Source organism: Anser anser (genome assembly GCF_964211835.1).
Source record: "Anser anser genome assembly, chromosome: 29".
Taxonomy (NCBI): Eukaryota; Metazoa; Chordata; class Aves; order Anseriformes; family Anatidae; genus Anser; species Anser anser.
Genome location: NC_139750.1, coordinates 485891 through 556619, shown reverse-complemented (window position 1 = coordinate 556619; position 70729 = coordinate 485891). Strand labels below are relative to the sequence as shown.

Here is a 70729-nt window from a genome sequence, read left to right as displayed (position 1 = left end):
TGGGGCAGTCCTGTGTCCACAGGCAGGGACAGGCCAGGGGCACTTCTCTAACACAGCTGGCTCCGTACCAGCATCTCCAGCATAAAAGAGGATGTGCTGAGGGCAGTGCCTGAAGGCTCAGCTCTTCTCCCAAAGCTGCTCTCATGGATATTGCAAAGGAATGGACTTGTCGTGGTGGTATGGTCCCCCAGGAAAACAGCTGAATAAAGGAATGCTAGGCATTATGACTTTCACAGCAACAACTTCTCTGTAGAGTTCTCAACTTGTTCCTAAAATATATTTTCAGTTCTTTAATCATTTTTCCACACCAGGGTGGCCATTTTCTTCAGGATGCCCTGGAGTTGCTTAAGGGTGCATGAGGAAGAATGAGTCTGGACATGTGGGAGGCCTTCTGAAGCATGAGCTGGTTGGCAGGCAGAGTACCTGTGGGATTGTGCAGGGCATCCCCTGCACCCAGTGCTAATGGGGTGGGAGGGGGGTGGGGGGGGGAGAGGGGGAGGGAAGAGGTCTTCAGAGCACAACAGCTCCTTGTGGCCCTGTGGGTGCTGGCTGCGAGGTCACCTGACAGGATAACACATTTGGGGAGGTCACGGGAAAGCCAGAAGAATAAACATGGGAGACCTGGGGAAGAGAAGAGAGTCTTGGCTAACGGAAGGAAAGATTTTGAAGAGGTGAGAAGGGTTCAGGTAAGGCTGATGCTTCTGCAACACTCACTGGGAAAATATTCATGTTATGTCCTGGCTATATTTCTAACCAGGAACCTGAAAAGTGGATTGAAGGAATCCAATTCTCTAATCTCCAGCCTCAAATCCTACTTTGCAGCCCAGCCCCATCCACATCACCTGTTTCCATTATTTTTAACCTATTGCTCTCGCTAATCCATATACCTTAATCCCTAGCATTAAATTGCCAGCCTTAACAACAACCCCCATACCATAAAAAAGCATTTAATACATTCCTAACCAAAAATTTAGATGCTACCCCAAACCCTGGCTGGGTACCCAAAGCAGAACACCCAACTCTCCCTCTAAGACTCTACCCGGTCCCTAAACCTGGAAGGCAAGATCTAATCCCTAAACTCTAACTTGAACAACTAATCCTCAAATCTCTCATTCCTACACTCCTATCATGTAAGTGATGGGTTTTGGCCCCATGAGGCTGGGAAGGGCTTAGGATGTCCTGCAGCAATCACTTGGTCTTGGAGGAGGCAGGTGAGGTGACATGGATCTGGTCAGGTCATAGGACTCAAGGAGGAGATGGGTGGGGATGCTCTGCTGAGGTCAGCTGTGCCTCAGGACCTCAGAAGGCAGCAGGAGGCCCATGGCTGTGCAGGTGGGTGTCGGGGCACTTCTGCCTGAGGACCTGATAAGCCACCTCCAGGCACATGGCTGCTCTATGAGGGTGTCATATTAGCTGTCATAAGGAACTGGGGAGCCACTGACATGCAAAGAGTGTAAATCTATTTCAAAGTCACTCCTGCCCTTGTACCTAATAGACCTTGCACATAGGTCTACCCTGTCCACCAGAGAAGCTGAAAGGCCATGAGAAGGTGCATGGGAGTGGGAGATCCTATCTTTCTGAAGTAGCTGCCAGGTCAGCCCTTGACTCCTGGCTGCCAGATGGGCTTTTAGGATCACATTTACCAGCATCTCTCACAGGCCAGCAGAAGGCACCTGGCTGGCATGGTGCTTGTGTGATGCCCTCTGCTCGAGTACCTGAAATGCCCATGAAATAGTGGCCTTGACTGTGGGTTGTCAAGTCTCTTGTGCCTGAGTACATGACTGGGGAGCAGCAGGCATGTGGCTTAGTTGTGTCTTTCTGAGGAGCTGAAAGGCCAGCAGGAAGGACACATGGCCTGGAAGATCATAGCGAGGTTCCTTCCATCTGGTCAGCTGGCGGGCCCCAGGAAGGCTGATGGGTGTGGAACCATGTGTGAAGGATTGTTTCTGAGATGTTGGAACTTTCCTTGATCATGGGAAACAGCATGTGAGAGAAAACCTGCTTCAAAGGGAAGCTTCGGTGATGGGGGTGGACGTGAGAGGGAAGATAAGTGAGTGGAAGGGGTGTGCAATATTGTGTCAGAGGACACCTGAAAGGAATCTGTAATCAGTCCATGTGTTTGTGCTTCAGGGCACATCTGGAGAGGATACAGACGTCAATAAAGGCACAGCAATTCCCATGTGAGTGCCAGGTAGGAAAGCAAGATGGATGTTTGTAGCCTACAGGGAAAAAGGGAAAGGTGTGGGACAGCATAGGACAGCCAGTGGTGGCAATGGACAAGGGCACTGGCAAGGCTAGACATAGCCAAGAAAGCCAAGCTCTTGTCCCCTGGGCTATGGCAGGTCTCCCTGCCACCAAGGCCTAGGAGGAGACATTGTTTTTTAACAAGATGATACAACTGGGGCCTCATCTCCTCTTTGCAACTCCTGACAGAGGCCAGGGGATGTCACACCACTGTCTTTCACTTGTCACTGCATACCCCACATGCCACTGCCTGAGGAAGAGCCCAGAGCCCCACATGAGGGACGGGACCTCTCTGTCCAGAGCTGCAAGCAAGGCTTGGCCTTTCTGCTTGATGAAACAAAGCCAGCATTTTCTCAGCCTCAGAGCCGCCTGCACAGAGCCTTGGCCTACCTGTAATCATGGCCTCCAATTACCTGCCCTAAGGAGTCCATGGGGCTTTGTCAGTAATGGCCCTCAGCAGGACCAATCAATGCTTTGAAGGACTTTGGGGTTTGGCTTCTGACTTTGGCTTTCTGAGAGATTTCATCAGTCTCCTCTCAGGAGCTGATGTTGATAAACTTGTCTGCAACTACACCTTGGGGCTTATTAAGGCACAGAAAGCCTTTCTTAAGACACAGAGTCTCTTAAGTAGGTCTGGACAGGTAGGAGAAGTTTGACACTGTACAGACAACCTTGCTCCTCTCCTCCCAGTCTCGCACCATTTCTCTCATTGATCCGCTAGGACTTGCATCACTTCTCCTGACATCAGACTTCTCCACTGAATTCTGCAGTTGCACCTTGTAGTTCTCTGTCCCAACTCCCTCCTGCTTTCCTTAGAGAACAGGTTGCACACAGGTAGAGAAGTATGATTCTTAATTGCAAGGAAACTAAAATAAAGTATGATAAAGCTTAATAATCAATAAAGCACACTCTCTTAAGTGTTTGCTAGTTCCATGCTGTACCCAATGAAGCTCATCTCCCACAAGTTATAACCACTTTTTTTTGTTTGTTTTTTTGTTTTCCCTAGTCTGTAGACATGAAAGATTGTGTAAAAATAAAGTTCAGGACTTTCCTAAATATACTTCTAGTCTACATATGGAAATGGAAACTTCGGACTCTCTGAAACCCCAAGCAATGACTAGATCATGGAATAGTAGAATCAAAGAATGAAAGAATCTTGGAAAGGTTTGTGCTGGAACAGGACTCTAAGATCATCCAATCCAATCCCTCTGTCATGGGCAGGGGCATCTGTCACTACATCAGGTTGTTCAAAGTCCCTTCCAACCTGACTTTGAACACTTCTAGTGATGGGGAATCCACAGCTTCTCTGGGAAACGTTCTAATGTCTAACTACTCTCACTGTAAAAATATCTCCTTATATCCAATCTAAATCAGCTTTTACAGCTCAAAAGCATGACGCCTTGTCTTGTCACTACGGACCCTCATAAGGCTCTGGGGGGAACTCATTGCAGATTTCTGTACTTGAAAGGGACTTATAAAAAAGATGGGGAGCAACTCCTTGCTCAATTGGATAATGACAGGACAAAGGGGAGTGGCTTCAAACTAAAAGAGGGGAAATTTAGATTAGAGGTTAGGAGGAAATTCTCCCCTCAGAGGGTGGTGAGGCACTGGAACAGGTTGCCCAGAAAGCTTGTGGATGCCTTGTTCATAGAGGTGTTCAAGATGAGGTTAGATGAGGCCCTGGGCAACCTGATCTAATGGGTAGCATCCTTTCCTATTACAGGGGGTTTGGAACTAGATGAGACCCCTTCCAAACCAAGCCATTCTGTGATTCTATGAAAAGGCAGCAATAAGGCAGCAATAAGGCCTCCGTTGTTGCTGAAGGCGCCTTCTCTAGGTTAAACAACCCCAACTCTCTCAGCTTTTCTTTGCATGGGAAATCTTCCAGCTCTCTGATCATTTTCATGGCCTTCCTCTTCAGCCACCCTAACAGCTCTATGCCTTTTTTTTGCATTGGGGATCCCAGAGCTGGATGCAGTACTGCTGGTGGGGACTCTCTAGGAAGGAGACAAATAAAGCAATCACCCCCCTCAACCTGCTGGTCTCTCTTCTTCTCATACAATGCATGATGTTCGCTTTCTGGACTGCAAATGCACACTGCCAGCTGATAGCCAGATCTTTGTCTTTTGGAGTACACCAGTACAAGTCCCTCTCAGCAGGCAGTCTCACAATCTATTCATCCCCAAATTTATATGGAGAGTGGGGCTTTCCATTACCTAGGTGTAGCACCTTGCACTTGGTGTTGCTGAATTTCAGGAGTTTCTCATGAGTAAACTTGTCAAGTGTGTCTAGGTCCATCTGGATGGCATTCCTTCCCACTTGCATGTCAGCTGCACCACTCAGCCTGGTGTCAACTGAAAACTTGCTGAGGGTGTACTCAATCTCACTTTCCATGGTGGTAATGATGGTATTAATAGTAGGGCCCTGCATGAACCCTTAAGTGATACCACTCCTTACTGGTTTCCGCTTGGTTCTTAAAACATTGACTATAACTCTTTGGATGAGGCCATTTATTCAATTCTTTTCTCCCTCTAACAGTCAGTCCATCAAACCCATATTCCTCCAGTTTAATGGAGTGTGTTGTAGGAGACCATATCAAAAGCCTCACACAAGTCCACGTAGATGGCATCGGTAGCTCTTCCCTTATCTGATGACGATCAGAAGAGCATGACATAGGCCTTTAAGGTGACTGTCCCTCATTGACAGTGGCTGCAGGAGGTAGAAAAGACAGGGACTGGGACAGCTGCTGTGCACTGCCTCCCAGAGTGCTGACAAAAGAGTGCTCCTCGTCCCTGAGTATCACCACCAGGATAAGGAGTTCATGTATCAGGCTTGGATGTGAACCCCGTGCACCTACATTTCAGTGTGAGGCTCCTGAGACAGATTGGGATGCATATCTCTTGTCCTTAGCAGCAGCAGCACAAACAGCTGTGCCCAGTGGGTCTCCCCAACCTGCATTTCCAGTCAGAGCAGAGGTAGCTTTTAAACTAAAAGAGGGTAGATTTAGATTGGATATTCAGAAGAAATTATTTTCTCTGAGGGTGGTGAGGCACTAGAACTGATTGATCAGAGGAGCTGTGGGTGCCCTACCCCTGGAATTCATCAAGGCCAGGCTGGATGGGGCTTTGAGCAACCTGGTCTAGTGGAAGTTGTCCCTGCCTATGGCAGGGCAATTGGAAATAGATGATCTTTAAGGTCCCTTCAAACCCAAATCTTTTTGTTTTTGTGATTCTGTGATTGATGTGACTGACCGGACTTGTTTCCTATCAATGCCTCCCATTCTTATTTTACCTCATTGCATGGGAAATGGTCTTTGATCAGATCCCCTCAGGGCTTAGCTGATTGTCAGGGCTAAACCACAACATATTGCTGTTGGTGACTGGGCTTGAGCTTTTGCTAAAACAATTACAGCTAATGGGTTAATCTCAACAAGTTTTCCAGATGAAGCCAGTGCAGAGATTTCCCTTTGCCAGTCTAGAGGCAAAGAGCAAGGAGGGGCACTTGGGGTCTAAGAGCAGCCCAAGTCCCAGGCTGAAATGTCCATGCAAACATGGAGTACTCCCTGTTTCTGAGCTTCCCATTTTACTGCCTAAGTGGACCCATTCTGTCCTGGGACAGGTTCTGAGGGGACAATACAGCCCACAGAGAAACCACTTCACGGCTTCTAACCCATCATCTCCTCCTCCACCTTTACGTTTTGAGGTGTTCTCTTTTTGTAGTCATCTGCTGTGATCCTTTCTATGTCTAAACACGTAGGGAAAGGTGAAGGGGAAAATTTCCATCTTTATTAAATAAATTTCTCTTGTGGTTTTTGTTTTAGTTTTCTTTATGTTCCTGTTAGAGGAGTAGTTTGATTTACAGAAGAGAATAATTTACTAAAATAATCAGAGACTTGAGACTTGAGTAAAGAGTTTCATCTACTTCACTCCTGGTGCCTGTGAGAACTTGTTCTCCCAAGGCTCCCCCAACAGTCAATGGAGACAAGAGAAAGTGCTCGTGGCTGGGTCGTCCCAGACTAGAACTGCCATGCAAAATAAAGGTGAGGGATCTCTTTCAGATGCTCTTCTCTCTCTCAGCATTGACAGGATGGGAGTAAGGTAAATTGCTCAGCCTCCAGGATATGACTTTTAGACAACTGAAATATAAGCCTACACAATAGTACTTGGCACTTTGCTTTTTTTAGGCGCTTCCTCTTTGTACAACAAGGACCATCCTTAAACTTTTGAAGATGACAAGATTTTTCCAGCTCTCAGAAAAGTAAGGCATTTAGGTGAGGACATTTGATAGTAGGAGAGAAGAGCAACTGTTTGGAAACAACTGCATTTTGGTACAGAATGAGGTCAGATGAGATTGTGTGACAGATCCGTTTCCACTGACCTGGTGGGACCATATGAATTTTGGCCTTAATTAAGAGTACTAAAAAATGTAAGCCACACTTGGTCCCCATTTTCCCTCTTTCCTAAAGAAACAAAGGAAGATGACATAGAAGTAATCAGGGCATTACAAAAGATGTACTTGAAATTTTCTTATTTTGAAATCAAGCAAGGGATCCCCAGATGTTGCTAGTCCAAAAAGGCAAGTACTGAAGAGGAGAGAGAATAACTTTCAATGTACATATTCGAATTGATGGTTTAGCACCTATGTTATAGAAGGTATTTGCGCAGTACATGAGATTTCCTTTTGAAACATTGTTATGATGGATGTTTGCAATTGTTCTGAGTGAATGTGGACTTTCCCAGGAACGGGGTGCAATCACTAACAACCCCTTGTTAGCCCTGTGTTCTTGAGAAAGAATCATTTGTGGCTGATGGAGAAAGCTGGAAAGAAGACAAGAAATTCCCAGAGTACTCTAGCTGATATGTGAAACAGGAAAGCCAGACTCTCTCTGTTGTATGGGAAGCCTGCAAGCAAGGAAAGAGAGAAGGAAGAAGATAGCCTTCTGTCCAGACCATGAAATTACTGTACTCGGTTTTGCCATGTTCCTGCCTCAGCAGGATAAATGGAAATTGGGCATGTGAACAGACAATGGAACTGTCGTTTCTGAATTCATCCTCTCAGGCTTCTCAGGGCTTGATCAAAGGCTACAGCTATTTCTCTGCCTGCTCCTTCTACTCATGTACCTGACAATGGTGATGGGGAATGCAGCCATCATTTTCCTGGTGTGTGTGGATAACCGCCTGCAAACCCCCATGTACTTTTTCACTGGCAACCTGGCATTCCTGGAAATCTGGTTTACGTCCTCCACAAGCACCAAATTGTTGGTGATTCTGAGCTCTGGCAGGAGAACAATCTCAGTCGGTGGCTGCTTTGCCCAGTCCTCTTTCTATTTTGCCCTGGGTGCTGCAGAGTTCGCTCTCCTTGTTGTCATGTCCTTTGACCGTTACGTTGCCATCTGCCAGCCTTTGCGCTATGCTGCCATCATGAAGCATCGGCTCTGCATCCACCTGGTTGCTGCTGTTTGGGTCACGGGCTTCATGTTCTTGAGTTACCGCCTGGTGCTGCTCTCAAAGCTCACTTTCTGTGGTTCAAACAAGATTGAGCATTTTTTTTGTGACAACACCCCCTTATTCCAACTTTCCTGCTCTGACACCAGCCTGTTTTGGAAAATAGACTCGATTTTCATGTTGTTTATCGTGCTGTCTTCCTTGTGTTTAACTCTGGCATCTTACACAAGCATCTTTCTCTGTATTCTACAAATGCCAGCAGCCTCTGGGAGGAAAAAAGCTTTTGCTACATGTTCTTCCCATCTCACCACCTTGGCCATTGCCTATGAAAGCTGCATTGCTCTCTACGCACGTCCCACAGGACATGTTTCTTTAGAGACCAACAAAAGTGTAGCTTTGCTGAACACTGTCCTGTACCCATTCTTAAACCCAATCATCTACAGTCTTAGAAACAAGGCTGTGATGCTGGCTCTGAAGGAAGTCATTGCCCGTGCAACAGCACAGCTTTTCCCCTAATCGTGATGCATTTCTGAAGAGCAATTTGAGTTCTCTCCTGCCATATCTTACGTAATACCACCATCACTGTTGTGGTTTAACCTGGCTGGCAGCTAAACACCACACAGCCGTTCACTCACCCTCCCCCCTCCTTCTCTGGGATGGGGGAGAGAAACGGGAAAGTGAAGCCTGTGAGTTGAGATAAAGACAGTTTATTAAGACAGGAATATAATAATAACAATAATAATAATAATAGTGATAATGATAATAGTATTAATAATAATAATGTGTAAGAAAACAAGTGATGCACAATGCAATTGCTCACCACCCGCTGACCGATGCCCAGCCTATCCCCGAGCAGCCGGCCCCCCCACCCCAGCCAGCCACCCCTATATATTGTTTAGCATGACGTCAGATGGTATGGAATACCCCTTTGGCCAGTTTGGGTCAGCTGTCCTGGGTCTGTCCCCTCCCAGCTCCTGCTGCACCCCTAGCCTGCTCGCTGGCAGGACAGAGCGAGAAGCCGACAAGTCCTTGGCCTGGTGTAAACACTGCTCTGCAACAATTAAAACATCAGCATGTTATCAGCGCTCTTCTCATCCTAATTCAAAACATAGCACCCTACCAGCTACTATGAGGAAAAATTAACTCTGTCCTAGCTGGAACCAGGACAATCACATATATGTGACCTCCACATGAAGATGCCTCTGGAGGTTTATGTTCCTTCTGGATTGTGTTAGGCTTCATGATAAGAAGCACATCTGCATGCAAAAGGAAGGCCCAGGGAAGCGGTGGCAGGACGAGTAATTCAGTTCATGCCCTGCCCTGGCTGCTTCCAGGCCCAGCACAGGAGAGCCCCCAGCTCAACAAGAGCCCATCTCCATGAGCCCAGAAGAGCACAAAGCACAATGGCAGGTGGGAACCCAAGTCACAGGCTCCTGCGGAACCAAGATCTTGTCCCAGCTCCTTCCAGGACTGCCTTGGGTAGACCACCACCCCAATGTCCAGGAAGGAAACCCATGAAGGTGAGCCACTGGCAGCAGCTCTCTGCATCACAATATACTAAGAGGGTTGCTGCCAAGGGCTGTAGGGACACATGGTGTGTGTACATGGGGCTGAGTGCAGCAACTGGACTAGAACCAGGGTGTCAGAGGGCCTGTTCAGATGCCCTCGAGTGGCGAGAATGGGAGCCAGGGACATGTCCTGGGGAGGCTGAGTGTCTGAGCCCAGCTGCTGGAGGGATCCACCTTGCACACACACACACACAAGCATGCACACATACACAAAACCACTTTACGTTTCCCACTAATGTGTCTCCGTCCTGCTCAGCTGGAGAGGCTTGTGTGTGTGCCTCCCAGGAGTATATGCTCTGCCCTGCTCGGGTTGAACCCAGGGACATGGAGCTGCAGCAGCCTCAGCTCTCTCGGGCTGCCAGAGTGTGTGCCTGCTGGGCACAAAACCATCTCTGTATATGACATAGGTGCAGCAAGGCTGAAAAGAGTGGAAAGACAAAAGGGCAAGAGAAAACTGACCGAAGTGCACATTATTGCCAACACAGGTGAGATCTACTGCCAAAAAATAAATGGATTAAGAGGAAAAAGTACCAGGAAAAGAGAGAACCTGAATATTGAAGTGGAAGAGATCTGAGCCATGAAAACAGATTACTAATGTCAACTGTCCTGCTGTACAGGTCAAACCCAGGATGCTGAGAAACAGATAGGAGCCCTGAAAGCACAGTATGAAAAAGATAGAAGGATATTAAAAACTAGAAAGGCACCGTATCTTCAAGCTTCAAAACTCTTGCAAAAGCTGGAGATATTCAATGCAGTGGTCAAAACCTTAAATTAAGATGGAAAACTGAGGGAAAAGAGACAGTTCAGGCTTAAGACTTGAATATAACTTTTAGAGCTCTTAAGAGAAGCGATCCCAACTCTCCTGCATAACTTTTGGAAAAGTACTCTAAAAGTATAATAAATTGGATCTCCTGTACAGGTTTGTATTGTGTTTTGTATTTGATTGTATTTTGTTTTAAGGCAAAAGTGATTTTCAGAAGGATTCGGATTATTCTCTTTGTTTCCTCAAAAACTTCTGCTCCTGTGTCATCTCACACTACGTTATCATCAATATAGTGCAGGTATTCAGGATCTTCCCCCTGTTCAGTGCAGTCTGGATCAGTCCATGGCAAATGGTAGAGCTGTGTTTCCACCCCTGGAACAGTCAATTCCAGGTGGATTGGATGGCCCTACAAGGTAAAGCAAACTCTCTCTTTCACTCTGATATCAAAGAGATTGAGAAAAAACACATTAGTGATATCACTCGTATCGTACTGCTTGGCTTTCTGTGATTCAAGTTCGTATGGAAGTTCTACCATGTCTGGCACTGCAGCACTCAGTGGTGGCATGATTTCATTCAGGCCATGATAGTCCACTGTTAGTCTCCACTCTCCCTCAGCCATTCACACTGGCCATATGGGACTATTAAAGGGTGAGCGAGTCTTGCTGCTGATCACCTGTTGTGATTTAACCCGGTCAGCAGCTAAATACCACACAGCCGTTCGCTCACCCACCCCCCTCCCTCTCTGGGATGGGGAAGAGAAACAGGAAAGTGAAGCCTATGGGTTGAGATAAAGACAGTTTATTAAGACAGGAAAATAATAATAATAATAGTACTAATAATAATAATTTGTACGAAACAAGTGATGCACAATGCAATTGCTCACCACCCGCTGACAGATGCCCAGCCTATCCCTGAGGAGTTGCCCCCCCCACCCCAGCTAGCTACCGCTACATATTGTTTAGCTTGACGTCAGATGGTATGGAATACTCCTTTGGCCTGTTTGGGTCAGCTGTCCTGCGTCTGTCCCCTCCCAGCTCCTGCTGCACCCCTAGCTTGCCCGCTGGCAGGACAGAGCAAGAAGCTGAAAAGTCCTTGGCTTAGTGTAAGCGCTGCTCTGTAACAATTAAAACATCGGCATGTTATCAGCACTCTTCTCATCCTAATCCAAAACATAGCACCCTACCAGCTACTAGGAGGAAAATTAACTGTATCTTAGCTGTAACCAGAACATCACCCCTTGGCTCTCCACTTCAATCAGCTCATGGATGGGAATCAGGGAATCTCAGTTAGTGAGATGTTGCCACCAGTGCACCACTGGGGTAGCCATCAGTACCTGCTGTTCTTTGATCCTCATCAACTCCACAAAGGAATGGTCCTGAGAGGGACCAGGTCAAGGCAGACAGCTATTTAATGTCCTCCATCTCCAAGGAAGATATGCCAAAAACCCACTGGAACCCTTTTGGATCTTTGAAGTACCCTCCCTCATCCTATTCCAAGGATGCATGGAGCCTCCAGGCCAGTCCCAATGGGGTCCTTTTGCCACTCCGTCCCAGTGAGACTCACTTCAGCCTCCAATACAGTTACCAGCTGGGAACCCCCTGTCACTCCAGAAATACAAATAGGTTCTGCCCCTTTATAGCTTGATGCCGTTAGGATACACTTTGCACTGGTGTCCATTAGAGCCTTATACTCTTGTGGATCTGATGTGTCAGGCCATCAAATCCACACAGTCCAATAAAGCTGGTTGTCCCTCCACCTAGCTGGAGGCAGGGCCCTTCTAGTTCTGGTCATGGTATTCATGGAAATTGGAGCAGCAATTTTCCTGGAAGAACCCCCGTTTTGTGATTGTTTTTCCTTGCAACACACGTACCCGTGCCTCTAGGGTCGAGGTAGATTTCCCATACCCTTTTCTCATTTCCTTGACATGGTCACATAGGGAAAAATCACAGGGTGGCATAGGGTGTGTATCCACCATATCCCCTTTCTTGAGCAGACGGATGCTTACTCCTAATAGTTGAGATATTGGTTCATGCAGGTGTGGAGGAAGGAATACTCTTTTTAAGTTGGTGGACCTTTTGGGAAAGTTTCTCCACAGCCAAGACTCAGGCCTATAATGAAGAAGAAACATTTGCCACGACCAAGCTGCATCTAAGGGGATCTATTTTCCGCTAGGGTTATTTGCACAAGAGAAGTCTTAGAAAAAGAGACAGAAAAGAATGAACACGGTTAAGGAGTTGACTAAAGCTTGTTGGACTTCTGGGAGATGGGGCAATTCTCTAATTCCCTGAAGCTCATGGAGGAGCCAGGTAGTTGAGAAGTATCTGAATGAAAAAAAAAGCAAGGGGAGGGAGAAATCTGGAGAGCAATTGGAACGGCACATATCCAGGTAGTCTACTGAAAAGATGCCCTTAGCCATGGTCATTTATTCAGGGGAGCCAACAGCACCTGAAAGATGAGGCAGATTAAAAATGTAGCAGGGTTGAGCAGAGGTTGTGGAAGTACAGGGGAAAAATCAATATTTTTCCACCTGCAATTAGTGCGCTTCCTGGAAATTGACATTCTTCCATGGTGGGTAAACATCGCTGTATTATTAAAGGCACTCAATTAGTTCAGCTGATGAAAATGTTCATATGTTTTTAAAATGTTGAGAAGGTTATTCATGGTTCCAGGCAGACCTTGGTTGTCTGACCAGAGACATGCAGTGCCTGTTTCCAAAGCAACACTGTACATGAAGTGTTTGCCCAGGACTGGTCGCTGTCACGGAGGATCTGTGGGAGACCAGATCCTGCTGGAGCTGCAGGTGGAAGCTGGTCTGGGGTGCCAGGGTATGGGCACTGGCAGGAGGTGTCTGTGATCCTGTAGCTGAAGGCATTTGTGTCCTCCATAGAACCCCAGTTCTGGGAAACACTGACCTTTAACAAGAAAGAAACAAATGAACAAACAAAACCCCAATAGACACAGAATCCCCTCAATGACTACTGTATTAAACCAAGAGAACCCTTCCCCCCTCCCAAGAATTGTAGAATATGCAAAGTGCGCGGACACATTTTCTTAGATTTAGATCTTTCAGTTCCTTGTTTCGTTTTTACTGATATTAATTGATATCAATTGGCATCTTTCAGGCCTAGAGCTTGAAAGAAAAAGATGGATAGGAGTCTTGCACAGAGCCTGGTACCCCCAGGCAACCAGAATTCACTCAGAGCTGACTTTTATTGAACACAGCAAGAATTTAATGGTAGCCATATATCAGCTTGAGCTGGGTGCTTCCAAGGAGGGACCTTGCTCAAAGCTTTCCCTGGCTTCTCCTACCCTTACAAGCTTAATTTCCTCTGCTAGAGTCCAATCAGTTCTTAACATGTACACGTTATGTTCCTTCAGACTGGTGGTTCTCTGTTGCAGGGCAGGATGGCTGATGTTATCTCCCAGGGCAGGCTCCCCTCTGGCACCTCCATGGTCAGCACATCCCCCGTCCCTCATCGGTGCCACCCAGAGCCCCACACAATGCCGCTCACTGTTGCTCAGTCACCACTACATGCCACGTTCAGGCAAGGCAGAGCTCATGCTATGGCCTGAGGCTTCACTACGTTTCCTCTACTAATGTCAGACAATAGATAGCCCAGCTCCTTCCATATCAGTGGCTTCTTTCCCTTTCAATGAGCTCCTCTTAGGTCCTGGCAGGTTCCAGGAGATCCCCTTCAGCCCTCCCTGCCCCAGGCTGGACAAGCCCGGCTCTCCCAGCCTCTCCTCAGAGGTGAAGTGCTCTGGGCCCCAACCATCCTGGCAGCCCCTCCCAAACCCACTCCAGCTTGCCGACATCTTCCCTGGCTTTGGGATTTAAAATCTGGATGCAGTATTCTGGATAACGCCCTGCCTCCATCTCCTGGCCAGGGTCCTGCTCACACAGCCCAGGACGCTGCTGGCCTCCCTTGCAGCCAGGGCACTTGTCTGCCTCCTGCCCAGTCCCCTGCACACCAAGACCTTTCCCATGGGGCTGCTCCCCACCAGGCAGCCCCCAGCCTGTGTCTTTGCCGAGGTTAGTCCCCTGCAGGGGCAGAAACTGGCATTTATCCTGTGGGATTTCATGAAATTTCTGTCCATCCCTGTTCTCCTCTTCCTTGGTCCCTCTCCTGAAGCACAGAGGACTGAAGACCTGTGGAGTGAGAAGTGAAAACTAAGGTAAAGAAGGCACTGAGTGCCTCCAGACCCATCAGGGTCTGCTCTTATGTAGTCACCCCCCCCCTTTCAACAGCAGCCCTGCTTTTGTCTTGTCCATGCTTGGGCTCTAATGCAGTCACTGAAGCTTGGATTTTTACTCTTGACTTTTACTGCAGCTACAAGCTCTAGGTGAGCACTGCCTTTCCCCCAATCATACCTGCATAACAAAGGAATCGTCCATTAATTCCTTGTTTATCCCCTTCCTTTCTGTCACCTCTTGGCAGAGGCTTCATGGCCCATGTCTGGGTTCTGTCCGTGCACCAGCCCAGCCCTGTTGCCCTGTACATGGTCCCATGGCCCCATTGTTCAGACACAGCACAGGGAAGGGTGTGTTCAGGGTGGGCAATGGTCCCCCAGCATGATCCCCACTGCAGCCCTTGCTGCCCTCTCCCTATGGCTCTCCCCTTCCCCCTGTGCCTGGAGCCTGCCTTGCCCTGACAATGTCCCACAGGGGGCTTCACAGACATCCCTGCTCTGGGGTCTAAAGGGGTCTCGTCCAGGGAAGAGGTTGTACAGGGCTTGCCATTGCCCTGACACTGGCAGGGAGCTGAAGGTGAGGATGTGGGTGGCCTGGCAGCAAACCTCAGCCACAAACCAGAATGAGCAACTAGTGCTAGGAATAGCCATCGCCAGAGGCTGGGGATGACGAATGTCTTGGGCCACCTTGCCTTGCTAATCATTCCACCAATGGCCCAGACTGGTCACCTGCCTCCTGCACTTGCATGTTACTCCTGTCCACGAGCCCTGGCTCTGCACCACAAATCCCCTGCTGTGAGTCCTCACCCAGCACGGCCACACAACTCAGACAACACCTGAGTTTTCCTCTGGCAGGACAGGACCACCCACTCCTGTCCCCTCCCTGTGCTCCCTGCAGTGCCCAGAGCTGGTGGTGATGCTCTGCAGAGTGAGGGGCCTAGTTTAAAACCATTTCCTCTTGTCCTGTCAATTATGGCCTGAGGAAAATGTTGTTCTCCATCTTTTTTATAAGTCCCCTTTAAGCACTGAAAAGCTTCAGTGAGGTCACCCCAGAGCCTTCTATTCTCCAGGCTGAACAGCCCCAGCTCTCTCAACCTTTCTTCACAGGAGATGTGTTCCAGCCCTCTGATCAGCTATGTGGCCCTCCTCTGGACCTGCTCTAACAGATCAACATCCTTCTTGTGCTGGAGACCCCACACTCCAAATGAGGCCTCACAAGGGCAGACCAGAGGGGCACAATCACCTCCCTTGACCTGCTGGCCACTCCTCTGTTGATGCAGCCCAGGGTGCATTTTGCCTCCTGGGCTGCAAGTGCACACTGCTAGCTCATGTCAAACTTTTTGTCCACCAGAACCTACAAGTCCTTCTCAGTAGGGCTGCTCTCAATGAGTTCTTCTCCCAGTCTGTACTCCTGTCTGGGATTGCCCCAGCCCGGTACACTTAGACTTGTTGAACATCATTAGCTTCACATGGGTGCATTTCTCAAGCTGTCCAGGTCCCTTTGGACAGCATCCCTTCCTTCTGCTCTATCAACTGCACCACTCAGCTTGGTATCATCTGCAAACTTGTTGAGGGTGCACGTAATCCCACTGTCTATGTCAATGATAAAAATACTAAACAGTACTGGTCCCAAGACAGGCTCCCGAGGGAAACCACTCATCACTGACCTCCACCTGGACATGGAGCCATTGAGAGCAATTTCATAGAGCAATGTCCTCCCCCTCAAGATAAAACAATTTCTTCAACCTCTTCCTGACCTCAGATTTGGAAGAAGAACCCAACGTCCAGGCACCATCAGTGAGGAAATCCCCTTTTATTAATGAGATGTGACAGAGCTGTACCATAACACTAGACACATATGCAAGCATCTCAACATACGACAGAATGGGTTCAGGCCTCTGCAGAAGTGGAGTGAATGCAGGTATTTCTGGACAAACAAGATCATCACAGACAAAAAGCTCAAAGACCAGGAGTTTCCTGAGACCAATTGAAATTCCCTTGTGAAGAGACATGGGAGTCAGTGTCCATAGGGGTGTTCAAGGAAACGCTGGACCTGGTGCTTAGGGACAAGGTTTAGTGTGTGTCATTGGTAGTAGGGCAATGGTTGGACCAGATGATCTTGGAGGTCTTTTCCAACCTTAATGCTTCTATGGGGAGCTTATTGCCGCTGAAGGACTACTGCATGAGTAAGCTTTGTCAGTGCATCTTTGAGCTCCTGGTTCCTCATGCTATAGATGAGGGGGTTCACTGCTGGAGGCACCACCGAGTACAGAACTGTCACGACCAGGTCAAGGGATGGGGAGGAGATGGAAGGGGGTTTCAGGTAGACAAACATGCCAGTGCAGGAACAGATGGAGATGACAACCAAGTGAGGAAGGCATGTGGAAAAGGCTTTGTGCCGGCCCGGCTCAGAGGGCATCCTCAGCACTGATCTGATGATCTTCATGTAGGAGAAAAGAATGAAAACAAAACACCCTGAGGCTAAAGACAAACTAATCACAACAAGCCCAGCTTCTCTGAGGTAAGCATCTGAGCAGGAGAGCTTGAGGATCTGGGGAATTTCACAGAAGAACTGGTCCAGGGCATTGCCTTGGCAGAGTGGGAGGGAAAAGGTATTGGAAGTGTGCAGGACAGCATTGAGAAAGCCACTGCCCCAGGCAGCTGCTGCCATGTTGACACAAGTCCTGCTGGTCATTATTGTCCTGTAGTGCAGGGGTTTGCAGATGGCAACATAGCGGTCATAGGCCATGATCGTGAGAAGACAATACTCTCCTCCAATCAAGAAGAAAAAGAAAAGGACCTGGGTGGCACATCCTGAGTAGGAGATGGCTGTGGTGTCCCAGAGGGAATTGGCCATGGCTTTGGGAACAGTGGTGGTAATAGTGCCCAGGTCGAGGAGGGCGAGGTTGAGGAGGAAGAAGTACATGGGGGTGTGGAGGCGGTGGTCGCAGGCTACGGCTGTGAGGATGAGGCCGTTGCCCAGGAGGGCAGCCAGGTAGATGCCCAGGAAGAGCCCGAAGTGCAGGAGCTGCAGCTCGCGTGTGTCTGCGAATGGCAGGAGGAGGAACTCATTGGGGAAGCTGCTGTTGGACATTTGTTGCCTCCAGGCAGGGTTGCCTGTCCAAGGAGGGAAAAACAGACAGTCAGGACAGGGTCTCTGAACAAAATCCACTCTGTTTCTCACAGTCGCCTTGAACACTCACTTTCATTCTCCCCAGATCCAGATGGCGTACTTCCTGCTCCCAGGCTGGCACTCTGACCTGTGCTGGGTGAGTGCACTCTAAGAAAAACAATTCTCTGCCTGGGGGATCCTTCACAGGATGCTGAGTGCCAACATCTGATCCTCAGTTTATCCCCACCCTGTTGCCCCAAAGAGCTGACATACCCAATGGCCCCAGTGTAAGAGAAAGAGCAAAACAGAGAGGTGGAGGGAAAAAGACAAGCACTATGACCGAGAGAGGGGAGGGACAGATGAACAAGCAGAAAGGGGTCACCCTGCCCAGCCATGCCTGCTGCCTGCCAGCCATCACCATGGCAGAACAGCAGCTCTCAGCCCTTTGCCGGGCAGTGGGACAGGGCACATAACTGGAGAGGCAGACCTTCCTTCTTCTGGGGCTCTGGCTATCCAGGAGGCAGCTCCTTCCCAGGACCTCCCAGCCCAGAGGGCAGAGGCTCTGCAGGGTGGGAGAGGAGAGCTGAGGGGGGTTGCTCAGGGACACCACCTGCACTGCAAGGGATGGCAGGAGGTGCCTGTCTATCCTCTGCAGCAGGGTTTCCCTTTGCAGTTCCCTTTCTTCCTGACCATTTCTGCTGTCTGCAGGAGTCTTTTCCAGGAGCTGCTTCTCTGTCCCCACGTCTGTGCCCTGCCAGTGCTCACACACCCCGTCCCATCTGGTGTGCTCAGCTCTGCCCTGCACCCTCTCAGTGTGTGCAGGTGCTGAAGAGCAGGTCACACAAGCCCTGATGAAACTTGGAAGGTGATGCTGCTGCTGCCTTCTGAAGGCTTGTGGTGCTGAAGGCAATTTCTGAGGTTCTTCTTAAAATTTGGGGTGACAGAAACTCAAAATCTTCTCTAGTCTGTACAGCTCTGTTTCCATTCCTATCCTGATGAACCAAAGAAAGCAGAAAGCAGAGCTTCAGGAAAGCTCAGACCGCAGCAAGCAGCTTTAGCCTCGACCTTCCTTCTGAAGAGTCCCATCTGACAAGGTCTGGGGGGGGTTGTGGAGCTGTGAGCAGCCTGACCCAGGCAGCAGCCTCTGGGCACCAGCAGGACCCTGCTCTGCCCTGACTGGGGGGCTCCTTCCACTGACAGTTTCTTGCTGCATTGCCCTAGGCAGCTCCCCGGGCAGGCTGAGTGCTGAGCCTGGCAGGCAGCAGAGGCCCTGCCCCGGCACACAGCCCCTGGGGCACAGCAGAGACCCTGCTCTGCACCACAGCCCTGGGCACCCCTGCCTGCACCCCGGCACACAGCCTGTACCCAGCCCCTCCAGGAGGAACCATTGTGTCCTCTCCCTCTGACAGCTGTGGCACATAATCCCTGCTCTGGACCTTGTTCTCCTCTTATCCAAAGAAGCTCTGTGAGTCCTCCTGAAAGATGCCATAGGCTGTGGGATTTGCCAGCAAATCTGGAGATGGCACCAGGAACAACAGCTGCGCTGCCCTGCAGCCAGACACTTACCCTGTTCAGGGCTGGGAAGATTTCTCCTGCAGTGAGCTCTCAGCAGCCCCCCTCCACACTGCCTTTAACATCTCCCTCCCTTCTCTCAGCCGCCCTTGTCCCCTGCAGGCCGTGCCCCCAGCCCTGCTGCGCTGTGCAGAGGAGCTGCTTCTGGGCAGAGCTGTCTCTCTGCAGCGCTGCCTGCTTGCCAGGAGCTCCCCATGGGCCCAGGAGCCCGGCCCAGCTCAGCAGCACAGGGAGCTCTTGACAAGTCCCTGGGCCTCCAGGGGAATGGACTTTGAATCAAACTGATGCAATCACTGACATTCCTTCTGTCAGCTAGAGACAGACACCTGCTTCCAGTGCTATCTTTTCTCCTATATCACAATAGGAGTTCCTTATGGGAATCATCTTTTCCTGTCCTTTTATTAGTTAGGACCCCCACAAATTGACAGACAGCTGTATTCCATTTCTTCCAAACACTTGTTAATATTCAGGAGAAGCAATCTTTTCACAGCAAATTAAATCCCTCTGTCTACACAGACTACACAACCAATTGTTGGCCAGCATGCTCATAGAAATATAGAAGTTTGGGGTTTGGAAGGGACCTTAAGGCCTAATTCCAGTCACTCTGGAATGGGCAGAGTCACCTCCCACTAGACCAGTTTGCTCAAGGTCCCATCCGACCTGACCTTGGACATTACCAGGGATGAGGCATCCACCACTTCCCTGGGCAACCTGTTCCAGGGCCTCGCCACCTGCTGCGTGAAGAATTTCTGCTTTAGATCTGATCTAAATCCACTCTCTTCTAGCTTAAAAGCACTGCCCCTTGTCCTATCACTACACTCCCTGATACAGTCTCTCCAGATATTTCTCCTATGTCTCTCCCCCTGTTCTGTTAAGAATGGGGAGGGAAAGAGTGGCTGTGTGGTGCTTGGCTGCCTCCTGGGGATAAAGCACAACACATCTGGGAGCAGAAACCTGACCAACAAGTGATAAAGGAGGCAGTGAGGAAGCCAGTCCTGGTCAGTCACACTGACTGGTGAGAGCATGGGAGACAGAGAAAATGTTTCTTCCCGCAAGGTTATCTGACCAGGAACCTTGTCAGCTGGGGAACCAAGGGAAAAGAGGGAATACTTGTAAAAGGGGATGTTCTATGAGGAGAGGCTGAAGACACTTGGGTTGTCTATTCTGGAGAAAAGAAGGCTGAGGGGCGACCTCATTGCTCTCAGCAACTTCCTGAGGAGGGCAAGTGGAGAGGGAGGTGATGATGATCTTTTCTCCCTGGTAACTGATCACAGAACATTTGGGAATGGCGCATATATGCACCGGGGGATGTTCAGACTGGACAGTAGGGAAAATTTTCTCTACTGTCAGGGTGATCAAACACTGGAACAGGCTTCCTTGACACCTGGTTGTTCCCCAGGCCTGTCAGTGTTCAAGAAGCATTTGGACATTGCCCTCATTAATATTCTGTAAATTTTGTTTAGCCCTTGAAGAGGTCAGGTAGTTGGACTAGATGATCTTTGAAGGTCCCTTCCAACTCCTCTCCTCTCCTCTCCTCTCCTCTCCTCTCCTCTCCTCTCCTCTCCTCTCCTCTCCTCTCCTCTCCTCTCCTCTCCTCTCCTCTCCTCTCCTCTCCTCTCCTCTCCTCTCCTCTCCTCTCCTCTCCTCTCCTCTCCTCTCCTCTCCTCTCCTCTCCTTCTGTCTGGTCAGCTGACAGGCCCCAGGAAGGCTGATGGGTGTGGATGCCTGTGTGAAGGTGGTTTCTGAGATGTTGGAACTTTCCTTGTTTACAGGAAACAGCATGTGAGAGAAAACCTGCTTCAAAGGGAAGCTTTGGTGATGGGGGGTGGGCAAGAGAGTGAAGATAAGTGATTGGAAGGGATGTGCTATAGTGTCAGAGGTCATCTGGAGGGAATCTGTTATCAGTCCATGGGTATGTGTTTCAGGGCACAGCTGGAGAGGGTACTGACATCAATGATTGCACAGAAATTCTTACGTGAGTGCCAGGTGGGAAAGCAAGATGGATGTTTGCAGCCTGCAGGGAAACAGAGACAGGTGTGGAACAGCATAGGACAGCCAGTAGTGGAGATGGACAAGGGCACTGCCAAGGCTAGTCTTAGCCAAGAAAGCCAAGGTCTTGTCCCTTTTGGCTATGGCAGGTCTCTCTGTCACCAGTGTCTAGGAGGAGACGTTGTTTCGTAATAAGATGATACAGCTGGGGCCTCATCTCCTCTTTGAACCTCCTGGCAGAGGCCAGGAGGTGTCACACCAATGTGTTTCACTTGGCACTGCATAACCCACACCCAACTGCCCAAGGAAGTGCCCGGAGTCCGCACATGAGGGACAAGGCATCTCTGCCCAGGGCTGGCAGCAGGGCTTGGCCTTTCTGCTTGATGAAAAAAAGCCTGGATTTTCTCAGCCTCACAGCCACCTGCACAAGGCCTTGGCCTACCTGTAATCATGGCCTCCAATTACATGCTCTGAGGAGTCCATGGGCCTTTGTCAAAAATGTACCTCAGCAGGAACAATCAATGATTTGAAGAACTTTGAGGTTTGTCTTCTGACTTGGGTTTTCTGAGAGATTTCATCAGTCTCCTCTCAGGAGCTGAAGATGATAAACTTGTCAGCAACTATACCTCGGGCTTATTAAGACAGAAAGGCCTAAGAGTCCTTAAGGAGGTCTGGGCAGATAGGAGAAGTTTGACAATGTCCAGACAACCTTGCTCCTCACCTCCCCAGCTCGCACCATTTCTCTCATTGATCCCCTAGGACTTGCATCACTTCTCCTGACATCAGGCTTCTCCACTGAAGTCTGCAGTTGCAACTTGTACTTCCTTTGTCCCAACTCCCTCCTGCTTTCCTTAGAGAACAGGCTGCACACAGGTAGAGAAGGATGATTCTTAATTGCAAGGAAACTAAAATGAAGTATGAGAAAGCTTAATAATCAAAGAAACACACTGCTCAATTGTGTGCTAGCTCTAGGTTGTATCTAATGAGCTTCTCCTCCCACAAGGGATGGTGTTACTTTATTTTTTTCAGCTAGTAGACAGGAAAAATTTTCTAAGAACATACTTCAGGCATTGCCTAAAGACAGCATTAGAATACATAAAGGAGGTAAAAGCTATGAACTCTCTGAGGCTTAAAGCAGCAACTTCATCATAGAATGACAGAATCATAGAATCTTAGAATCAAAGAATGACAGAATCTCAGAACGGTTTAGGCTGGAACAGTACTGTAGGATCTTCTAGTCCTATCCCCCTACCATGGGCAGTGGCATCTCTCACTACATCAGGTTGCTGAAAGGCCATTCCATCCCAACTTTCAACACATGGGGCATTCACAACTTCTCTGGGAAACCTGTTCCAGTGCCACACTACTCTCATCCTAAGATCTTCCTTCCTTATATCTAGTCTTTATCTACAGCCTTTCAGTTCAAAATCATGACCCCTTGTCCCGTCACTATAGGCCCTGATAATAAATAAATAAATAAATGTTTGTCTTTCTCATAAGCTCCCTTGAAATACTGAAAGGAATCAATAAAGTCTCTCTGGAGCCTTCTCTTTTCCAGGTAGAACAACAGCAACATTCTCAGCCTTTCTTTGTAGGAGGGCTATTTCTTCTGTCATTGCCCTCTACTGTAGCCCCTCTGGCAGGTGTATGCCTTTCTTGAACTGTGGGGCCCAGAACTAGATGCAGTACTGCAGGGTGGGGTCTCACAAGAGCAGAGTAGAGGGGGAATCACCTCTCTGACGCTTCCTTACAAATAACCTGGTTTGCTCAGTGCCATCTGGCTGCATCCTTCCTCAACAGGGAGGAAAGGAGAATTGAATACAGGGCGGCTGTAACCCACCAGAGATCACAATTTAAGGACTGTCTGATTCTCAACTTTCAGCAAACACAAGCCATGAAGATCATTTCTCAATGAACACTTTGACTGATGAAGATATTTCTCGGAAGTTTGTGGGGAGACAAAATTTTTCTGAGGCCTCTAGCTCATCAGCTGAGATTTCTCCAGATGAGACAACCAGGTGGGATGCATGAAGTAGAAAGGAACTTCTCTTCATCCTCACCATGGACAATGGCTCAGGTGCAACATGGACAACCAAGTTTCCAAAGTACTGAGCTGATGCAGCCCACTGAGGGTTCCTTGGTAAAGAAATGATGTGGGTAGGTGGAGTCCAGCTGGAGGAGAGGTACCATGTGGATGAGTCTGTGGATAAGAGTCTGTGAAAAAAAGTAGATGGGTTAACCTAGATATTGATTTCTGTGATCATTTCTGATGCCTTTGGGTATCTGAAAATTCTGCATGGATCAGAAGAGCATGGCATAGGCCTTCGAGGTGACTGTCCCCCATTGCAATGGCTCCAGGAGGTAGAAAAGACATGGACTGGGACAGCTGCTGTGCACTACGTTGCAGGGTGGTGACATAAGAGTGCTCCTCTTCCCTGAATATCACCACCAGGATAAGGAGTTCATGTATCAGGCTTGGACATGGACCCTGTGCACCTACATTTCAGTGTGAGGCTCCCAAGATAGACTGGAATGTCTATCTCTTGTCCTTAGCAGCAGCAGCACAAACAACTCTGTCCAGTGGGTCTCCCTTTCCTGCCTTTCCAGCTAGGGCAGAAGCAGAAGAAATGCTTCTCCTGCAGTGGAAGTCCAACAGTGCTGGGAGGAGTCATGGACACTTGATGCCCTTGGCTACCAGAGGAGGCCTCTGTGCACCTCCCATGGTGGAAAGAGGAATCCTCTCTGGAAGAACAAATGGATTTCTCTGCTCCCTTCAGCCTCCAGCAAGGCAAGACCTCTCTGTCTCAGAAGAGCTGAGGCTTTCTGAGTCCCAGCTCCAGCTGTGCTCCTCTGGCTGCATCTCAAGTCTTCTGTCCTTGCCTTACATCTTCTTGGACTGAGACCGGGATACCGACTGCCTTGCTCCAGACCTATCATCCCTGAAGGGTCAGGTTTTCCACCTCAGCCCTCCTTTCCCACTGCAAAGCTTTTAGCCACTATACTGGGTCTGTCTGGACCCAGTTCATTTGGAATTCATTTGGATGAACTTCATTGGCCAATAAGGCCAATGGGATCCTGAGGTGCATTAAAAGGAGTGTGGCCAGCAGGTCAAGGGAGGTGATCCTCCCCCTCTACTCAGCCCTGGTCAGGCCTCACCTGGAGTGCTGTATCCAGTTCTGGGCTCCCTGGTACAAAAAAGACTGGGATCTCCTGGAAAGAGTCCAGCGGAGGGCCACAAAGATGATACGGGGCCTGGAGCATCTCATCTATGAGGAAAGGCTGAGAGACCTGGGTTTGTTCAGCCTTGAGAAAATAAGACTGAGAGAGGATCTTATCAATGTTTATAAATATCTGAAGAGACAAAGGAATATGGCCAAACTCTTTTCAGTGGTTTTGTGGGCCAGGACGAGGCGCAATGGCCACAAAATGGAGCACAGGAAGTTCTGCACCAACACGCGAAAGAACTTCTTCACGGTAAGGGTGATGGAGTACTGGAACAGGCTGCCCAGGGAGGTTGTGGAGTTCCCTTCTCTGGAGATATTCAAGGCCCGTCTGGACGTCTACCTGTGCAATTTGCTCTAGGGAACCTGCTTCAGCAGGGGAGCAGGACCCAATCACCTCTCGAGGTCCTTTCCAACCCCTACAATTCTGTGATTCTGTGATTTACCCTGAACTAGCCAGTGCTATCCTGGACCTCATTCTCAGCAACAAGGAGAGTCTGGTGGGGCATGTGAAGCTCAAGGGCAGCCTCAGCTGCAGTGAACATGAAGTGATGGCATTCAAGATGCTTAGGGCAGCAAGGAGCTGCCCAAGGAGCAAGAGCTTACACAGTAAGCTCACAACCCTGTGCATCAGGAGAGCAGATTTTATCCTCTTCAGGGATCTGCTTCATAGAGTACCATGGGACAAAGCCCTGGAGGGAAGAGGGGTCCAGGAAAGCTGGTTAATCTTTAAGGATCACCTCCTCCAAGCTCAGGAGTGATGCATCCCAGCAAAGAGGAAGTCAGGCAAAAAGGCCAGGAGGCCTGCATGGATTGTCAAGGAGATGTTGGTCAAACTCAAACGCAACAAGGAAGCCTACAGAAGATGGAAGCAAGGACTACTAAGGACTACCTGGGAGGAACAGAGACGTTGTCCCTGGGGAGACCTTACAGCAACCTTCCAGTAGCTACAGGGATTTTACAGGACAGCTGGGGAGGGACTCTTTCTCAGGGAATGTAGTGATAGGACAAAGGGGAATGGCTTTAAACTAAAAGAGGGTAGATTTAGATTACATATTAGGAAGAAATTCTTTACTTTGAGATTAGTGAGGCACTGGCACAGGTTTTCCAGAGAAATTGTGGGATGGTGTCCTATTCCTAAAAGCGTTCAAGGCCAGGTTTGAAGGAGCCTTGAGCAACCTGATTTAGTGGAAGGTGTCCCCAACGTAGCCAGGACAGCTGACACAAAGGGATCAAGTAGATGTTCCAGATCATCCAGCATCCCCTGCTGCCCACCACCCCACTACCAAAAGCACCTTCCAGCCTGCAGCAGAGGAGCCTGCCGGGGAAGAGATGGAGGGGTGCGGGGATCCATCAGCAGGATCACGGAGCCAGTTTGAGTGCCATGTCTGTCCCAAGGGTAAAACCTTTATGCCCACTCAGCTCCTGCAGGAGAGTTTTCTGAGCCCGTGGGTGCTGGGCAGGCATCCTTGGGCTCCAAGGGTGCCAAAGGAAGCAGAAGGTGGGTGCTGCTACTGAGTGCATCATGGGGCTTCACAGAGAGCCACTTTTCCTGGAAACTGCCTGTGGCTGGCAGGATGGAAATGTCTCTGTCACCACGAATAGTGTCCAGGAACCAGGGGCTCTGGCAGCCCCACAACCTGACCATGATCTTGCTGGCACGAAGACGTGCCCCTTCCCCACCAATGTATCACTGAACTCTGCTCCCCTCCATCAGCCTCAGGGAGATGCCCGGAAACATGGGTAGGGAAGCACTGGATCTGAGACAAAGTCCCCAGAGGGTTTTAATATGAGGAAATACCAACACACAGCATAAAAACAGGGGAATACCAAGAGGGGAAATACCCATGTGTGTCTGCTGCCTGCTGGAAAAGGAAGACCGTTCCCTGGCGCTCACGGCTCTCCCAGTGGCACTGAGCTCTCCTCCCTCCTGGCTGCACCCAGCTGCTGGGCAGGGCTGGGCTCTGCTGGCCTGGGGTTCTGGGACCCTTGTGCATGGGGCTCTGGTGACACATCCTGGGTGTCCTCGTGGGGACATGCCAGGGACACCTCTTCAGCATCGTCATAGCCCATGCTTCCCGGGAAGGGGGACGAGGTGTCTCCCTCAGCTCCAGGGGCCCCAGTACTTCTCTGGGAGTGCAGGCTTCCCCCTGTAAGCATCAAGGCAGGCTGTTGTGGTTGGTCCTGAGGGGAGCCCTATGGGGCTGTACATCACTTTCCTCCTCCTCGCCAGCTCTGAGACATTCGGCCCATTCTCCCAGCCCCCAGGAAATCTCCCAGGACAGGTTCCCTGTGCCGGGAGATCAGGCTCTCGATACAACATGGACTTGCCTGGCGCTGGGGTTGGCACCAAGGAAGTGGCAGTGCTGCATTGCCCTCTCACCTGTGGCTGCATCCCTGGGCCCCTCTCCCTCCTCTGGAATCCCGGGCACATCCCAGTCCCCCTGCCCAGGGACAGGATCCTCCCCAGGGTCAGAAACCTCCCCAGCATCGTCATAGCCATCTGCTGGGTCACCTCCAGGCAGGACAGGGACATCTGAAAAGAGAGTAGGTGGTGGCAGTGAGAAGGGATGTCGTGCAGAGCAGAGGATGGGAGGGTATGCGCGGACACAGGGCTGACATGCTGCTGTTGTCAGGCCACAGCAGAGCCTTCATCCTTCCAGCTCTGATGATAGCATTCAGCAGCACTGTTGTCTGTCTGTCTGCAGGCAGGAGAGATGGAGCCCTTCCTCCCATTCCCCCTCCAATCCCTGGGTCTGGCCCCAGACCATCCTCCTCCTCACTGTGCCTGGGGTAGGGCTGCAGCTGGGTCAAGGACCCCTCTGAAAAGGAGCCTGCAGAGAGCTGGGTGCTCTGGGATGAGCCCTGCTGCCCTGATTGGTGGTCAGCACTGCTGGGGATGGGCACCCACAGAGCTGGGGCTGCATGGGGAGGAGATCCCCAGTTCCTCTGGGACCAGCCCCTTCTCAGAGGGGCTCCCAGAGCTGCCCTGGGAAAGTCCCTTCGCTCAGCCCTTGGATGTCCCCAGGGTGCAGGGCCAGGCAGAGAGGGGCTGTCCCCTCTGGGATGGGCAGAGCTGGTGGGGAGGAAGCTCCTCGGTGGGGACCAGCACCTGGATGCTCTCCCACAGAAATGAAAGCCCCAGCATTTCAGGGACCATGAGCAGGAGCTGCAGGGCACAGGCCTGGTCTGGGGCAGGGAGAAAGGGCCCTGCAGATGTGCCCCCACAGGGACACGCACCCACCTGAGAGACTGAACCTCGGCTGCTTCTCCCACGCCAGGCTGTAAGCGATCTCCTCATACACGGCCTCAGAGAAGGGCTCCCCAGCTCTCGCGGAGCCTGGGGACAGAGGCAGGGCTGGTCTGGGGATGGGCAGAGAGGGACGGGACCCCACTGGGCTCCCCCAGCCCCATTCCCTGGGCCAGCACAGGGCTGTCCCCACAGCACAGCCCCACTGTGTTTTGTTGGTACTGCAGCCACAACCCTGGGGAGGGCAGCATCCCCATGGAGATGGTCTGGGGCAGCGTCAGCCTCGCACCATCCCTTTGGAGACAGCCCTTGTGCCGCTTTGTTCCCTGGGTCACGTCCCAGTGCAGACCCTGCACCAGCTCCTGCATTTCCCCTCCCCATGGAGCTGCTCCATCTCTGCCCCACGCATCAGTAGCACAGCTGGTGCCCTGTTGGGGGGTGGCTGGAATCACAGTGATGGAGCCTGCTGCCCCACGCTCCTCCTGCCAGTGCTGCCCAGAGCAATGCCAGCAGTGCACAGTCCCTGTCTCACCCAGCCCACCTCTCCCATTTCTCTCCTTCACCCAGGACTCATCCGGGCTCTCTCCATCCCTTGCTGCTGGCGCCCCATGGTCTATCATTCAGTGGGGCAGCAGATGGGGCAGGGGGCAGCACACAGCTCTGTTTCTGTGCCCCAGGATACCAACACCCCAGCATACCCAGCCCTTCCAGGAGGTATCTCCCCCCCAGGACGACTGGGGAAGGACCCACCTCTGCGCTGAGCCCTGGCGCTTCGCACCTGCCCAGCCAGGAGGGCCAGGAGCAGGCAGAGGAGGGCCCCCAGGATGATGCAGATGATGACAGGCACCGAGAGTCTCTCACTGGTGGTGGTCAGAGGGCCCCGGGGGGGATCTGCATGGGCAGGAAAATGGCAGGGACAGCATCAGGCATGGGAGAGGCTGGGGGTAGGACATGCCACTCCTGACCACAAAAGGCAGCAGGGGCTGGGGGGGACAGGGCTGGGTGATGGAGCAGCTCCCACCCTGCTGGGTACATCACAGACTTCCCCCAGATCCCTCAATTTCTTGGGAGTCTCACAGCCCAGCAGGGAGCCCCTTCCCCTGGCTGTGGGTCACAGCCTGGCCATGGGCAGACCCAGCCCCAGGGGAAGAACAACTTACCTGCTTGTGCGGGGGGTGTTGCTGTCCTGGGTGCAGCTGCAGGGCAGGAGAAGGAGAGCCGGGCTGAGAGGCTGGGGCTGCGGTAGCAAGCAGCCTCCCTGGCAGACGGCCCTAACATGTGCCACATGAATTGTCCCTCCTGCGGGGCTGGGCAGGGTGGCAGGGACAGGGCCCAGCACCACTGCTCTGGGCCACTCACAGGACAGTGCAGGCAGCCCAGAGGATGTGCTGGGACATCCAGCCCCACAGGGCACACAGCACCCACCACCAGCCTCCCACTCTGCAGGGACACCCCAGCTGGGCCATGCCAGGATCCAGCAGGGCAGACGACTAAGCCAGCTCCTTGCCAAGCCCCCAGCGATGTCTCCCAGCCCCACTGCTCACCTGAGCAATGCACAGCTGCATCTGCCTTATGCTGGCAGGCACCGCTGTCCCCTGGCTGGGCCCAGCAGTCCTGCAGAGACAGCTCTGTCCCCCTGCACTCCATCAGCCAGATGGGGCCCGTCCCCTCTCCAAAGGCAGCCTGGCCCAGGACATAGATCGCGGGGCCACAGCCCACCTGCCTGCACACCACCTCGGCGTCCCGCATGTCCCAGGCATTGTCACACAGCGTCCCCCAGGCGCCGCGGTGCCAGACCTCCACTCTGCCCGAGCAGCCGTCCTCACCTCCCACAGTGCGGATCTTCTCCCTGTCTGGGGAGGCAGCGACCTCCCATTGCACCGGGACAGCTGGGACAGCCCTGCCAGGTGAGGGGGGCACACGCGCAGGGGCAGCTCCCTACCTGTGCACCTCGTGGAGTTGGGGCATGCAGCCACCTGCGGCCTTTCTGTCCATGTCCCAAAGAAAAGAGAAGTTGGGCTGAAGGGACTGCTTTGGGGGTCATGTAGGAGAGAGCAGGGCTGACCTCTGCTCACACGTCCCCATGCAGTTACCATTGCAGGTGATGTGGGCCTCGTCTCGGAGGTCATCACACGACTGCGGATGCCAGGGAGCAGAGGGACACTGCCAGAAGGAGCTGTTGCTCTTCCCACACTCCACATAATCCAGCCACGCGGTGCCAGACAGCTTGGCATAGCTTGAGGTTGTTTCCAGCTGCCCTCTGTCCCCACAGCCCAGCTCCTTGCACACCAGTGACACTGTCTCGGTAGTCATCGAGTTGGAGCAAACGCTGCCCCACGTCCCGTTGTAGAAAACCTGCAGGCGCCCGGAGCAGCCGTCGCTGTTCTCCAGCCTCAGGGCCATGAACTCTGGAAGGAGGAAAGGCCCCAGCGATGTCCTTGGACATCAGCCACTGATGGCCTTGGCCCTAACTGGCTCTGCCCTCACCCCAGCCTCCCAGGCCCCAGCTCCCAGCCCCACTCCCAGCACAGACCTGAGCAGATGACTCCCACGTCCTCCTTGTGCCCGCAGTCGTGCTGCCCCCAGGCCTCAGCAGGGCAGTCCCAGAGAGCAGCTTCGGCCCCTGAGCAGTTGACACCGTCCAGCTAGATCTGCCCGGAGCCCTCCCCGAACCGAGCGGAGCTGGCTGCTTCCAGGGCCCCTCCGCAGCCCAGCTGGCGGCAAACGACGGCGGCATCGGCCAAGTCCCAGGCGTCGTCGCAGACGGTGCCCCAGCACCCCTGGTAGTAGATCTCCACTCTCCCGGCACAGCGCCCGGCCCTGTCCGCCAGCCGGACCCGCCGGCTCCCTGCAGCGGGGAGAAGCCCCGGCCATCAGGGGCTGGCTGCCCACCTGGCACCACACCTGGGGGACATGCAGGACCACTCACCCCGGCACACGACCCCTACGTCCTCCATGATCCCTGCTGCCATTGTTCTCTCAGGCAGGGAGGTGTTGCAGAGGCTCAGCTCAGCCTCGTGCCCTGTGCACCGCACCCCGTGCAGCCCCACGGGGCCCAGCCCTCGCTCGGCCCTCACAGGGGTGTAGGCTGCCTCTGCCTCTCCGCACTGCAGCTGCCGGCACACCACGCTGGCCTCCTGCATGTCCCACTGCTCATCCAGGACTCTGCCCCACGTCCCGTGCTAGAAGACCTCCACGCGCCCGTCACACCGGCTCCCTCCGCCCACCAGCCGCAGGGACATGGGGCGAGCCGGGCCTGGTGAGAGCAGAAATTCAGCCAGGCGCTGCCATGGGGTCCCCAGCTCTGGGTGGCCGTGTCACACACCAGGGGCAAATGGACTTTGCAGCACTGCCCAGCACTCACCTGAGCAAATGACAGCAGCAGCGTTCTCGTGGGAGCACTGCGAGGCCCCCAGGGCAGTCACCGGGCACTGCCCCAGGTGGGCTTCAGTCCCGTCACAGTGGAACGAGTCTCTCCAGACGGGGCCGGTTCCTCTCCCAAAATGCCCTCCTCCAGGAATGGACTCAGCAAAGCCAAAGCCGAGGTGCCGACAGAGAACGTGGGCGTCCGAGAGGTCCCAGCGGGAGGCACAGAGGGTCCCCCACGTCCCCAACACCTCGACCTCCACCCTGCCCACACACGCTGTGCTGCCGTTCACCAGCCTGAACCCTGTGTACTCAAGGACAAAGGAGGGTGAGGGAGGTTGCATTTGTGCTCCTAATCCCATAGGAGCTGCAGGAGAGGCCAAAGGGACAACGTGCCTTTCTCCTCCTGCAGCACTCTTTTAGGGCTGCAGACCACCACCTCCCCCCAACTGTCCCCCACCCAGCATAGCCCAGTGCCCACCTTGCCCCCACCACAGACCCCGTGGGCACCATCCCACCCTGAGTCCTTACGTGTGCAGGTGACATGAGTGCCATTGCCGTGGGTGCAGGGCTGGTCCCTGGCAGCCCCCGTGGGGCAGAAGGAGAGGACAGGTTCATTCCCCACACACTGCAGCTCTCTGTCCCAGACAGAACCGGCCCCTTCTCCCACGTGAGCTGCCCCATGCACTGACAGGGCTCTGCCACACTGCAGCTCCCTGCAGACCACCTCGGCAGCTTTGGCACCAAAGTGGGAGTCACAGACAGCTTTCCACTGGTCCCTGTCATAGACCTCCACACTTCCTGAGCAGGGGCTGTTCCCTCTGACCAGCTGGACATATCCTGGATAAACCAAGGAGACCTGTGAGTTCCCAGAGCCCTCTGGCACTTCTGTGCCCACCTCCCACCTCATCCCTAAGGTGGCCACATGCAGAGCCTCACGACCAGCCCAGCAGCTCTCAGTGGGTGTCGATGGTACAAACAGGTCAGGGCCGCCCTTCTACTTCTCAGAAACCAGCCCAGCACCCATGGGCTGCCCTCTCTCCCAAGCCCCCAGCCGCAGGCACCGCTCAGACAAACTGCTGCTGCCTGTAGCCCCTGGGCTGCCCGGCCCCAGACCCAGCACTGCAACACCCGCAGCACGTGGGCCCAGGGAAATAGGCCCAGGCACTGGGGGCTGCTGCAGTCTGCTCTGCCCCACCGGGCTCACGCCAGGCTGAGGAACCCCTTGGAGCTGCCAGAAAAGCCCCCTGTTCCCAGGGGCTGCTGGGGCTCTTGGGGAGCTGCTAGTAGATGGGGCACATCTGGGGGGCAGGTAAAGGGGATCCTCAGGCAGGGACAACGTGTGGTGCCAGGCATGCACGTCCCCAGCCACCAGCTGGGCAGAGGGCAGGAGAGCAGGCAGAGAGCAGCCCTGGGCTCACACGAGCTCCCGGTGCAGGGGCAGGCACCGAGGAGAGCCAGGAGGTGCTGGCACAGCCCCTGGGGCACAGGGCAGGCAGGAGACACTGGGCAATGTGTTGGCACTGCCTGGAGGGGCCATGTCTCCAGGGGCTGGCTCTCATGGGGTGACCCTGGGACAGGAACAAGGTGCCACTTGCCACCCTGCCCCTCTGCCTAAGCCCAGTGCTCCTGCCCTCTGAGCAGCCCCCCTGCTTTGGCCGAGGTTCTCTTGTCTGCTGGGGGTACAACCCAAAGGTCCTGGGTCATTGCATGCCCTTCCCTGAGGCTGCTGGTGGCTGGGGGAGTTGCTCTAGATTCCCCTGGCATAGGGACCAGCCTGCCAGACAGGGCCTGGGCGAACGGGAAGAGAAAGATGGGAACCAGCCAGCATGATGGGGAAGGGTGGGGGCTTTCCTCTCCCAGCCCCGGGCACCTCCCCAGGGTTGGCTGCTCCAGCTTCAGGGCCAGGCTGGGTGCGCTCCCACTGGGCTTTCCCCAGGGACAAGGGACACCAGCAGTGACAGAGCCAGCTCAGAGTGCAACTTGACACCCTGAGGCATGTTCTGGTGTCCACTTGTTGCTTCCTGAGGTCACAGCCAGGTCCCTTAGAAGTGTCCTGGTCCCAGAAGTAGAGAACAAGTTCAGTCCTTACCTGAACATGTCACTCCAGCATCATCACTGTGAATACATCGTGTTTGACCCCATTCTGCGTATGTGCAGTCAGACAGGGCAGACTCGATGCCATGACATTCAACATCATCCATCCAAATGGGGCCAGATCCTGGCCCAAAGTATCCATACTGAGGAGCTTCAAGAGCAACCCCACAGCCCAACTGCCTACAAACCACTGCAGCATCGGACATGTCCCACGAATAACCATACACGGTCCCCCACTGGCCCTGGAGTTTCACCTCCACTCTCCCAGCACAGCGCCTGCCGCCATCCGCCAGCCTCACCTCCGCAGCCCCTTCAAACACCAACAGGGGAAGGGTCAGGAGAGCTTCGAGCCCCACAACTTGGGTCTGGGAGTGCTCCCTGCCCAGGGAGAGTCACTGTTCCCAGGGTGGGAGCCCTGTCCCCACGGGCTGTCACTGGGGCAGTGGGGGTCCCTCCTCTCCCCATGGGCTATGCTGGGCTGAGGGTACCCTGCTCCAGCCTTCCTGGGCTATTTGCTGCCCCACAGCCCTCAACACCTCCTCCCACCCCAGTGGCCCCCTGTCCCTGCCAATGCCCACCCCCACACAGCCCCCAGCCCTGCACAGGGCTCCCACTCCTCCCCATCCCAGTGTCCCCCAAACAGCCCCATGCCCTTGAGCAGCTTCCATTGTCCGTTGTCTGCCACAGGCATCTCCCAAACCCACTGTCCGAGCTGATCACAAGGATACCAACAACCCATGTCCCTTCCCCGTCCCTGCTGTCAGACCCAGGGCCCCTAAGAAGGACACTTCTCTACCACCTATGGGTGCAGACGCCCCAGTCCTCTTCTGTTAATGGGACACAACCTGCCCTCCTGGAGTCAGTGTTTCCCCAGATCCCAGGGGCAGGGAAGAGCACACAGCCCCTCTGGGGCACACCAGACAGTGGCTGTACCCTGGAGATAACTGAGGGCCACTCACTGTTTGGGCCTCCTCCAGATCCAGAGGCATGGTGCTGGGGAACAAGGGGTCCCAAAAGGGTGCCCAAGGAAAAGATGTCTAGAAATGAAGCAAGGCATGGGCTACCAAAAACATGGGAGCTGTGGAAATGGATTACTCTCTCCCACAAAGACAGGCACAGGTTAAAGCAGAGGGCTGAGAGACTGAGAACCTTCTACCCCTCATTTCACTGGTGCCTGGAAAACAACCCCACTGATCCCAATGACCCCACTGCTGCCTGCAGGACCTGGGCTGTGGAACAGAGAAGCTGGCACTTACCTCTGCAAGGCTGCACCCAGAGCAGCAGCCACAGCACCCAAGGGGACAGGAGTCCCTCTGTCCCCATCCTGAGGCTCCTGCCCTCACAGCACGGTCCTGCTGCTGGAGTTCCTGGGGACCCACAAGGCAGTGGGGGTGATGAGGGAGCAATATATCTGTGCAGATGCTGTCCCAGCTGCAGGAGGAGCCAATCGAAGCAGCAGGCACCTTTTTAGACGTTATCGGCACTTATCTCCCCTCCGACGCAGCCCAGCTCTCCAATGAACTTCTCCAGCGCTCTTCATGACCATATATGAGGGACGGCTCCGCTGCGGGTCTCACGTCACTGCGGTGGGAGATCATCGTGGGGTAGGGCTGGGTGTGGGGGCAGATGGGTCTGACACCCCTTGCAGCCCGCTGTGGGGACCGGGAGCACGGAGCATCTCCTGAGCTGTAGCGTCCAAGAGCCCAAGGTGCGATTGTCCGGCCGTCCCTGCGCCATGGGATCCACGGGGCTGGGCCTGCAGCGGGGCTGTGTCAGGCTGGGAAGGGCCCAGCCCCTGCCCCTGCTACAGCCCCCGCTGTGCTGGCAGCAGCAGCTGGGAAAGGCCCTTGGGCAGGGCCCGAGCCCCATGCCGGGAGCGCTGGCTGGCCCGTCCCTCCCCAGGGAGCCTCCTGTGGGGTCCTGGCAGCAGCCAGAGCTGGTCCAGGGCCTGCCCTGGCAGCAGAGCTGCAGCCCAGAGCCTCAGGCGTCTCCCTGGCTCTCAGCGTGTCACCCAGGGGCCGTTATTCCCCGCGGCGGGTCGGGAGCTGGAGCCTGCCTGCCACTGCAGGTGCACAAACCGCAGCCCACGTGACATGGCGCCCGGGCAGGAAGGCGGTGGTTTCCTCCTGGCCCCGTGCCCAGGCCTGGCCCTGCGCTGCCTCCCAGCCTCCTCGCAGCACCAAGCCTGGCAGAGTCCAGTAAGTCTTTGTGCAATGCTCTCAGACATCGTTTATTTTATATATACATATATATATATATATAACATTTTTAAATATATATACAGTTTATAAATATATATATAAATATTATATATTATCATCTTATATATTATTACATTATGTATTATTATATTATAATATATTATATTACATTACAGTACAGTACAGTACATTATATTACATTATATTATTATTGTATATTATAGATTTTATCTTTATAATATATATTTAAATGACATTTTGTATATACTATATTATATATAGTATATTATTTTACATTATATATTAGATTAGATTATATATATTATTTTCTATTATATGTATCATTTTATATTATATGTATTATTATATATTGCCTATTATATTATATGTATTATATTATTATATGATATTATGTTATATTTTTATATATTATAGTTTTTATTATATTTTATTATTTATATTTATATTACATACACAATATATTTATATATTATATTATATTATATTATGTTATGTTATGTTATGTTATTTTATGTATAATTTTTATTTTTTTACAAATAAATATATTTTATATTTTTAATATTTTTAATATTTTTGATATTTTTAATATATGTTTATACTCATTATAGTTTTTTAGATGCAAATAGTTTATTTTTTAGTCTGGAGGCTGGAGTTGGACTCACTGATCTTCAGTTCTTTCCAACTCATGATATTTCATGTCTGTCCAACCCAGCTCCAGGTGATGCCATAGCATCCTCACCTGCCATGGGCCTGCTCCTGGCCTGTATTCAGACAGCAATGACCTCACCAACACCTACACAAGTTCTTGGCCTGCTCCAGGCCTGCCAGCTCCTCAGGCACCAGTGACCTCACAGGTACCTGGACAATCCATGGGCCTTGCCCTGACTTATCAGCTAATTGATCACCAATGAGCTCCCCACAGACCCACACAAGCCATGTGCTTATTCCTGGCCTACTGGCTTCTCAGGCACCAGGGTCCTCACAGCGTCTAGCACAGGCCATGTTTGCTCTCAGCCAGTTAGTTACACAGGCACCACTGGCATCCAGATGGCATTCACAGGCCAGGGGCCTGCTCCTGGCCTATCACCTCCTCAGCTGACCATGACCTCATAAGCACATGTTGCCTAATGGAAGGTGTCCCTGCCTGTAGCAGGGGGGTGTGGACTAGATGGTCACTAGGGTTCTTACAACCCAAACCATTCTATCATTCTGTGATTCTCTGATATCCGTGCAGCTGATGCATACTCGCCATGGAGGTAGTCAGGCTCCAGTGACCTCCCAAGAACTTATACAGCCATGCACCTGCTCCTGGCCTATCAGCTACTCAGACAAGAGTGGCATCACAAGTCCATTCCCCAGGCATGGGTCTCCTTCCTGCCTGTCGTCTTCTCAGGCACCAGTGACCTCACAAGCTCCTACGAGAGCTGTGGGCCTGCTGCTGGTCTGTCAGCTCCACAGGCACCACTGACCTGAGCACCACATAGACACCTGTTTGCTTTCTGCTCACCTATGAACAAGTGTGATGCACCAGTAGACAGGTGCCTGGGGTTTCTGTTGGATGGCAGGAGTAATCAAGCTTGGGGTGCCATCACTGACGTGACATCCCCGTGGCTCCCACAGGCCCACACAAGCCATGTGCTTCTTCCTGGCCTAAAAGCTTCTCAGGCACCAGGGTCCTCACAGTGTCTAGCACAGGCCATGTTTGCTCAGGCCTGTCAGCTACTCAGGCACCACTGGCCGTCAGAGGAACATTCACCTGCCATGGGCCTGCTCCTGGCCTATCAGATATTCGGCTGACAGTGACCTCATAAGCACAGATGATCTACTGGAAGATGTCAGTATCCATGCCCTTGACAGGGGGTGGGTGCTCATGTTCAGCTGGCTGTTGACCAACATCCCCAGGTGCTTTTCTGCTGGGCAGCTTTCCAGCCACTCTTCCCCAAGCCTATGCTGCTGCATGGGGTTGTTATGATCCAAGTGCAGGAGCTGGCACTTAATCATTGTTGAATGTCTTGTGACTGGACTCAGTCCATCAATCTAGCCTTTCCAGATCCCTCTGCAAACCTTTCCTACCCTCAAGAAGATCAACTGTCCCACCTAACTTGTTATCATCTGCAAATGTACTGAGGGTGCACTTATTCCTCATTCAGATCATCCATCAAAATAGTAAACAAAACTGGACCCACTACTGAGACCCGGGGAGTGCCACTGGTGACTGTCCACCAACTGGACTGATATCTCTTCACTCAGACTCTTTGAGCATGGCCTTCCAGACAGTTCTTCAAGCAGCAAATTGTACATTTGTCCAAGCCATGAGCGGCCAGATGGGTTGTCATTCTGCAGGGCTGCTGCTGCTGAGTCCACATGGAGAAGATGTAGCTCCTTCTTTTATGCTTTTTCTAACGCCCTGTTCTCAGTCCTTTCAAACCAACTAAGCATGAATCTGGTGCTTGTGATGAGCTGGTGCTCAGCTCGTGTTCCAGTTACTTGCTAGCATGTATCATTGTCGTTGAGTTTGTACAGCATGGGCATTCTTGCATTCCCTTTTTTCTCTGTTTGCTTGAGTCTGCACTGTCAATGGTTGTTCAGGAAGACTAGAGGAGTGGCTGCTAGGGAAGTACAAGTTTGCATCTGTCATGGTGGGACTTTGGTCAGCATTCACAGTGCAGTGACTCAAGCTGTGACACAGTCAGGAGTTCTACCCTTTGAGGGAATCACAAAGGTAGTTCCTTTTTGAAAGGCGATGCCATCCTGAGTCCTGTCCTTGCCCGTGCAGCACCTGTCAAAGGGTCGATATAAGTTTCTCCTCAGAAGAAAGGCCCCACCATGAGGGGCTGCCTAGAGCTGGGCTCCTCTCCACAGTTCTGATGCAGTCTTCTCCTGCAGGGGCTCTCCCTGGACTGCAGCCTCCTTCAGGCCACATCCACCTGCTCCCACACGGGGTCTTCCATCAGCTGCAGTGTGGAGATCTGCTCCAACATGGTGCGCCACAGGCTGCAGGGGAACTTCTTCTCCAGCACCTGGAACACCACCTCACCCTCTTTCTTCACTGACCTTGGTGTCTGCAGGGTTGTTTTCTCTCACATTTTCTCAGTCTTCTCTCCCAGCTATTCCTGCATGCCATTTTTACCCCTTTCTTTAAAATGCTCTCACAGATGTACAAACAGCATCACGCATTGGCTGAGTTTGGCCAGCAGCATGTCCCTTTTGGAGCCAGCTGGAAGTGGCTCTTCTCTAACAAGGGGCAGCTTCTGGACTCTCCTCACAGACACCAGCCCTGCAGCCCCCCTGCTACAAAACCCTTTCCATGTAAGCCCAATACAACCTGCCACCTGCAAAGTAAAAACAGAGCCCAGACAAGCAGCAGCAGACCCATGAGCAGGCAATGGCAAGGCACTGCTGCTGCTTTGGGGATGCTAACAGACGCAAACCCTGGGAGAACTGCTCTGAGGTTTTTTGGCTATTCCCTCCATGGAAGAGATAAGACAAGGAGGGTTTTGGCAGGGGGTGAGCTATTCCTCACTTTTGCTTAGGTGGGAAGTTAGAAATCAGCCCAGGTGTTTGCACCAAACCCAACACACACACACACCCCAGAGCACCAGGGACTGTACTACCATGGGCCATCTCTGCACACCCATGCATTTCCCTACAGGACAAGATGGGTGACACACACCTGGCCATTCCAGGACCAAGGGGCCACCACAGAGATACTGTAGCTTGTCTCAGGGCATGTGCTAACACTGGTCTGGGCTGGAAAGCTCCCCAAAGTGCTCACTGCAGTATTTCCTGCCTGTGGAGTTCAAGTAATAGTCAAACAAGTTGTGTGGAGTGCCCTGACAACCATCTGCACAGCCATGGGCCTCCTGCTGCCTCCTGATATCATGAGGTACATCTGACTTCAGCAGAGCATCCCCACCCATCACCTCTTTGAGTCCTGTGACCTGTCCAGATCCATGTCACCTCACCTGCCTCCTCCAAGACCAAGTGATTGCTGCAGGACCTCTCAAGCCCTGCCCAGCTTCATGAGGCCAGACTGCTTCAGTTAGGTGACTAGACCATAGGAATGCAGGATTTGAGGAGTAGGTGATCAGGTTAGGGTTTAGGGATTAGATCTTGCCTTCCAGGGTTAGTGGTTGGGCAGAGTATTAGAAGGAGGCCTGTGTTTTCTGCTTTTTGGGTTCTAGTCTGTGTCTAGTGTAGAGACTATGTTATTTGTTGGGATTTTCTTCAGGGCTCTGTTGAGGAATCATTTTAAGGCTGGAATTCAATGCTAGGGACGAAAGGCTGAGGAATAGGCTGAGAAATGAGCTATGGTAAGGCCTTGTGGGTTTGGGACTTGGCTAACCCGTGCCAGGTGAGGTTTGAGGTTAGGGATAAGAGTAGTGGATTCCTTGCAGAGAGAGGGATAGCATTTAGATGTACGGGTAGGGCTTATGGCTATTGCTTAGAAATATTGCCAGGGCTTCACGTGAATGTTTTCTTAGTAGGTGTTGCAGCAGCACCAGGCTAACCTGAACCCCTCTCACCTCTTCTAGATCTTTCCTTTCAGTTAGCCAAGCCAATCTTCTCTCCCATAGATTTCCCACCATTGTTCTCACAGCTTTCCAATGGCCTCCCCAGATGTGGCACCCTGTTGGGGGCAGCTTTCTGTTGGCCTTTATGACCTCAGATGCTCTGCCTCCCTGCTGTTGGCCAGCCAGGGGCTGGGACAGAAGTGACCTCACAGCCAGGGATCACTAGCTGGGATCAGACACTCAGCCTGCCCAGGACAAGTTCCTGGCTCCCAGTCTCCCCAGTTGAAGGCACTTGGACATATGAGCCCCCATGGGTGCAGCCCCACTCCAGCTGCTGGCACACACCACCCCAATCTCACACACACTCACACACTTAAGTCCACTGAGTCCACACACTCCCACCTCTACTGTTGCTGACTACGTGGGCACTCTGATGCCGTGGTTCTTGTCCAGCTGCTGCACTTGCCCCTTTGTACAACCATCAGGTGACCTACAGCCCTAGGCAGCAATCCCCTTAGTCCAAATGGTGATGCGGACAGCTGCTGCCAGTGACGCATCTTGGGTTTCCTCCTAGACACTGGGCTGACAGCCCTCCTAGGGCAGCCCTGGAAGGAGCTGGGACAAGATCTTGGTTCCACAGGAGCCTGTGACTTGGGTTCCCACTTGCCAATGTGCTTTGTGCTCTTCTGGGCTCATGGAGATGGGCTCTTGTTGAGCTGGGGGCTCTCCTGTGCTGGGCCTGGAAGCAGCCAGGGCAGGGCATGAAACTGAATTACTTGTCCTGCAATCACTTCCTTGGGCCTTCCTTTTGTGTGCAGATGCACTTCTTATCACACAGCCTAACACAATCCAACAAGAACATAAACCTCTGGAGGCATCTGTGTGTGGAGGTCACATACATATGGAAGTGGTATTATGTAAGATATGACAGCAGAGAACTCAAATTGCTCTTCAGAAATGCTTCATAATTAGGGGAAAATCTGTTTTGTTGCATGGGTAACATGTCTGGGGTTCGACTTCAAGGTAGGCTTTGAGGCTGGGGATTAGAGCAGTGGATGCCTTTCAGGGTGAGAGAGAGCATTTAGGGCAGCACTAGATTTTCGGGTTACTAGTTAGAACTATTACCAGGACTTAACATGAAGATTTTCCCAGTGAGTGTTGCATAAACATCAGACTTACCTGAACCCCTGTTACCTCTTCAAAATCTTTCCTTTCTCTTAGCCAAGCCCCTCTTCTCTCTCCCAAATCTCCCACCTTTATTCACCCAGCTTTCCCCTGGCCTCCCCTAATGTGTCACCCTGTTGGGGGCAGCTTTCTGATGGCCTTTATGACCTCAGAGGCTCTGCCTCCCTGCTGTTGGCCGGCCAGGTGCTGGGACAGAAGTGACCTCACAGCCAGCATCCACAGTGCTACAAGGAGCTGTTGTGCTCAGGAGGCCTCTTCCCAGCCCACCCAGGAGCAGTGGGTGCGGGGGATGCCCTGCACAATCCCTCAGGTACTCTGCCTGCCAAGCATCTCATGCTTTAGAAGGCCTCCCACACAACCAGACTCATCAACATCAGACTCATCAGACCCCAAAGCATCAAATGGAGAAGTGGAGGTCAGTGGCAGTGCCCCTGCTGCTGCCATCTGCAAATTACCTCACCTCCTCACCTTCCCCTTGTGGAAGGGACCCACAAGGATCACCAAGTCCTACTCATTTCCAATGGCAGGAGATGTTTTGGTGTGATTTACTAGATCCAGTCTATGAAATTTCACCAGAGGTGTAACAAATAACTCACCAGACTGCTTTCCCTATGCCTGCTGTATTCCCTGGCGTTGCAGAGCTCTCCTTTGCCTGTTCCATCCCAGATCTTGCACTTATCTCTGGGTGGCTCCAACTTCGACATGCTTATGCTCTGTGGGCTCCGTGCCCTGCTGACTCCTTGACACACAGTGTCCTTGATGATCCCCTGGGCTCTCCTGGCAGCTTCCACTTCCCTCTAGAAAGATGCCTGCCTGCCTTCACGCCTACTGCATGCTGTGGACACAGGCTGGTGAAGTCACCATATCCATGGGTGCGGGGCACCAGCAGGCAACACCAGAATCAGCCCTCCCTGCTTAAAAGCTGATCCTGGGTGATCAGCTGATCTCATCCCCATGAGCCCACAGAGAAACAAACAAAGCCAAGAGCCTCCTTTGAGTCTTCTCCTTTGCAATATCCCTGAGAGCAGCTTCAGGAGAAGAGCTGAGCCTTCAGGCACTGCCCCGAGCAGATCCCCTTTTATGCTGGAGATGCTGGTACAGAGCCGGCTGTGCTAGAGAAGTGCCCCTGGCCTGTCCCTGCCTGTGGACACAGGACTGCCCCACAGCAGCATGGAGAGCAAGCGGTAAGAGCAATCAGTCCTCACAGCAACACAAGGGCTCCAAAGGAGAGCATGGGTGGTAAAATAAAGCAGATCGGGACAGACCAAGCCCTGGGACTCCCTGGCAGTGCTGCTGTGCCAGGACTCTTCTCTCCTTCCATCTCTGCACACAGCCAAGTGCCCCTGCAATTCCACCACAGGTCTCCAAGGAAGGATCTCAGGCAAGCAAGTCACTGCATGGTCCTTCCCTTTATTTAAATACACAGAAAGCCTGGCCCATGATATATACAAAGACCTGGTTTCAAAGAAAACAGGTACATAAAAAGAAGGAAGGGGATGAACAATTATATTTCTCTGTGGAAAACACTAAGGGAAGTAAAGCAAAGTAAAATGAAACAAATAAATAAATTAATAAGGAAAAAAAAGAAAAACAAACAAACAAACATTTCTAGGTCTCTGCTGAGTAACATTAAGAATGCATTCAGTTTATTGCTTCTGAAAAACCTCTAGTCATCAGTTTCCAAACTGCATCCTTCAGCTCCTGGTTCCTCATGCTGTAGATGAGGGCTTCACTGTGGGAGGCACCACCGAGTACAGAAGTGCCAGCAAAAGATTCAGGGATGAGGAAGAGATGGAGGGGGGCTTCAGGTAGGTAAATGTGGCAGTACTAAGAAAAAGGGAGAAACTAACAGCCAGGGAGTTAGCCACATGAGGGAGGCACGTGGAAAAGGCTTTGTTCCGTCCACGCACGGAGGAGATCCTCAGCACAGCCCTGAAGATCTGCACATAGGACACCACAAGGAAAACAAAACACCCAAAGGATAAAGAGACACTAACCACAAGAAGCCCGACCTCTCTGAGGTAGGCATCTGAGCAGGAGAGCTTAAGGATCTGTGGAACTTCACAGAAGAACTGGTCCAGGGCATTGCCTTGGCAGAGAGGGAGGGAAAATGTATTGGCAGTGTGCAGCACAGCATAGAGAAAAGTACTGCCCCAGGCAGCATCTGCCATGTTGACACAAGTTCTGTTGGCCATTATTGTCCCATAGTGCAGGGGTTTGCAGATGGCAATGTAGCGGTCATAAGCCATGATTATTAGAAGAAAAAACTCTGCTGAAAGGAAAAAGAAAAAGAAAAAAATCTGAGCAGCACATTCCAAGTAGGAGATGATTCTTGTGTCCCAGAGGGAATTGGCCATGGCTTTGGGAACAGTGGTGGTAATAGTGCCCAGGTCAAGGAGGGCGAGGTTGAGGAGGAAGAAGTACATGGGGGTGTGGAGGCGGTGGTCGCAGGCTACGGCTGTGAGGATGAGGCTGTTGCCCAGGAGGGCAGCCAGGTAGATGCCCAGGAAGAGCCCGAAGTGCAGGAGCTGCAGCTCGCGGGTTTCTGTGAATGGCAGGAGGAGGAACTCATTGGGGAAGGTGCTGTTGGACATTTGCAGCCTCAGGGCATGGTTGCCTGTCCATGGAGGAAAAACACAAAGACAGTGAGGACAGGGTCTCTGAGCAGAATCCACTCCGTTTCTCATCTGGGCACCAGCAGGACCCTGCCCTGCCCCGCCCTGAGTGGGGGGGCTCCTTCCACCCACAGCTTCTCCCCGCAGCACCCTGGGCAGCTCCCTGGGCAGGCTGAGTGCTGAGCCTGGCAGGCGGCAGAGGCCCTGCCCCGGCACACAGCCCCTGGGGCACAGCAGGGACCCTGCTCTGCACCACAGCCCTGGCCACCCCTACCTGCACCCCGGCTGCACAGCCTGCAGCCAGCCCCGTGAGAAGGAACCCTCATCTCCTGTAACTCTGACAGCTTTGGCTGATAATCCCTGCTCTGAAACTTGTATTTGCCTCTTATTCAAAAAAAAAATGAGAGTTCTCCTGAAAGCTCCCAAAGGCTGTGGGATTTGCCAGCAAATCTGGAGATGGCTCCAGGAACAACAGCTGTGCTGCCCTGCAGCCAGAGACTTACCCTGTTCAGGGCTGGGAAGATTTCTCCCGCAGTGAGCTCTCAGCAGCCCCCATCCACACTGCCTTTAACATCTCTCTCCCTTCTCTCAGCCGCCCTTGTCCCCTGCAGGCAGTGCCCCCAGCCCTGCTGCGCTGTGCAGAGGAGCTGCTCGTGGGCAGAGCTGTCTCTCTGCAGTGCTGCCTGCTTGCCAGGAGCTCCCCTTGGGCCCAGGAGCCCAGCCCAGCTCAGCAGCACAGCTCCAGCTCAAGACCTCTCTGTCTCTCCCCTCTCTCGTGTCCCTTGAGATGGCCCTGGTCCTCCAGGGGAACCAATTTTGAAACACACTGAATTAATCACTGATGTTCCTTCCCTCATCTGCTGAAGGAATCTCATTTCCAGCTCTGTCCTTCCTCATTTCAGAAAATGGATGAGGTCCAAGGATCACCTTTCCATGCCCTGTTTTTCGGCAGGACACTCATGCAAGGACAGGAAGGGATCTTCGTTCCTCCTGCTGAAGGAAGGGTTTCAACTGAGTCAACTAAGGCATCTCCTTCTTTGTTTGCTGTCCAGAGGCTAGAAGGGGGCTCAGCTCTCTCCCATGCCTCCCACAACCCACAGGAGTTGGGATTCCTCTTGCTTTGGCTCAGGTTGGCACAAACCAGGCTTCTGCATGTCAGCTGTTTGTGTCATCTCCCAAAAACTTGAATGGAGACAGAGGCCAGGAGAGAGCTGCTCAGATGCAGACACCTTTTGACACTGGAGGTGTAAGACTTGTTCAAAGACATTTCAGGTATCTGCATACTCTGTTGGATTAATTGTGGGAGTCAAGGAATATCTGGGGGCATCATTTTTAAGCGTAGGGAGATTTTATCTCAGAAACGGAAACGAGAGCAGATGCCTACATTTAGGACCACTAAATCTTTTTACTGGCCATTAGTATTTTCTAAGCGGCCCACACTGCTTGCACTGGAAAAAAAAAAAAAAAAAAGTGGGGTTACATACCATAAGGACAGCTCTCTTCCCCGTCAACTGTGTTTACAATATCTCCATTACTGCTTAATGGCAGTGGCCTCAAGGATATTTTCATATTGCCTAATCCAATTCAGGGCAGGTTCTGGATTTTGTTATGGCCAAATACAGGCCTGGAGTGCTACATCAGATGCCAGGACTCTCACACATGACTACCTGTGGCTGGTAGGGCCACACTGGTCCCGGGCAGGAAAACCATCCCCATCCAGAGTGAATGTATGGCAGAAACCCAACACAGGAATTGCAGGCAGAGTCAAAGACTTTGTGCAAATGAGTGAGTGCTGTCCCTACGGTGAGGCAAGGTCTGTTCCTTCTCTACCCAGTAGGTGCAGGCAGCCCATGAAGAGGAAGCACATCACACTAGAGTCCCCACTTATGTGCCTACATTCTCAGCTGCTGTTTGTTCCCTCCCCCCAACTTTTACTCAACCCCTTGATGTCAAGGAACAAGCCAACAATTTTCACAGAGTGCCTGTCAGCAGCACCTGGGTGTTCCTGGAGGTCAGTTTCACCTTTGCCAGAGGCCTTCAGGGGCTGCAGAGACACACCTGGCAGCAAACCTTGTTTCCTGCCAGGCCTGCCCAGGGCATCCCAGCTCTGATTCTCTCTGTCCTTGGGGACAGCAGGGTTTGCTCTCTCTGTTGTCATCTCGTTTCTTCCGTATATTTCCACCTGCTGTCCATTCTACCAAGTCTTTGGCTTCAAACAAAGCCTTTGCACATGCAGGGTCTTAGACATTTGTTACATGGCTTCCCAAAGGAAAAGTCACAGCTTGCCCTGGTGCCACAACTGTGGTGCTACAACACAAAGGTGCACCAATGCCCTCAGCCACAGACCAGAAGGAGCTGTTGCCTGTGCTTTTCAACAAAGGTGTCAAGACAGCAACACTCTTCACCACCGGTGAAAGGTCATGAAGGTGGCGTGGACTCCTTGAGCACTGGATAAAAGCAAAAATTACATGCAGCTTTCCAGAAGGTCCACGAGATCAGCTGGGGAGCTAAAGCTTGCTTAGCATTACTTTGGTAGAGGAGCCTGTTCCAGAGCGTGTCCTCTTGGATCTCATTGCTGGCAGTCTGAAGAAGAAGGTGACTGAAAGTGAGGGTAGGTCATAGCTGACCACCCTCATTATTTCCTAGGATGAAATGACCACATCTGTGGGTGAAACTAGAGCAGTGAATCTCATTTACCAGGATTCCAGCAAGGTTTTCAATACAATCCCCCACAGCAATCTCTTTTCCAATAAGAAGCAGGTTGGAGGGATAGGCCAATTGAAACTCTGTGATATCCAACAAGGATAAATCCGAAGTTGTGCCTCTGAGGTGGACAAGTTCCCTACAGTGACACAGGTAAGGGCTTGTATAGCGTTATATTATAGAATCTAAATGGATCATGACAAATTCAATCAAATGGTGTAGAATAGTTCATTTGTAAGGGATCTTCAAAAGTCATCCAGTTCAACTGCCTGACCTTTTCAGGGCTAATCAAAAGTTAGAAACTATGTATGAGAGTATTGTCCAAATGCCTGTTCAACACTGACAGGCCTGAGACATCAACCAAGTCTCTAGGAAAGCCTGTTCCTGTGTTTGATCAACCTCACAGAAGAGAAATGTTTCCTAATGTCCAGTGTGATCCTCCCCTGCTGCAGCTTTGTACCATTCCCATGCATCCTGTCATCAGTTTTCATGGAAAAGAGACTGGCACCTCCCTTTCCACTTCCCCTTCTCAGGAAGTTGTCAAGAGCAATGAGGCCTTCTGTCTGCCTTTTTTTCTCCAGACTAGACAACCCAGGTGTCCTCAAGCTCTCCTCACAGGACATGCCTTCCAGCCTTTTGACCAGCTTTGTTGTCCTCCTCTGGATGCTTTCAACTCCACGTCTTTCTTCTGTTGTGGAGCCCAGAACTGTGTACATGATTCAAGGGGAGGCCTCACCAATGCTGAATATAGCAGAAGACTCACCTCTTTGACCATCTGGCTGTGCTGTGCTTAATGCATCCCAAGATGTGTTTTGCCCTCTTGGCTGCCAGGGCACCCTGCTGGCTGATGTTGAGCCTGCTGTCAGCCAGCACCCCCAGAGCCCTTTCTGCTGAGCTGCTCTCCAGCCACTTGTCTCCCAGCCTGTGCTGGACCTGTGTCCAGCACTACTCGATAATTCCTTGACTCTCTGAGGCGATCAGCTCCAGGAGGACATGTTCCACAGCACAGCAGGGGATTAGGGCCTACAAGAGGATTTCCTGAGCTTGGGCAGCCCCAGGGGCATGCAGAGACCTGCCTGGAGGTGGCAGCTCTTGCCAGAGTGGCTGACAAAGCATGGGAAGGGCCAGCATTGATGGCGGCCACCCCCCACCTCCACGAGTGCCAGTGACCAGGAGCATGGCCAGCAATGTAGGGAAACAGAATGGGCCTGGCCTGGTGCTGCCATTGGTGCAGCCATTGGCTCGGGAGGAGCAGGGAGGGTACCCAGTGAGGGAGGACCATCCCACAGCAAAAGGTGGGAGGCACCAGGTACACCTGCACCCTGCACCTGGGCCTGCACAGGATAAAGGCATGCACCCCACAGATCCTCAAGGCAAGACGGTGGCCATTCATCTCTGGGCAGAGGCTGAAGCTCCAGCTGGGCCATCAGCACTGCCTGCCCCAGCGGTGGCCGATGCCTCCACCCAGACAGAGCTGCTGAGGTGTGAGGCTGCCATGCAGATCTCCGTCTGCTGGAAGTGCCCAGGCCTTTCCCCTGTGGCAGGGGCAGGCAGCAGACCTGCCTGCCAAAGGTGTGCCCAGGTGGAGGACCTCCTGCAGCAGGGGGCCGAGCTGCAGGAGGCAGGGAGAAGGCTGCGTAGCAGCAAGGAGGCTGATGAGGAGTTGGACAGCTGGATCCTGCACAGTCTGCAGGGCACCAACAGCCCACAGCCAAACAGCCCAAAACTCCCTCACTGCACTCACAGAAGGGAGGGGGGGCCAGTATCACCAGAGGATGGAAGGTGGCAACAACAAGGGAAGAAGAGTCTTCCCCCAAAGCCTGAGGTGCCCTTACAGAACGCGTCACCCGTCTGTTGATGGAAAAGGAAAGACCTGTGGCAGGGGGTTGGAGCTGGGTTAGACACACCGGTCTGTTCCCCACATAATGGTTGGGGCAATCCGAAGCACAAACACAGGCTGGAAAGAATGGATTGAGAGCAGCCCTGAGGAGAAGGACCTGGGGGTGCTGGTTGAGGAGAAGCTCAACATGAGACTGTAATGTCCACTTGGAGTCCAAAAAGCCTACAATATCCTGGGCTGCATCAAAAGCAGAGTGACCAGCAGGCTGAGGGAGGTGATTCTCCCTCTCTACTCTGCTCTTGTGAGACCCAACCTGGAGTTCTGCATCCAGCTCCGGGGCCCCAGCACAATAGACATACAAGATTTCGGACATAGGACTTACAGAGTGGGACCAGAGCAGAGCCACAGAAATAATCAGTGGAGTGGAACACCTCTCCTGTGAAGGCAGGCTGAGCCAGTTGGGTTTGCTGAGCCTAGAGAACAGAAGGCTCTGGGGGGAACTTTCTTCTTGCCTTCCAGTACTTAAAGGGAACTTACAAGAAAGATGGGGAGAGACTCTTTCCAACTCCAAGTAATTTGTGATTCAGTCTTTCTGTAATGTCTTGCAATGTTTCTGAGAACTTTTCTGTAGTATCATTGCACCAGCTGTGCTCCAGGTTCCCAAGGGGAGAGACTCATTTTGAGAATTACCCCACTCACCAGGTAACCTTGAGGACCATGGATTACAAGCACCAGCAAGGCCTCAAAACACATGATTGTCATGCACTCTAGCTCCACAGTCCAGCCCCTTCTTTCCTGAGTCAAAAGGGATCTCTGGAGGTGTCCACTACCATCATCTTCTCTGAGCAGTGATAGCTCTACAGGTAGATCAGGTTAGTCAGTGCTTTCTGCAGCTGGGTATTGAAAATCTCTGGGCCCATGACCCAGTGTTGATCCACTGTCTTGGTGGCTGTTCCCCCAGTACAGACACTGATGCCAGCAAAAGAATGGAGCTGGTCAAATTTCAAAGATCAGCTCCCCTTGGGCAGTGGGGAAAGACCATCTCTGTGATCCCCACAAGCTGTCCCCAAGCTGGTGGTGCTGTTGTGCAGAACAAACATGCTGTGGTGCTGTGCCAGACAGAGGTACTTCACAAAAGGGGAAATGAATCACTCCCCAGCTTCCCTTCCCACTGTCCCCTGGGTGTCCACTCTCTTCTCTGAGATTGCAGAGTCACAGGTTCCCTGTGAATACCTGGCTTTAGTTCTTTCCCTGTGGCTGAGCCCACAGTGGGAGATCTCTCACATTCATGGGGGATGCAGTCACTGCCCACCCCAGGCTCAGCTATCCCTGGAGGTACCCTGGGCTGTGCAGGTAGCTTCATATTCCCCTCCTGAAGGACATCATCTATGGGTCACATGTGGGAACAGCCCTGGCTATGTAATGCAGTGACCATTCGCTGTCTCTGCTGTGAGCAGACACCCATGGGTGAGTGTTAAATCTAGCCCTTGGTCTCCGACAGGTCACAATGCAACAATGAGCCATTCCCTTCTGAACTGAAGGAGGAACAGACCCTTGTGGAGAGCAATTCTTTGGGCCTATTCTTGACACTGTTTTTTGGGGGGAAGGAAATCCCAACCTTCAGGCATTGCACTGGGGTAATGCCATTTTATTACAGAGATGCTAGCAGAGATTCTTCACCGACTCACAGTGTTAAATGCACATTTATACGGCCTCCATATCACAGTATCACAGTATCACAGATTTCTAGGTTGGAAGAGACCTCAAGATCATCGAGTCCAACCTGCGACCTAACGCTAAGTCCTCCACTAAACCATATCTCTAAGCTCTATATCTGAACGAGTTTTAAAGACCTCCAGGGATGGTGACTCAACCACTTCCCTGGGCAGCCCATTCCAATGCCTAACAACCCTTTCAGTAAAGAACTTTTTCCTAACATCCAACCTAAACCTCCCCTGGCGCAACTTTAGCCCATTCCCCCTCATCCTATCACCAGGCACGTAGGAGAATAGACCAACCCCCACCTCGCTGCAGCCTCCTTTAAGGTACCTGTAGAGTATAATAAGGTCGCCCCTGAGCCTTCTCTTTTCCAGGCTAAACAATCCCAGATCCCTCAGCCACTCCTCGTAAGACTTGTTCTCCAGAACCCTCACCAGCTTCATTGCCCTCCTCTGGATATGCTCCAGCACCTCCATGTCCCTCCTGTAGTGAGGGGCCCAAAACTGAACACAGTACTCGAGGGGCAGCCTCACCAGAGCCGAGTACAGGGGAACGATCACTTCCCTAGTCCTGCTGGCCACACTGTTTCTGATGCAAGCCAGGACGCTGTTGGCCTTCTTGGCCACCTGAGCACACTGCTGGCTCATATTCAGTCGACTATCAACCAATACTCCCAGGTCCTTCTCTGCCAGGCAGCTTTCCAACCACTCATCTCCCAGCCTGTAGCGCTGCTTGGGGTTGTTGTGCCCCAAGTGCAGGACCCAGAACTTGGCCTTGTTGAACTTCATACAGTTGACCTCAGCCCATTTGTCCAGCCTATCGAGATCCTCCTGCAGAGCCTTCCTACCCTCGAGCAGATCGACACATGCACCTAACTTGGGTTCGTCTTCAAACTTACTGAGGGTGCACTCGATCCCCTCATCCAGATCATCGATAAAGATATTAAAAAGAACTGGCCCTAATACTGAGCCCTGGAGGACTCCACTAGTGACTGGCCTCCAACTGCTGGTCACTAGTGGAGTCCTCCATTCACCACAACTCTTTGGGCCCAGCTACCCAGCCAGTTTCTAACCCAAAGAAGTGTACGCCAGTCCAAGCCATGAGCAGCCAGTTTCTTCAAGAGAATAATGTGGGAAACGGTGTCAAAAGCCTTACTGAAGTTAAGATAGACCACATCCACAGCCTTTCCCTCATCCACTAAGCGCGTCACTTTGTCATAGAAGGAGATCAGGTTCGTCAAGCAGGACCTACCTTTCATAAACCCATGCTGACTGGGCCTGATCGCCTGGTTGCCCTGCAAGTGCCACTTGATGATACTCTAGATAACCTGTTCCATGAGCTTCCCTGGTACTGAAGTGAAACTAAGAGGCCTATAGTTTCCCAGGTCCACCCTCCAGCCCTCATTGTAGGTTGGCTTCATGTTTGCTAGCCGCCAGTCAACTGGGTCCTCCCCTGGTAGCCAGGACTGCGGATAAATGATGGAAAGTGGCTTGCTCAGCTCTTCTGCCAATTCTCTCAGTACCCTCGGGTGGATTCCATTTGTCCCCACTGACTTGCATACATCTAAGTGCTGAAGCAGATTGCCAACCATTTCCTCGTGGATTACGAGGGTCACGTTCTGCTCCCCATCCCCTTACACCAGCTCAGGGGGCTGGGTAGCTAGAGAACAACTGCTCTTTCTCCTAAAGACTGAGGCAAAGAAGACATTAAACACCTCAGCCTTTTCCTCCTCTCTGGACACTAGGTTTCCCCCCGCATCCAGTAAAGGATGGAGATTCTCCTTAGTCCTCCTTTTTGTGTTTACGTATTATCCACTCTGGGTCATCTTTGGGCACATGGGGACAGACTGCTCCTGAGCCATTAAGATTTCCTTCTTGAAGAGTGCCCAGCCTTCTTGGACTCCTCTGTCCTTCAGAACTGCCTCCCAAGGTGCCAGCCAGTGTCCTGAACAGCTCAAAGTCTGCCCTCCAGAAGTCCAAGACAGCACTTTTACTGATCCCCCTCCTGACTTCAACAAGAATAGAAAACCATACCATTTCACGGTCACTCTGCCCAAGACAGCTCCCGACCACCACATCTCCCACCAGTCCTTCTCTGTTTGTGAACAGAAGGTCTAGCTGGGCACCGTCCCGGTAGGTTCACTAACCTGCTTTGTCAGGAAGCTATATCCACGCTCTCCAGGAACCTCCTAGACTGCTTCTTCTGAGCTGTACTGTATTTCCAGCAGATACCTGGGAAGTTGAAGTGCCCCATCAGAACAAGTGCTGGCGATTGCACGACTTCTGCCAGCTGCTTGTAGAACGCCTCATTTGTCTCCTCATCCTGTTTTGGCGGTCTATAAGAGACCCCCACCAGGATGCCTGCCTTGCTGGCCTTCTCTCTGATCTTAACCCACAGGAACTCAACATTATCATTCTCAGACTCAAGTTCCACAACCACAAAACACTCTCTAATACAGAGAACCAAACCACCACCTCTTCTGCGCTCCTGTCCCTTATGAAGAGCCTATAGCCAGTCATTGCAGCACTCCAGTCATGGGAGTGGTCCCACCCTGCTTCGGTGATGGCAACCAGGTCATAGCTAGCCTTTTATTTCTTTGCTATTGAACAATGGCTACAGCTATATTATATTGGACATGCATCAATAAAATCTCTGTTTATGACCCAGAGAAATATGACACCACAAATGCCACTCAAATGTCACTCTGACACCTCCAATGTCACCAGGGGTCTGCATCTGAACAGCTCCCTCCTGCCCTCCACCTCCATTAAATGTGCTGGGAGCTGAGACATGCAGCAGACATGCAGATGTCTGGTTTGTGCACACATAAACCAAGTAAAGCGGAATCCCAACTCCTGTGGGCTTGTGCAAGGAGGCTTGAAGCCTCCTTCTAGCCTCTGGACTGCAAATAAAGAAGGAGATGCCTTGATTGACTCAGCTGAAACCCTTTCCTCTACAGGGAGAGGGAGATCCCTCCCGGTCCTTGTGTGGGTGTTCTGCCTAAAACCAGGACATGGAAAAGTGATTCTTGGACATCATACCTCTTCTGAAATGAAAAAGGACAGTGTTCCCTGTCCAGTGGAGGGTAACAACATAAATGTTTAATTCAGTGTGTTTCAAAGTTGATTCCCCCAGAGGCCAAAGGACTTGTCAAGAGCTCCCTGTGCTGCTGAGCTGGGCTGGGCTCCTGGGACCAAGGGGAGCACCTGGCAAGCGGGCAGCGCTGCAGAGAGACAGCTCTGCCCACGAGCAGCTCCTCTGCACAGCGCAGCAGGGCTGGGGACACTGCCTGCAGGGGACAAGGGCGGCTGAGAGAAGGGAGGGAGATGTTAAAGGCAGTGTGGAGGGAGAGCTCACTGCAGGAGAAATCTCAGCCCTGAACAGGGTAAGTGTCTGTGTGAGGGCAGGCAGGTGCAGTATCCTACAGGTTCTTTTACAGCTGCCACTTCGCATGGCTGGTAGGACATGTCACAGTGTCTGTCCTGGCTTCTCTAGTGTAGAGGATGGGGATGATTCCTGGGTAATGATTATCTGCCAAATTTTCAGAGGGACAGGACATGAGGGCTCCTTCTCACAGGGCCAGCTGCAGGCTGTGCAGCCGGGGTGCAGGCAGGGGTGCCCAGGGCCGTGGTGCAGAACAGGGTCCCTGCTGTGCCCCAGGGGCTGTGTGCCGGGGCAGGGCCTCTGCCGCCTGCCAGGCTCAGCACTCAGCCTGCCCGGGGAGCTGCCCAGGGCGCTGTGGGGAGAAGGTGTGGGTGGAAGGAGCCCCCCCCCCATCAGTGCAGGGCAGGGTCTTGCTGTTGCCCAGAGGCTGCTGCCTGGGGCAGGCTGCTCACAGCTGCCGAGCACTCCCAGGGCGTCTCAGAATGGACTCCACAAGAGAAATGTCAGAGCAAGGGATTCTTGAAGAGAAGCATTCTGTGCTTTGAGATTTCTCCTCTTGCTTTGCTGGGTGGCAGATGATGAAGGGAATTTATTTTTCCATTATGATAAAGACACTGAGTCCCCAGTTCTTGTTACCTTCTGTTAGGTTAGAGCTGCTCCTTAGACTCTGAACTTGAGGAGTTGTCCCTGAAAAGTGCCCTGGGACAGGAGGTGTGTGCAGGGCAGAGCTGAGCACACAGCGGGTGGGACAGGGTCTGTGAGCAATGGCAGGGAGGAGATGTGGGGACAGGGAAGCAGCTGCCAGCAGGGACAACTCCAGGCAGCAGAGACGTGGGCAGGGAGGGAGAGGGAGCTGCTGCCTGAAACGCCAAGGGAGGGGGGATTCAGGCACTCCCTGCCAGGCCTGCAGTGCAGGCACCTTCTCTGCAGCAGCCCCCTGCTCTCCTCTGCCACCCAGCACAGCTTCTGCCCTCAGGGGCTTTAGGGCATGAGCCACCTCCTCCTCAGCTGGACCTCCAGAAGAGGAGAGGAGCCTATGTTCTGCAAGTTGATGCACAACGTTGAGGCTAAGAATACCTGCCTTGCAGTGTCACTAGGTGGCATGCAAGCTTGGTAAGTTCAAGGCTCCACTGTGTGCCCATCTGCCTTTCTCTGTGTCAGTGGGTTGGAGCACTGTGGTATTCTGTCTTATTTCTCCACCTGTGTGTGGTTCTCCTACTCTGTCTGGTATGCAGGTGGGTGTAATCTTCTGTTCTGACAGAGACTGCTTTCATCCCCATATCCCTTCAAGGGTGTCTTCATGGGAACAAGATTCCCAAGGTCCATTTTAAGTCAGGCATGCTGTCATTCAGTTGAGTGAGCTGGAGAATGAGCTGACTCATTCAACTCAGGGAACGGTGATTTCCTGTGATTCCTCTGAGAAAAGGAGTGGGTTTTTCTCAGAGAAATCTCTCTAACATATATCTGTCTTTTCCTCCATGGAGAGTCAAATATGTGAAGAGGCTGCAAATGTGCAACAGCACCTTCCCCACAGAGTTCCTCCTCCTGCCATTCACAGACACACGCAAGCTGCAGCTCCTGCACTTCGGGCTCTTCCTGGGCATCTACCTGGCTGCCCTCCTGGGCAACGGCCTCATCCTCACAGCCGTAGCCTGCGACCACCGCCTCCACACCCCCATGTACTTCTTCCTCCTCAACCTCGCCCTTCTCGACCTGGGTTCCATCTCCACCACTGTCCCCAAAGCCATGGCCAATTCCCTGTGGGACACCAGGGCCATTTCCTTCATTGGCTGTGTTACTCAGGTCTTTATGTTTGTCACGTTTGTCACAGCAGAGTTTTACCTTCTCACCATCATGGCTTATGACCGCTATGTTGCCATCTGCAAACCCCTGCACTACGGGACAATAATGACCAGCAGAACTTGTGTCAACATGGCAGCAGCTACCTGGGGCAGTACTTTTCTCTATGCTGTGCTGCACACTGCCAATACCTTTTCCCTCCCCCTCTGCCAAGGCAATGCCCTGGACCAGTTCTTCTGTGAAATTCCCCAGATCCTCAAGCTCTCCTGCTCTGATGCCTACCTCAGAGAAGTTGCATTCCTCATCTTCTGCTTTTGTTCAGGTACTGTATGTTTTGCTTTTCTGTTGTTGTCCTATGTGCAGATCTTCAGGGCAGTGCTGAGGATGCCCTCACAGCAGGGACAAAACAAAGCCTTTTCCACATGCCTCCCTCACCTGGCTGTTGTCTCCCTATTCATCAGCAATATCATGTTTGCCTATCTGAAGCCCCTCTCCATGTCCTCCTCATCCCTTGACCTTTTGCTAGCAGTTCTCTACTCAGTGGTGCCTCCAACACTCAACCCCCTCATCTACAGCATGAGGAACAAGGAGCTCAAGGATGCTGTTAGTAAACTGATTTGGGGGATGTTTTTCAGGACTCGTAAAGTCTTTTTCACTCTCCAGAAGTGAAAATTGTGCATCCCATTCCAACACATTTTTTGCTTCTTTGTTTGTTTTTATCAGTATTAATAAAATTGCTTTTTCCTTATTGTCATTTTGACTGCTTTTGCTTCTTGCATTCCCACATAAATCTTTGGATTCCTCCCACTGCAATGAATGAGTGAAACTGCTCCGTCTCATATAAATGCTTTATACATGTACAAGTAACTGTGAGTCAGTGAAGACTCTCGCAACACCTTTGTAATAAACAGGACAACTTGTGTGCACTGCCTGAAAGCTGGAATTTCCTACCCAAGCCAGCTCCAAGAATAGGCCCAAAGAACTGCTCCCCACAAATGTCTGTCCCTGTTTTGGTTCAGAAGGGAATGGCTCATTGTTGCACTGTGACCTGTCAGAGACCAAGGGCTAGATTTAAGACTCACCCATGGGTGTCTGCTGACAGCAAAGACAGCGAATGGTCACTGCATTACATAGCCAGGGCTGTTCCCACATGTGACCCGTAGATGATGTCCTTCAGGAGAGGAATCTGGAGCTACCTGCAGAGCCCAGGGTACTTCCAGGGATAGCAGAGCCTGGCTTGGGCAATGACCGCAGCACCTCTGAAAGTGAGCGACCTCTCACTGTGGGCTCAGCCACAGGGAAAGAACTAAAGCCAGGTATTTGCAGGGAACCTGTGACTCTGCAGTGTCGGAGAAGAAAGTCTCTGAGCCCAGCCCTGAGCTCTACAACATCGAAACACTCTCTAATATGAAGAGCCACACCACTGCCCCTCCGTTGTTGCCTGTCCCTTCTGAAGAGCTTATAGCCATCCTTTGCAGCACTCCAGGAAAGATCATACACAGAGAAAATGAGGCGGTGATTGGTGACAGCCAACATGTCTTCACTAAGGGCATATTATGCCTGACAAATCTGATGGTCTTCTACGATAAGGTTACAGCATTGGTAGATAGGGGAAGAACAACTGACATCATCTACCTGAACTTGTACAATGCATTTGACAATGGCCCCCATGATATTCTCATCTCTAAATTGGAGAGACATGGATTTGATGGGCGGACCACTCACCGGGTAAGGAATTGGCTGGATGATCATACTCAAAGGGTTGCAGTCACTGTATCAACATCAAACTGGAGATCAGTAAGGAGTGGTATTCCTCAGGGGTAAGTATTGGGACCAGCACTGTTTACCATCTTTGTCGGTTACATGGACAGTGGGATCAAGTGCACCCTCGTCAGGTTTGCCGATGACACCAAGCAGTGCGGTGCAGTTGACACGACGGGGGGAGAAGGGAAGCCATCCAGAAGTACCTTGACAGGCTTGAGACATGGGCCTGTGCAAACCTCATGGAGTTCAACCAGGAAAAGTTCGTGGTCCCACATGTGGTGTGGGGCAATCCTAAGGACAAATACAGGCTGGGCAGAGAATGGATTGAAAGCAGCCCTGAGGAGAAGAAGGTGGGGGTGCTGGTGGATGCAAATCTCACCATGAGCCGGCAGTGTGTGCTTGCAGTCCAGAAAGCCAACCGTAACCTGGGCTACATCAAAAGAAGCACGGCCAGCAGGGCAGGGGAGGAGATTCTCCCCCTCTACTCTGTTTTCATGAGACCCCACCCAGAGTGCTTTGTTCAGCTCTGGGGCCCCCAGCAAAAGAAGGAAGTGGGAATATTAGAATGAGTCCAGAGGAGGGCCACAAAGATGATCATAGGGCTCAAGGACCTCTCCTATGAAGACAGGCTGAGAGAGTTGTGGTTGTTCAGCTTGCAGAAGGGAAGGCTCTGGGGAGACCTTCTAGCAGCCTTTCAGTACCTAAAGGGGGACTACAGAAAAGCTGGGGAGAGACTCTTTGTCAGGGAGTGTAGTAACAGGACAAGGGGTAATGCCTTTAACCTAAAAGAGAGTATGGTTAGATTAGGTATAAGGAAGAAATTATTTACTCTGAGGATGCTGGGACACTGGAACATGTTGTTTAGAGAAGCTGTGGATGCCCCATTCCTGGAGGTGTTCAAGGCTAGGTTGTGTGGGGTTTTGAGCAATCTGGTCTGGTAAGAGGTGTCCCTTTTAATGGCAGGGGAGTTGGAACTGGATGATATTTAAGGTGCCTTCCAAGCCAAACCATTCTATGATTCAATCATTCTATGAGCATCTAATTCCATCTTCCCCTGACATGGGAAGGGGTACCTTCTCTTCCAGTAGTGGAAGTTGCTCAGAGCCCCATCCAAGTTGAGCTTCAATGCTTTAAGGGAGGGGGCATCCTCAACTTCTACAGGCAACCTTGTCCTGTATCTAGCTACCATCACAGTAAAGAATTTCTACCTTACAGGAGATCAAAATCTACCCTCTGGTAGTTTGAAAATGTTACCTCTTGTCCTGTCACTATACATCCTGTTAAAGCATCTCTCCACAACATTCCATTCCCTTTATGTATTGGAAGGCCCCAGTAAGGTATCCTCAGAGGCCTTTCTTCTATACTCTGAAGAACTCCAGCTCTCATAAGCTTTCTTGATAGGACAGGTTTTTCCAGTCCTGTGATAATTTTTGCGACCTTCTATCATAAGTCTACTTCTTTCTTACACTAGGGCCCTAAAGCAGGATGCAGGTGGGGTCTCACACACATGGAGAAGAGGAGGAGAATCACTTCCCTAGACCTTCCACCTATGGTATTATGATGCAGTCCAGGATACGATTGGCTTTCTGGGCTGCAAGTGAACATTGCCAGCTCATATCCAGGTTTCCGTCTACTAATATCCCCAAGTGCTTCTCTGCAGGTCTGCTCTCAAACCACTCATCACCCAATCTGCATTGATGCTGGGGAGTGTCCTGACCCAGGAGCAGGACCTTGTGCTTGGCCTTGTTGAACTGCAGGAGGTTCACATGAGCCCACTCCTCAAGGCTGTCTAGGTTCCTCTGCATGGCGTCCCTTCCCTTTTCTGTATCAACTGCACTTTTGGCTATCTCAGATCCCCTCCCTGTCTTCCATGAACCTTAGCATGCTTTCCAGGAGGTTCTGCTCCAACATATTCCCAGGCACAGAGGTGAGGCTGACCAGTCTGTAGGTCCCTGGGTTGTCATTTTTAGCCATTTAAAAGATAGGTGTTATATTTTCAGACTTTCTGGGACAACACCTGACCCCAACAACTTTTCCAATATGATGGATAGCGGCTTAGGAACTTCATCTGCCCGTTCCCTCAGAACCCTGGCATGCACCTGATTGGGTCTCATGGAGTTTGCACCCTCAGGTTCCTCAGGTAGTTTCAAACCTGTTCTCTCTCTGCAGTGAGTGGACTTCATCTCCCCCGTCCCTGCCTTGACATTTTGTGACTTGGGAGGTGTGGAATGGGCTGGTGAGAAAGTCCAAAATGGTGTTGAGCACCTCAGCCTTTTCCATGTCAGTTTTAGTCAGGTCCCCTGTGACCCTTTTTACGGAGGATACAATTTCTTTGTTGCCTTATGTATCTGCAGAAACCCTTCTTGTTATTCTTTGCATCCCTGGCCAAGTTTCTCTCCAGCTGTGCCTTGGCTTTCCTGATCCCATCTCTAAACTCCTGGGCCATATCGCTATAAACTTTCCAATTTGTTTTTCCCTACCTCCACTGCATTTGCTTTTCCTTTCTATGCTTTAGTTTGATTATGACATCCTGACTCAGACAATGGTCTCCTGCCTCCCTTGCCTCGTTTCTTCACTGCCCCAGGAGACATTGGCAGTGCATTCAGGATCCTGTTTTTTTCCAGAGATGCTGGTAGGGAGGTCAGGTCTTGTACAGCATTCAAAGCATTTGTGACAGATTCAGAGATGACTGGATGAAGCCTCAAGAGAAGTGGTGTAAACCTAAAGAATAACACGTTAGTACGATTATCTACAGGAAAAGACAAACTCTGAGATCTGTGCATAGAAGAGGAAGCAAGTTCTTGTTGATGGTACAAGGTTCCTTGTGGTCAATTTCTCGGTGCTTCCCGGAACTCGTAGTTCCTCATACTGCAGATGAGGGAGTTCAATGTCAGAGACATCACCGAGTACAGAACTGCCAGCACCCAATCTGATGATGGGAAGCAGATGGAGAGGGCCTTCAGGGAGGAAAAAATGAGGTGCTGGAGGCATAGGGAAAATGCTCTGCATTGATGCCAGGGCCCTGCACTGAAAAAAAAAAAATCCTTTTTAAATGAATAGAAGAAACACAGAAGGCCACCTGTCGTGTGACAATAGGCACAGTTACAGAAGGACTCTGAGTGAGTCTGACTGTGTTCGTGTCCCTGCAGAAGTAGAATGAATGCAAGCACTTGTGTACAACCATGGTTACCAATGACAGAATACTCCAAAGCACAACATTTGGCTGTGATCAATTGGAGATTTCTTGTGAAGAAAGACAGACAGCTTATTCTTTCTTAATTACCACCAGTAGGATCAGTTCCTTCAGTGCCCCTTTGATGTCCTGGTTCCTCATGCTGTAGATGAGGGGGTTCACTGCTGGAGGCACCACCAAGTACAAAACTGTCACCACCACGTTCAGGGATGAGGAAGAGGTGGAAGGGGGCTTCAAGTAGGCAAACATGATAGTGCTGATAAACAGGGAGACAACGGCCAGGTGAGGGAGGCATGTGGAAAAAGCTTTGTGGCGGCCCTGCTCCGAGGGGATCCTCAGCACAGCCCTGAAGATCTGCACATAGGACAGCACAAGGAAAAAAAAACATGCAAAGAGTAAACACGCTGAAAACCCAACGAGGCCAAATTCCCTGAGATAGGCATCAGAGCAGGAGAGCTTGAGGATCTGGGGAATTTCACAGAAGAACTGGTCCAGGGCATTGCCTTGGCAGAGGGGGAGGGAAAAGGTATTGGCAGTGTGCAGCACAGCATTGAGAAAGCCACTGCCCCAGGCAGATGCTGCCATTTTGACACAACTTCTACCACCTATGAGTGTCCCGTAGTGCAGGGGTTTGCAGATGGCAACGTAGCGGTCATAGGCCATGACAATGAGAAGCAAATACTCGCCTCCAAGTAAAAAAACTAACAGAAAGACTTGTGCAGCACATCCCAAGTAGGAGATGGTCCTGGTGTCCCAGAGAGAGTTGACCATGGACTTGGGGAGAATGGTGGAGATGGAGCCCAGGTCGAGGAGGGCGAGGTTGAGGAGGAAGAAGTACATGGGGGTGTGGAGGCGGTGGTCGCAGGCAACGGCTATGAGGATGAGGCCGTTGCCCAGGAGGGCAGCCAGGTAGATGCCCAGGAAGAGCCCGAAGTGCAGGAGCTGCAGCTTGCGTGTGTCTGCGAATGACTGGAGGAGGAATTCTGTGGGGAAGCTGCTGTTGGACATTTTCTCTCTGGGCCCTGACAACTGTCCCAAGAGAAAAAGACGGTGAAGAGTTAGAACGGATTTCTCTGCGCAAAACCAAAGCTGTTTCTCATAGACTCTCCCCCACAACACGCCTATCCTCTGTCCTATTTGGCAGGACCTTGCTGCAGTTCTCTGCTGGGAGCTCTGCTTTCTGCTGTCTGAGTACGCCATGAGGGGCAGGACCTCTGCCCATAGACTCCCGAGGAGTAGGTCATGCTCTAATTCTGTGGTATCTGGGAGCAGAGGGGGATGCAGGGGCCAGGTCCGATTTTCAGGATCTCTCAGGTAAAACCCCTCTGAACACTGAAGAGCTTGTCAGTATCTGCACCCAGGAGTGCTGGGACACCACAGCCCCATGGCCACATGGCTGGGGTAGAAGCCACAAGGTTAGTGCCTGACTCTGCAGCTGAAACTGCTGACTGCCCTGCCGGGAGCTCCACAGGTTAGAAAGGCCCTTTGGCAGCTTGTTCCCCTGCAGACACCTCCTCTGCAGGATGCTGAGCACCAGTGCCTGATCCTCAGCTGAATTCCTCCCCATCACTCCAAGGAGCTGACATACCCAAGAGCCCCAGCATAAGAGAAAGACTGAAACAGGTGGAGGGAAAAGGACAAGCAGGATGACCAAGAGAGGGGAGGGACAGATGAGCAAGCAGAAAGGGGTCACCCTGCCCAGCCGTGCCTGCTGCCTGCCAGGCAGCACCATGGCAGAGCAGCGGCTGTCAGCCCTTTGCTGGGCAGTAGGACAAGGCACATAACAGGAAAGGAAGATCTGCCTTCTTCTGGGGCTCTGGCTACCCAGGAGGCAGCTCCTGCCCAGGAACCCCCAGCCCAGAGGGCAGAGGCTAGGAGACAGGCAGGGTGCCAGTCTATCCTCTGCAGCAGGCTTTCCCTTTGCAGTTCCCTCCCTCCATGCTGATCTCTGCTGCATGCAGCCACCCCTGCCAGGAGCTGCTTCTCTGTCCCCACGTCTGTGCCCTGCCAGTGCTCCCAGAACCCATCCCATCTGCTATGTGCTCAGATTTGTCCTGCACCCTTACAGTGTGTGCAAGTGCTTAAGAGCAGGTCACATATGCCATGACAAAACTGGGAAGGTGATGCTGCTGCCTTCTAAAGGCTTGTGGGTGCAGAAGGCACTTTCTGAGGTTCCTCATAAAATTCGGGGTGACATAAAACCTTCTCTACTCTGTACAGATCTATTTCCATTCCAATCCTGATAAACCAAAGAAAGGTGAAAGCACAACTTCAGGAAAGCCTTGACCTTCCTTTTGAAGAGTCCCCTCTGACATGGTCTGGGGGTGCCATGGACCTGTGAGCAGCCTGCCCTAGGCAGAAGCCTCTGGGCACCAGCAAGACCTGCCCTGCCCTGCTTAGGGGGCTCCTTCCACCCACAGCTTCTCCCTGCAATGCCCTGGGCAGCTCCCTGGGCAGGCTGAGTGCTGATCCTGGCATGCAACAGAGGCCCTGCCCCTGCACAGAGTCCCTGAGGCACAGCAGGGACCCTGCTCTGCACCACAGCCCTGGGCACCCCTGCCTGCACCCCGGCTGCACAGCCTGCAGCTGGCCCTGTGAGAAGGAACCCTCATGTCCTGTCCCTCTGACAGTTAATCAGGCAGATAATCATTGACCCAGGAATCATCCCCATCCTCTACACTAGAGAAGCCAGGACAGACACTGTGACATGTCCTACAAGCCATGGGAAGTGGCAGCTGTAAAAGAACCTGTAGGATACTGCATCTGCCTTACCCTTACACAGACACTTACCCTGTTCAGGGCTGGGAAGATTTCTCCAACACCGAGCTCTCAGCAGCCCCCCTCCACACTGCCTTTAACATCTCCCTCCCTTCTCTCAGCCGCCCTTGTCCCCTGCAGGCAGTGCCCCCAGCCCTGCTGCGCTGTGCAGAGGAGCTGCTCCTGGGCAGAGCTGTCTCTCTGCAGCGCTGCCCGCTTGCCAGGAGCTCCCCTTGGGCCCAGGAGCCCAGCCCAGCTCAGCAGCACAGGGAGCTCTTGACAAGTCCCTGGGCCTCCAGGGGAATCGGCTTTGAAACTCACTGAAGCAATCCCTTATGTTTCTTCCCACACCTGGGGAGCTACACTTACTTCCAGCAGTGCCATTTCTCCTGTCAGGAGAAGTTGCATCAAAAAATCACCTTGTCCTCTTTCAGTTTTAGGCAGGACACCCAGACGGTGACTGGCAGGAATCACGTTTTCCCAAGCTGAGGCAAGAGATCACAAGGACTCAATTGATGAATATCATTCTGAGTTAATTATGGTAATTACAGGAGATTGAGAAGAGCAGTGAGTTGTTCAAATGCAAATTCCATTTGACATTTGAAGTGACAGAGGTTGTCCAAGTTAGCAGTCATTAGGACTTTAGAGATTGGTTATATAGGTATTTGCATTTTGTCAGTGTATACTGCCTAAAAATGTTTCCTTCCTTTGCACCTTGTCACTAACCTGGGAGCTGTCCGGTGGCAGTGGGCTAAATCATATAAACCTCCCCTATAACATCTCTCTCTCCTCCCCAAAACTGGGAGAAAATTAATGGAGAAGAGGTAATTTAGGGACTGTACTTTCTAAAAGGTGTATTATCACTTATTCTGAAGTGACATAGGAGTTACCTGCAGAGAAACAAGCACAGACATGCAAAAGCATTGGACAGCTTGTGGTGGGAATAGCTGAGGGCTCTGGTGTGGCTGAGATCTCCACCAACAGACCTGAGGTCCTTGTCTTCTCAGCTATCTAGGGCTGCCATCTCTTCCACTTAGGACCACGAGAGGACACCAGCCCCAGGGCCTCGTTGCCTCCTCAGCCCTGCACAGAACTCGTGAGGTGTCCAACCACTGTTCTGCACTTGTGGGCTGCTCACCTGGGATCCCCACTCAAAGTCTTTTATTTCCTTCCTCACACTCCTTGGGATCTGGGACCCCACAATTTCAGGGTCATGACAGTCAGGGCTGACACGGATCTTCACATCCCTGACCAGCTCTTTCTGGCATGCAGGTATCAGATCCAGGTTTGTATTACCTCTGTTGGCCCATCTGACAGCTGGACCAAGATGCTGTCCCAAGACGCTCTAGAAACTACCTGGACTGTTTGCACTCAGCTCTGTTCCCCTTCTGGAAAATGGCAGGGATGTTAAAAAGCCCTCAGGGAGACCCAGACTCATACATCCAGAGACTTCTTTGGGGTGCTTAACAATGACTATGTCTACTTCCTCACCCTGGCTGCAGGGTCTTTTTTTTCCCATTATGATTGCACCCTTAGTGACCCCCTCTCTGATTGGCACCCACAAGGGCTCACGGAACGTTTCACAGGTCACATAGAGGAGCTCCATATATCCAAGCAGCTTCAGTGAGGAAATCCAACTCTGGATCATTCCAGCCTGTCTGTCCTGAAGTCTGTATCCATCCACTGAAGTGTCCCATAACTGCATGTCCTGTCCCACCATGCCTTGGCAGTGACTCCATGGATGACAGAAATCACAGGCTCCAGCTTGTCCTGGTCCAACTCCTGGCTGAGGACGTTGGTACATCTTTGAAATGTTACACCTCAGACCATGCCTAAAACTTAATGCTCTCTGCAATGACAGTGAGAAACAGAACTGGGATGGACAGTGGGAAGAAAATTCTTCTGCCCTCATCTGCCAGGCCAGGGAAGAAATCACCCTGGGAAGAAATAGGTTTGCTTTCAGTCTATCTCTGCAGCCCCTGAGGGCCATTGGTGGAGGTTATGCAGCTCTCCAAGAGTCTCAAGGTACTGCTGAGAGGCACACTCTGAAAATGGTTGGTCTGTTCCTTGACAGATACATCAAGGGATAAGTAAAGAATGGAGGAGAGAAAAATATAAGTGTTTGAGAGCATAGGCACATGAGTGGAGTGCCCTACATCTACTAAATTAGGAAGCTCCATCAATTCTTTTGACGGTATAGGGGCCTTACAGAGGCATCTTGATAGATTTGAACACTGGTCAGTTGCCTACCATATAAAAATTAACAAGAACTAATGCCAGATTCTGCACCTGAAACAGTGTATTTCTGGATGTACGTATAGACTGGAGGACATGTGGATGGAGCATAACCCTGCAGAAAGGGATCTGGGGGTTGTGGTTCATGGTAAGTTCAGGAAGAGTCAACAATGTTCCCTGCAGTGACCAGGAGATGGTGGAGTTGATCCTGTGGGAGGACCGCATGGCTCAGAAAAAGCAAGCTCACAACTCTGGTCTTCAGGAGAGCAGTCTTTGGCCTATTCAACAATCTGCTTGGAAGAACACTGTGGGATAAGGTCCTGGAGAGAAGAGCAGTCTCAGAAAGCTTGTTAATATTCCAGGGTCACCTCCTCCAACATGAAGAGCAGTCCATCCCAAGAAAGACAAAGTCAGGCAAAAATGGCAAGAGACCTGCATGGATGAACCGGAAGATTCTGGCCAAACTCCAACACAGAAAAGAAGCATAGAGATGGTCGAAACAAGAACAGATAACCTGGGAGGATTACAGAGGCCTTGTCTGAGCATGTAAGGAGGAATATTGGAGAGCTAAAGCCCGACTCTAATGGAATTTGGCCAAGGATGTCTAAGGCAGTAAGAAGGGCTTCTAGAAGTACATAGGTGGCAAAAGGAAGGTTCGGGAATATGGACTCACTGCTGAATGCGGACCAGGATCTGTTGACACAGGACAGGGAAAAGGCTGAAGTGCTGACTTCCTTCTTCACCTCAGTCAGTACTGGCAAGAATGGCCTTCAGGAAAGCCAAGTCAAAGAGAATGGGGGAAAAGTCAGGGGCAAGGAAGATGTACACTTGGTGGGAGTGGGTCAGGTCAGGGCACACTTGACCAAATGGGATACACAGGTCTATTGGACCTGATGGGATTTACCCAAGACAGCAGAGGGAGCTAGCTGATGTCCTTGCACGGCCACTCTTGGTCATCTTGGATCAGCCCTAGTGAGTAGCAGAATGTCCCTCCTAGCTGCAAGAAGCATTACTTGCAAAGGCAAATGCCATATTTCCTAACATTCCCCACACCATCTATAAAAGAAAAATGCATTTTTTTCAGTGTTGTTTAAATAACTCAATAAATGAATATTTTTTACTTATTTCTCAGCTCAGCCTCAACTTTGCCTTCCAGACAAAGTCTTTTGGAGCATCTTCTGTCTTCCAAGACTTGGTCACATGTTAAAGGAAAGATGAAAACAGAACAAACTCTCTTCAAGACAGCTGTTGCACAGGGGTTCTCCAGGGCAGAAGTGTTTTAGTGCAGGGGAAACTGGCTTTGAGAGGGTTTATAAACAGTCATGGAGTGTGTCTGCACAGCATGAAATGTTTATGTTTCTCATACTGCCCCCAACGCCATGTATGTTGGAGGTGTGCAGGACATTGTGATGGGACACAGCCAGGAGAGCTAACCCCAAGTGTTCAAATTGATGTTCCTCACCATCCAGCACCCCCTGCAGCCTACCACCTGACTACCAAAAGCATGCCATGCACACCAAATACATGTCCTGTGAAGAGCGGCTGAGAGAGTTGGGATTAGCCTGAAGAAAAGAAGACTCCAGGAGACATTATTGTGGCCTTCCAATATGTAAATGGGGCCTACCCACATGTGTAGTGACTAGACTAGACAAGGCTAGACTAGAACAGAATAGCTCAGTTGGAAGAGATGTTCAAAGATCATCTATTCCAGCTACCTGATCTCTTCAGGACTAAAGAAAAGTTACAGCATATTAATGAGGACAATGTCCAAATGCTTCTTGAACACTGACAGGCCTGAAACAACAACCAGGGCCCACCACCCCACTACCAAAAGCATGCCATGCACACCAAATACACCTCCTGTGAAGAGTGGCTGAGAGAATTGGGATTGCTAGGTACCAAGAAGACAAGACTCCATGAGAAATTATTGTAGCCTTCCAGTACATAAATGGGAACTGCCCATGTGTGTAGGAAGAGAAGAGAAGAGAAGAGAAGAGAAGAGAAGAGAAGAGAAGAGAAGAGAAGAGAAGAGAAGAGAAGAGAAGAGAAGAGAAGAGAAGAGAAGAGAAGAGAAGAGAAGAGAAGAGAAGAGAAGAGAAGAGAAGAGAAGAGAAGAGAAGAGAAGAGAAGAGAGCAGAACAGAGCAGAAGAGTTAGAAGGGACCTTCAACGATTGTCTAGTCCAACTGCCTGACCTCTTGAGGGCTAAACAAAAGTTACAGCATATTAATGAGGGCAATGTCCAAATGCTTCTTGAACGTTGACAGGCCTGGAACAAAAACCGGGTCTCAAGGAAGCCTGTTCCAGTGTTTGACCACCCTCACAGTACAGAAAATATATCCTGCTGTCCACTCTGAATATCCCCTGACGCAGCTATGTTCCATTCCCACATGTTCTGTGATCAGTTACCAGGGAGAAAAGATCATCACCTCCCTTTCCACTTGCCCTCCTCAGGAAGTTGCTGAGAGCAATGAGGTCGCCCCTCAGCCTTCTTTTCTCCAGACAAGACAACCCAAAGTGTCCTCGACCTCTCCTCATAGGACATCCCCTATTACCAGTATTCCCCCTTTCCCTTGGTCTCCCAACCGACAAGGTTCCTGGTCAGATAACCTTGCTGGAAGAAACATTTTGTCTCTCTCTCATGCTCTCACCAGGCAGTGTGACTGACCAGGTCTGGCTCCCTCACTGCCTCCTTTATCACTTGTCGGTCAGGTTTGTGTCCCTGGCTGTGTTGGGCTTTATCCCCAGGAGGTAGCCAAGCACCACCCAGAAGCTCTCTCCCTCCCCATTCTTAACAGAACAGGGGGAGAGACATAGGAGCAAGATGTGGAGAGACTGTATCAGGGAGTGTAGTGATAGGACAAGGGGCAGTGCTTTTAAGCTAAAAGAGAGTAGATTTAGATCAGATCTAAGGAAAAAATTCTTCATGCAGCGGGTGGTGAGGCCCTGGAACAGGTTGCCCAGAGAAGTGGTGGTTGCCTCATCCCTGGTAGTGTCCAAGGTAAGGTTGGATGGGACCTTGAGCGAACTGGTCTAGCGGGAGGTGACTCTGCCCCTTTCACAGTGACTGGAATTAGACCTTAAGGTCCCTTCCAACCCCATAACTTCTATATTTCTATGAGCCTTCTGGCCAACAATTGGTTGTGTAGTCTGTGTAGACAGAGGGATTTCATTCGCTGTGAAAAAATTCCTTCTCCTGAATATTAACAAGTGCTTGAAAGAAATGGAATACACCTGTGTCAATTTGTGGGGGTCCTAACTGATAAAAGGACAGGAAAAGATGATTCCCATAAGGAACTCCTATTGTGATATAGGAGAAAAGATAGCACTGGAAATAGGCGTCTGTCTCTAGCTGACAGAAGGAATAACAGTGATCGCATCAGTCTGATTCAAAGTCGGTTCCCCTGGAGGCCGAAGGACTTGTCAAGAGCTCCCTGTGCTGCTGAGCTGGGCTGGGCTCCTGGGACCAATGGGAGCTCCTGGCAAGCGGGCAGCACTGCAGAGAGACAGCTCTGCCCAGGAGCAGCTCCTCTGCACAGCGCAGCAGGGCTGGGGGCACTGCCTGCAGGGGACAAGGGCGGCTGAGAGAAGGGAGGGAGATGTTAAAGGCAGTGTGGAGGGGGGCTGCTGAGAGCTCACTGCAGGAGAAATATTCCCAGCCCTGAACAGGGTAAGTGTCTGGCTGCAGGGCAGCACAGCTGTTGTTCCTGGTGCCATCTCCAGATTTGCTGGCAAATCCCACAGCCTATGGCATCTTTCAGGAGGACTCACAGAGCTTCTTTGGATAAGAGGAGAACAAGGTCCAGAGCAGGGATTATGTGCCACAGCTGTCAGAGGGAGAGGACACAATGGTTCCTCCTGGAGGGGCTGGGTACAGGCTGTGTGCCGGGGTGCAGGCAGGGGTGCCCAGGGCTGTGGTGCAGAGCAGGGTCTCTGCTGTGCCCCAGGGGCTGTGTGCCGGGGCAGGGCCTCTGCTGCCTGCCAGGCTCAGCACTCAGCCTGCCCGGGGAGCTGCCTAGGGCAATGCAGCAAGAAACTGTCAGTGGAAGGAGCCCCCCAGTCAGGGCAGAGCAGGGTCCTGCTGGTGCCCAGAGGCTGCTGCCTGGGTCAGGCTGCTCACAGCTCCACAACCCCCCCCAGACCTTGTCAGATGGGACTCTTCAGAAGGAAGGTCGAGGCTAAAGCTGCTTGCTGCGGTCTGAGCTTTCCTGAAGCTCTGCTTTCTGCTTTCTTTGGTTCATCAGGATAGGAATGGAAACAGAGCTGTACAGACTAGAGAAGATTTTGAGTTTCTGTCACCCCAAATTTTAAGAAGAACCTCAGAAATTGCCTTCAGCACCACAAGCCTTCAGAAGGCAGCAGCAGCATCACCTTCCAAGTTTCATCAGGGCTTGTGTGACCTGCTCTTCAGCACCTGCACACACTGAGAGGGTGCAGGGCAGAGCTGAGCACACCAGATGGGACGGGGTGTGTGAGCACTGGCAGGGCACAGACGTGGGGACAGAGAAGCAGCTCCTGGAAAAGACTCCTGCAGACAGCAGAAATGGTCAGGAAGAAAGGGAACTGCAAAGGGAAACCCTGCTGCAGAGGATAGACAGGCACCTCCTGCCATCCCTTGCAGTGCAGGTGGTGTCCCTGAGCAACCCCCCTCAGCTCTCCTCTCCCACCCAGCAGAGCCTCTGCCCTCTGGGCTGGGGGGTCCTGGGCAGGAGCTGCCTCCTGGATAGCCAGAGCCCCAGAGGAAGGAAGGTCTGCCTCTCCAGTTATGTGCCCTGTCCCACTGCCCGGCAAAGGGCTGAGAGCCACTGCTCTCCATGGTGCTGCCTGGCTGGCAGGGTGACCCCTTTCTGCTTGTTCATCTGTCCCTCCCCTCTCTCGGTCATACTGCTTGTCCTTTTCCCTCCACCTCTCTGTGTTGCTCTTTCTCTTACGCTGGGGCCATTGGGTATGTCAGCTCTTTGGGGCAACAGGGTGGGGGTAAACTGAGGATCAGATGTTGGCACTCAGCATCCTGTGAGGATCCCCCAAGCAGAGAATTGTTTTTCTTAGAGTGCACTCACCTAGCACAGGTCAGAGTGCCAGCCTGGGAGCAGGAAGTACGCCATCCGATCTGGGGAGAATGAAAGTGAGTGTTCAAGGAGTCTGTGAGAAACAGAGTGGATTTTGTTCAGAGACCCTGTCCTGACTGTATTTCCCTCCTTGGACAGGCAACCATGCCCTGAGGCAACAAATGTCCAACAGCAGCTTCCCCAACGAGTTCCTCCTCCTGTCATTCGCAGACACACGCGAGCTGCAGCTCCTGCACTTCAGGCTCTTCCTGGGCATCTACCTGGCTGCCCTCCTGGGCAACGGCCTCATCCTCACAGCCATAGCCTGCGACCACCACCTCCACACCCCCATGTACTTCTTCCTCCTCAACCTCGCCCTCATCGACCTGGGCACTATTACCACCACTGTCCCCAAAGCCATGACCAACTCCCTCTGGGACACAAGAATCATCTCCTACTCTGGATGTGCCGCCCAGGTCCTTTTCTTTTTCTTCTTGATTGGAGGAGAGTATTGTCTTCTCACGATCATGGCCTATGACCGCTATGTTGCCATCTGCAAACCCCTGCACTACAGGACAATAATGACCAGCAGGACTTGTGTCAACATGGCAGCAGCTGCCTGGGGCAGTGGCTTTCTCAATGCTGTCCTGCACACTTCCAATACCTTTTCCCTCCCCCTCTGCCAAGGCAATGCCCTGGATCAGTTCTTCTGTGAAATTCCCCAGATCCTCAAGCTCTCCTGCTCAGATGCTTACCTCAGAGAAGCTGGGCTTGTTGTGATTAGTTTGTCTTTAGCCTCAGGGTGTTTTGTTTTCATTCTTTTCTCCTACGTGGAGATCATCAGATCAGTGCTGAGGATGCCCTCTGAGCCGGGCCGGCACAAAGCCTTTTCCACATGCCTTCCTCACTTGGTTGTCATCTCCATCTGTTCCTG

At 51.7% G+C, this 70729-nt stretch overlaps 2 protein-coding genes and 1 pseudogene across 3 annotated transcripts; 2 read left to right on the top strand and 1 right to left on the bottom strand.

Moving 5' to 3' along the window:
* Positions 1-7280: 7280 nt before the first annotated feature.
* Positions 7281-8204, top strand: LOC310887890 (olfactory receptor 6E1-like; the record flags this gene model as incomplete). Its single annotated transcript, XM_083814067.1, has 1 exon — positions 7281-8204. The coding sequence occupies exon 1, from the start codon at positions 7359-7361 to the stop codon at positions 8202-8204; it is 846 nt and encodes a 281-aa protein (XP_083670193.1). The 5' UTR covers positions 7281-7358.
* A 20900-nt stretch (positions 8205-29104) lies between these two features.
* Positions 29105-46831, bottom strand: LOC310887726 (scavenger receptor cysteine-rich domain-containing protein SCART1-like; annotated as a pseudogene). Its single transcript has 6 exons — positions 46820-46831; positions 45882-45936; positions 42888-43010; positions 30719-31024; positions 30284-30610; positions 29105-30202 (listed from the first exon to the last, which is right to left on the bottom strand). The product of its transcript is annotated as a scavenger receptor cysteine-rich domain-containing protein SCART1-like (transcript).
* A 7677-nt stretch (positions 46832-54508) lies between these two features.
* On the top strand, positions 54509-55468 carry LOC310887725 (olfactory receptor 14A16-like; the record flags this gene model as incomplete). The annotated part of the gene is made up of 1 exon (XM_083813900.1): positions 54509-55468. The coding sequence occupies one exon, from the start codon at positions 54509-54511 to the stop codon at positions 55466-55468; it is 960 nt and encodes a 319-aa protein (XP_083670026.1).
* Between the last annotated feature and the right edge of the window lie 15261 nt (positions 55469-70729).